The following is a 72,089-nucleotide window of genomic DNA, read 5'->3' on the forward strand; positions in this document are numbered from 1 at the left end:
ATTTGAGGTGACTACGTTTTCATAACCTATTTTCTTCTCTTCATTAATGTGTTAAATTATTTTTCTTATACGAGTCACCTCCCTAGTGTGGGAATAGCCCCTGTGTAATCGGCCTAGTGCCCCTTAGGTTTTAACAAGTTGCATGTAGGAGTGCAAGCAACGTCTCCATTCAGCTTTGGGCCATTAACTTAACCCGTTTGTTTTCCTTCCTGCGAAGGCCCCGTAGATTGGGTACGAGATACCCCTGTTCCATTATAAGTTGTGCCTTGATGGCAGTTAAGTGTAATAGTCTGTATTGCCTTTAATAGGCTTGAAAGATTTAGAGCGGGTCAGCTCTTTATGGTGTTGTGGTAAAAGCGCCTCAGAGAGGCTTGAGATGTGAAGGTGGGAGCAAGTGCTCCATGTTATGAGGGGTTTTCTGCCCTTTGGTAATTTGTGGTTGTGAGCTGAGAGCTCAGAAATTGTTAAACTTTGGAGCTCGTAGCCCAGAATTTGTAAAGACCCCTTAACTTGTGCTTTCGTTTGTAAAGTTACGTTGTACCTGATTTTTCTTTGTTATTTCATCTAGTGAAAATTGTTAAATCTTGTTGTCTATTGAAAATATAACCTTTATTTAAATTTTAAATTAATCTTTCGGACTTGTAGTTAGACCCATTCCAGCCCGCACCTTCTTTCACCTCTGCTGATCCACCAAAACACGGTAACAGGGATCATTGTAAGTAACTAGGTGTTAATATTAGGAAAGGTCTTAATTGCGATAATCACATAAATGGGATTGTAAATAAAGTATATATATCTCTGCACATGGTTATGGGGGTATTTGTGGGTTGTAGTAAGGATATAAAGGAGAGGGCATATAAATATCTGGTAAGACCCCAAGTATGGTTCCAGTGTATGGAATCCTCATCAGTATTACTTGATTCATGAAGTAGAAAAATCGGAAGAAAAGCATCTCGATATGTTCTGGGCGATATCCGATAAAAGCGTAGCGTTACAAAAATGTTGCAAAGTTAGGGCTGGGAAGACTTGGGAGAAAGGAGACGAGCCGCTCGACTAAGTGGTATGTTCCGAGCTGTCAGTGGAGAGATGGCGTAGAATGACATTAATAGACGAATACGTTTGATCGGTGTCTTTCAAAGTGTTAAATATCACAATATGAAGATAAATTTGGAATTCAAGAGGAAAAATTGGTGCAAATATTCAGTTGTAGGAAGGTCTGTTAGGGATTAAAGTAACTTACGAAGGGATATGTTCAATACATTTCCAATTTCTTTGCAATCATTTAAGATAAGACTAGGAAAACAACCGATAGGGAATCTGCCACCTGGGCGTCTGCCCTAAATGCAGATCAGTAGTGACTGATTGATCATCTCACTCGAAAAGTAAAATATCTCTTTCTGTGGTAGTTGAGAAAATAAATATACACCAAAGTGCATTTTGCGGTCTTCAAACTCTATTCAAAACCGAAATGGGCGAAATAAAACAAATCTTTAATTTAGCTTTAACATTTATTCCATTGAGAACTTTGTTTGTTTTGTTTGGAATGAATGAGATTAAATTGTGGAATAGGCTTTGGTAAGGCAATATGCATGTCGTCTTTGGCATCAGTTGATTTAGAATATGATTCCGCGTTACCAGATTCATATTTCTGGTATTTATAAACAGTAGTTAGCTAGTTATGAAATAGTGTACTTAAAACTCAGTTACAATAAAACAGGCATAAATGGTAATAGTTTTCGTGTAATTTCTTACATGTAATTTCTTATAAATTATCACTCTGCATAGCAAAAATTAAATTTCTCATATACCCATCTATTAATCACGTTAAAATTATGGTGAACCTAATTGCTAATTTTCATTTGGCTTATGTAAACCACCGCTAGAGTTTCCCGGAACCAAGGTTAAGATCGATCTTTGTAGTGGCCTTTCTTCTATCAAAATCTGGTTGGAATTTGGGAGCATGTTTCACTTATTACTAACTCACAGTGACAGTCCTCGAACATTGATTCATACATCACTTGACTCTTAGAGAAAATAAGAACCATTGTTATTCAGAATGTCTATGCAGTGAAACATGTGACTCAATAGGAAGGGCACGTAAAATATCAGAAATTAAGTCCCCTTTCACACTAGGCTCCGGTAGCTTAATATCTATGTGACTGAGAGTGCGGGTCTCTGGAGATTTAACACATCCTCCGTAAGAAAACTAGAGCATGTAGAGTCCATTGAGGCGACGTGAGCCTCAGCTGGTGACATCTGCTCATTTTCCAAACATGATGGATTTGTATGTTCGGAACAAACGAAATTTTATCTTTGATTACTCTTAAGGAGGGATGGTATGTTGAGAGGATATGGCATTTTATCACAGCAAAATAATATATTCCGAGGAATTTGACATGATGCTGCTGTTTACTACACGTCTTAGAGAGAGAAGAAGGAAGGAAGCAGAAAAGCTATTGTCAAAAGCATCTGTTGAATGTGAGTGTGGTATGGAACAAGCTACAGATTACCTGTACCAGTGATACCAGTGTTCACTTTCTCAAAGCCAGTTCATACTTGAAGATTTGATAGCTGCAAACCCTGTGGCAATTGATGTTACATGCCACTATTTGATTTTCACTGCCCTATAGTCTGGCCACCAATTTTAATGTACGCATTGCTATTTATTGCACTGAATATATTATATTCGCTGTAAATGGTTTGTAACTTCGCTCAAGATACCTTTCATTCGACTAATAGTAACTGAGACATTGAGAACCAATCAAGCTATTGTACTGAATTACTTTTCTAATATAGATATCTTCTCAGTGAGGTTCCTGTTAATTTAAAACCCAACTCCACTCAGCTTTCCTTCCAGTCCATAGCAGAAGTAAATTACCAGTATTTAAGACGAAACAGACGAACCTCGCTATGGACGACAATACTACAGTTGATCTTTCGATCTTACTCAGTTCTTTTTATATCTCCTAAAGTCTGTAATTGTCCAACAGTGAATGAAAATAGTAGATACAAATCTGGAACGTTTGGTCTTTGCTGTATACAAACATTTGTTTCTGGAGACATCAACGATACTCTCACCCAGAGATCTGACTGTGGGGCTATTTTATTTCCGGATAATTTAATTTGAAGTAATTCATTCCATGTACTCTTGACTTAAAGGTATCACCACATCTGCTCCAATGCATAACTGATTATAAAATATTACCATTTTTCTCACCCATTCATAAAACTTTGATTATTTGTTTAAATTAATTATTTGGAAAAATATATGACTTGGTACCATTTACTCAAACTTGTAAGATTGCATATCATTGTCCAAAGGAGATAGTCATTTTTGGCACAGAAAAGACAGTAAACCAGGGTCAAAACGGTACATAGTGGCATTTACCTCCGATGCAGAGATATGATTTTTGCGTACTGCATTTTATGTCATATGACATACAAATATGCACATTACTTAGCAGTTCCTTACCTCATAAATGTAATGTTATTTGCTTCCTGATGAAGCACTTGGATTTTCCATCGTTATTTTAAAATTTGCAATTTTCAGCCACATAGAATTAGAAAACTGAATTACTTGGTTAGAGAATACAAGAAGATATGGGCTAATCCTGATCTCCCCATACATGAAAGATTAGATTCAGACGTCCGAATCAAGATCTCCTCTTTTTCGAACAGCACAGGAACTTGTCAGGTCTAATTACAATCCAAAAACTTATTGACAACAAGAGTGGAACAGAGTAGCTCTGACTCAATGAAAGGCTTTGTTCAACTTTGTGAATCTTCCAGCTGGCTTTTATTTGCCCCGCAAGACATGGGTAACCGTCAACAGAGTCCGTACTAACCACGGAAGATGCTGATCAATGATGTTTAAGTGGGATATGAGATCTTTCCCAGCCTGTGACTCTGGTGCAGTTAAGCAGACTATCAACTATATTGTCACCGAATGTGTTGGCAGGGCATTTGTTGGATCAACACAGGACATCGTGATGGCTTCTACTGAGGTCATATGATGACTACAAAATTTAGATCTAAATCTTTGAGCCCCCTTCGGTTGCATGATTGTTCCAGCTTTTATAATAGGTATGTCTACGTACTGCGCTGTTGCATTCGAACTTGGATTTGGCGTTTTTCCGATTGAACGTTGTTCTTCTCTTTGCTTTGATATTTGAGATGCCCCAGCTGTCCGTTGTATACTAGCTTGTTGGATAGTTGTCACAGTCTCAGGTGAGTGGGGTTGAGGTGCCTTCCGCTTTGTCGCTATTGGATCTGGCAGGAATTTCTACAAGCAGCCTTCAATAGATTAGTGGAATGGGCCGGCAGAAATGACCTACAGCTGAAAGAAAAATGCCAGTGGTTATGACATTCAGACGAGGGGGAAAAATTGCATCACATGACACAATTTATTATAAGAACGAAAGATTAACGGCGCTCGCATCCTTTAAATACCTGGGAATGACGCTACAGACTACAGAACCACATTCACACTTCACATCAAGACAAGGTCGCAACTGCGATAATAGCAATGTACAACATCTTACACATAAGGAACCTCTCAGTGGATACAGCGATAAAGCTATTTAGAGTGAAGATCTCTCCTATTGTGAGCTACGGATTGCATCTAATATGGGACTATCTTTCTAAGACCAATCTTCTGGAATTGGAAAAGACCAAGGCAATTTATCTAAAAAAGAGTACTCAGCGTATCTAAATTTACCCCCTGGTGAGAGAAAGGTTCTTTACAGAAGATCTTCCAGTATGGATGCAATTATATTCTACACCTGTGTATCACAGTGCGTTAAAAGAACTACATGTCAAGAAGAAAGAAATATGGAGCACGATTTACACCACGGATGCTATGATGACTCAAGACTGGCAACGTCCAAATAACGACCTGTGGCATATTATGACGCGATTCGCTGTACATGGATTCCATCACGAAATATGCGACAAGACAAGACATCAAGACCCTTCTAATGACTGTACTTGCAAATTGTGCAAGAAACAATGCGATCGGTACCATCTTCGGGAGTGTACGGGAAGAAAAAAAACGTCGTTGACCTCATTTTGTAGTGAATAATCAATGTACGATATTGTATTCATTTGTTGGCCATTGGCTCCACTAAATTCTATTATTAATAGGTATGCTTTGTACTTATAATGTATATTAGTGCTTACTGTTTATGTATATTGTTTTGTGCACTGTACCATACGCTCATAATATTAATAACAAAAATAATTTGCGATTTTGAAATTATTGCGGATCTCACGTTAAACTATGGTACGGTTCGTACGTACCCCATGGTTGGCAGCTTTGAAGATGGTTTTCCGTGATTTCCCATTTTCACACCAGAAAAATGCTGGGGCTGTACCTTATCAAGTCCACGGACGCTTCCTTCCCACTCCTAGCGCTTTTCTATCCCGTCGTCGCCATACGCCCTACCTGTGTCGGTGCGACGTAAAGAAACTTAAAAATATCAAAAATACTATGATATCTGATCACAGGGTTATTGTTCACGTACAATATTAGACTATATTCTGGTAACTTAATATATTTAAGTTATTTACTTTATTTCATTCTTCACTTCGCACACAAAATGTTGCTAGTTCTAATTAATGTCCAGCACATGCTACTCAATCTCCCTGTTAATGTCTATATCCTTCTTTCGTTTCATCGTTATTTCATTCCTTGTTTTTAAACCTTCACCTCGCCATAAGACCTATCTGTGTCGGTGCGACGTAAAGCCCCTAGCAAAAAAAATAAATAAATAAACCTTCACCTTCATTTATCTTTGCATCAGCAAATTTTGTAGTACGGCCATACGTTATGGAGTATCGAAAGTATAGCACGTGAATCTCGTTTTTATGCCAATATATCAGGTCCATACCTTGTGGAACAGCCAAAGCGTGCTTGCTACATCCTCTGTATGTTGCAATGAATTTCATGGTCCAAAAGACATAAAGTTATGCTTCGATGCAGCTGTTGTTTAGAAATGAGCGCAAAGGCATTCCACTTCTATGTGATGGAATTATTTCTCTCGACATAAGCAGGACCCGCTGCGGACATACCAACTGCTAACTTCCGTAGCAGATATATTCATTCTCTCTGCTTTGATGTCATCTATTTAATATTGTGAATTGGATCGTTTCAATAGTACTTGTACTTTTATACAATATTCACACCTGGTGAAGAGCAATCTGAGAAATGAAAAGAAATATTCTGATTGGAATTTTCATCTGAATAATAAATAGATTAAAAGAGTTTACTAAATATAGATTTGGCAAATCCGTCCATCTGTTCTACTGAACCGATTTGTTTAATTTTTCTTTTATGATCTCCGTAATTATCTGCCGGTGAATTATGAGACTTTGAGAGGTATCTAAGTTTAGCAAACTTTGATTAATAATAAAATCAAATCATTAATAATGATCACTCCAATAATTCCAGGCGAAGGCTTAGCCTAACCCGCAATACATTCTGTATTTAGCAGGTTATTAAGCGACTAGCACTTTAATGAATATTCTGATCTACTTATGTTATTTCCATCCTTAGTAATGTCATAGCATACAGCCATGTGGGATTACTACCTGTCAAGCCAGAAAGTATTCACTTCCTCTGATCATGGAAGAATATTAGTGTTATATACTCTTTGATTCTCCGATTTTTCAGCTTCTTAGTATACTCAACAGATGGCAGAACTTTCCTAATAACTTACATGCTGCTGATGGAAAACATCGACATACGCGTAGACGGGAAAGTATCAAGTCGAATAGCTTCTGTATGGCCAGTAATAAAGCGCAGGGAAAACCCCTTAAAAAGTGGGGGTCTACTTACACGAAACAGTATTCAGTCTCCGTCAATTGTATATTGCCATCTCGGGAAATATCGTTTGAAAATGTTACGATCTGGATACGGCCGAATGATCGAAGCACAGTGAATACTGCATGGAAAGTAGTGTTAACTTATAAACTACATAACTAATGAATCAGTTGTTATGTACCGGTGTTAAATGTTCATAAAAGTAATGAAAAGTGCAGGCAAATCAATATGCCTACGACAGGCATATCAAGACAAGTTTCTGTTTCTAGGAATTATGAGGATGAACCGATGAACTAGAGGAGTGATCACACTTCTTCCTTCTACTCGCTATGATTCATGACATTGCGATTGCCCGTAGAATTGTTGGCGTTTAATATCGCATGCCCATGAAAACTGTGCAGATAAGATTTCCCCGCAACAAGAAACCTCTATATCTTCATTAAGCCTCTAGCTCGATATTTTTGGCAAGAAACCTCTTCAGTAGAACTTATTTGAATACCAGGGATTTTATGTAAAGGAATGAACGAGTTTTTAAGGCTTGTGAGTTATATAACAGCTGCGGGTTTGTGAGACGCAGACAAAGAGAAGGAGAAGATAATTTCCAGTGCGTTGCCTCCGTTATCTTCCACTCCATTTAAGAAAGCCCTAGCGGAACACTATTAAAATACGTGTTAGCCACCACCTGGCTTTTGTTGTTTCACTTGTTTGCCTGCCTCTTTCATCCTGACCTGTAATAAAAAGAAACAAGTGGAAACTTAATTCAAAGAAATTAAAAAGAAAAAAAAAGAAAAAAGCATTCGTTTGTGTCTCACTGGAATTCGTTGTTCCAAAAAAATATTATAATTCTTGTTCATAATCTACTGGGGCATTTGAGTACAACATTCTCAAACAGAATGTAATACTAATAATAATAATAGATATTAACAGAGTTTACTAAAAACAGCTTTGGCAAATCCCTCCGTCCGTTCTACTGGACCTATATGCTTCAATTTCATTTTATTCTCCCCGGAATGACCTGCCGATGAATTATGAGACACTGATAGGTCTCTAAGTTCAGCCAGCTTTGAGTAATAATAAAATTAAATCACTATGTGATCACTCCAATAATTTCAGGCGAAGGCTTACCCTAACCCGCAATACATTCTGTACTTAGCAGGTTGCTAAGCGACTAGCATTTTCATTAATATTCTGACCTAATTTTCATCCTTAGTAATGTCATTGCATGCAGCCATGACTGATTAGTACTCAATCCGGAGAGTATACACTTCTTCTAATCACGGAAAAATACTATTCCCAGCTAGACAGTCTTTGATTCTCTAAACGCGCTGTTGGTGGGGGGTAAAGGAATGGAGGAGCGGAAAGGAACTGGCCACCCTACCGCACGTAAACTCCGGCTCAGGAACACCTCTGCGGAGATTCGGACCTGCCTTCGGGCAGAATAACCCTTTCTTTCTTTCTTTCTTTCTTTCTTTCTTTCTTTCTTTCTTTCTTTCTTTCTCTCTTTCTTTCTTTCTTTTTTTCATTTTGGTTTTTACGTCCCACCAATACAGACTGATATTATGATGACAATTGGATAGGATAGGACAGGACAAGGACGGAAGCGACCATGGCCTCAACTTAGGAATACCGGGCGAGTTGGTCGTGCGCGTAGAGGCGCGCGGCTGTGAGCTTGCATCCGGGAGATAGTAGGTTCGAATCCCACTATCGGCAGCCCTGAAGATAGTTCTCCGTGGTTTCCCATTTTCACACCAGGCAAATGCTGGGGCTGTACCTTAATTAAGGCCACGGCCGCTTCCTTCCAACTCCAAGGCCTTTCCTATCCTATCGTCGCCATAAGACCTATCTGTGTCGGTGCGACGTAAAGCCCCTAGCAAAAAAAAAAACCTAGGAATAGTCCCAGCATTTGCTTGGTCTGTACATGAGGAACTACTGAAAATCATCTTCAGGGCGACCGACAGTGGAGCTAGAATCCGCCATCTCCCGAATACAAGCTAACAACTAAGTGACCAGAACTGTGTAGCCAAGTCGCTCTGGAAATCCAGTATAGAAGTCTCCAAAATCTTTGCCTTCTGCCATAGGGAGAATATTGGGTATATGCGGCAAACAACTGTGTAAGTGGCTTGTCCAGCGCTTTTTTTTCTCTATATCTCTCCTTTTCCTTTGTACTACAAAAATTACGTTTGCAGCAGGTTGCAGTGGATGATGAAGTTTCAGCAGGGATAGATACGTGTGATGGCACTTGCGATGTCTTTTCAGGACGTTTGAGAACCGTGTATATTAATGAGAACTACATGAATCGGTTGATTTTTGAATTATTATTATTATTATTATTATTATTATTATTATTATTATTATTATTATTATTATTATTATTATTATTATTATTATTATTATTATTATTATTATTATTATTATTATTATTATTAGGTACCTGCTTACAATGCGTTTGTATAAAACCGTTTTCCTGTAATTGAGAATTTGTCCACATGAATCCTATCGAGTTGTTTGTTCATTGTCCACAACACGGCGTGAAACACGAGATTCAAAATGGGAAGACCACGCATAACAGTTTCAATTAAGTACGCTTCTGTATGTTTTACCATCAGTAAGCCTAATCAAAGCATTTCGAATGACTAAAAGGATATCTGTAACCGGACAGCAAGTAACAGGGTAGGAATATCAGTACAGCATCTAAAGTGTTGTTACAAAATTATCGCTGCCGCCTGCACAGGAGACGCGATTAACCCTTTAACAGCCAACGTCCGATTGATCGGACATTCTGGAAAAAATATTTTCCAAGTTATTTATTAGTTTTCATAATCTATAAAACATGTTTTAGACTAGTATTGGATTAAATCTATATATTTATATACACTGACTGACAGAGCAAATGCAACACCAACAAGGAGTGGTTCGAAAGGGATGAAAGTTGGGGAAAAAACAGAGACGGCACGGACGAATAATTGATGTTTATTTCAAACCGATATGCAGGTTACACAATGCGCACGGCATCGACTCAGTAGGATGTAGGACCACCGCGAGCGGCGATGCACGCAGAAACACGTCGAGGTACAGAGTCAATAAGAGTGCGGATGGTGTCCTGAGGGATGGTTCTCCATTCTCTGTCAACCATTTGCCACAGTTGGTCGTCCGTACGAGGCTGGGGCAGAGTTTGCAAACGGCGTCCAATGAGATCCCACACGTGTTCGATTGGTGAGAGATCCGGAGAGTACGCTGGCCACGGAAGCATCTGTACACCTCGTAGAGCCTGTTGGGAGATGCGAGCAGTGTGTGGGCGGGCATTATCCTGCTGAAACAGAGCATTGGGCAGCCCCTGAAGGTACGGGAGTGCCACCGGCCGCAGCACATGCTGCACGTAGTGGTGGGCATTTAACGTGCCTTGAATACGCACTAGAGGTGACGTGGAATCATACGCAATAGCGCCGCAAACCATGATGCCGCGTTGTCTAGCGGTAGGGCGCTCCACAGTTACTGCCGGATTAGACCTTTCTCCACGCCGACGCCACACTCGACTGCGGTGACTATCACTGACAGAACAGAAGCGTGATTCATCGGAGAACACGACGTTCCGCAATTCCCTCATCCAAGTCGCTCTAGCCCGGCACCATGCCAGGCGTGCACGTCTATGCTGTGGAGTCAATGGTAGTCTTTTGAGCGGACGCCGGGAGTGCAGGCCTCCTTCAACCAATCGACGGGAAATTGTTCTGGTCGATATTGGAACAGCCAGGGTGTCTTGCACATGCTGAAGAATGGCGGTTGACGTGGCGTGCGGGGCTGCCACCGCTTGGCGGCGGATGCGCCGATCCTCGCGTGCTGACGTCACTCGGGCTGCACCTGGACCCCTCGCACGTGCCACATGTCCCTGCGTCAACCATCTTCGCCACAGGCGCTGCACCGTGGACACATCCCTATGGGTATCGGCTGCGATTTGACGAAGCGACCAACCTGCCCTTCTCAGCCCGATCACCATACCCCTCGTAAAGTATCTGTCTGCTGGAAATGCCTCCGTTGACGGCGGCCTGGCATTCTTAGCTATACACGTGTCCTGTGGCACACGACAACACGTTCTACAATGACTGTCGGCTGAGAAATCACGGTACAAAGTGGGCCATTCGCCAACGCCGTGTCCCATTTATCGTTCGTTACGTGCGCAGCACAGCGGCGCATTTCACATCATGAGCTTACCTCAGTGACGTCAGTCTACCCTGCAATTGGCATAACGTTCTGACCACTCCTTCTTGGTGTTGCATTTGCTCTGTCAGTCAGTGTATATAAAATTGGATGTTGGTATATTGGACGTTAATAGACTCAAAAACTACTGGACCGATTTCGCTGAAATTTTCACAATGTGTTCTTATTACATCTGAATGGGATTATGAAGTGGTTTGAACGAAATCGGTAAAGTAGTTGTATTATTATGAGTAATTTTATGTAATTTTATTAAATTGCAAAGCCCCACCAAGATTGGATCGACTTGATGGACAGATTGTCGCTAGGCGACAGCATCTTACGTTATACCATGATAGTCCGCTAAATGAAATGGCGTATGGTTTTTAGTGCCGGGAGTGCCCGAGAACATGTTCGGCTCGCCACGTGCATGTCTTGTGATTTGATACCCGTAGGCGACCTGCACGTCGTGATGAGGATAATATTTGCTGTATATAGGAGGATGAAATCACGCCGCATTGACTTACAAAGTACCTTTCTTGATAGGAGGTGCTTTCTTATGCCTATTATTTTGAAATAGCAATCGAACATGCCGTGATCAAGATGTACTTTCATGTCATAGTACCAACATTGATAGGTCTGCCCATTTTGACGAATGTAGCTGTGTATTACACGTGTAAAATATTTAAGAAACTTTTAAAAATATATATTATCTACAATGGAATGACAAGAGTTATCACCACCCCTCCTAACGAAGAGCAACTACGGGTTCCAAACGAGCAAAGGCGAGTCTATGTAATCTATAGGTCTATAGGTGGGTATGTAGGTATGTATTGCATCTCCTCCTATACCACTTGAGCGATTTCAACCAAACTTGGTACACTTATGACTTAGTATCAGGAAAAACAACTCGTGGGCGAAAGACACCACAAGCACCCTTAAAGGGGGGACCTTGGGGGACGAGTTGAAAAAATAATCGAAAATAGTGTTGAATTCATAGTTTTCGTGGTCGCTGAGATAAATAGTGACACTCAGGATTTTAAAGTCCAATTTCTGTCCCCTTCGGGGCGGGAGCGAAGAGGAGTGAGAAATAATAATAATAATAAGAAGAAGAATATAAAATAGATCCGAATTCATCATTTTCAGGGTGGCTGAGATGAATAGTGATACCCCGGAATTTTTTTCAGATATGTCGTTTAAATTGAAATTAGGGTTGAAGTATTGGTCAAGGTGAATAAAACGATTTTCAGTAGTGTTTAGAAGGGGGCGTTTGTTAATTATTTTAAGTATTGTATGTCTTTTTCAATATTGGTGAAATTATGTTTAGAGTCTCGTATGTGTTGTCCTATAACAGAGAATCTGTTGTATTTAATGGCGTTGATATGTACGGAGTATCTGGTATTAAAGTTGCGTCCAGTTTGACTCATGTACGAGGAGCTGCAGTTGTTATATTTGAATCTGTATACTCCAGATTTAGAAAAAGCACTAGATTTATTTTGTGATTCAGAGTTGTGTAATATATCAAAAGGCCCCCTGGTCGTCAACCCACGCTTCCAAGTTAAGAGCCTTGGGGCTTTCATGTTCTGTATTAGCTTCACAGAAATTGTGAAAGTATGTGATGGAGACTTAAAAAAAGGTTAACTGTTATATTAATGTGAGATGTAGCTCGTGGGGGAAGATTTTATATAGCAATGTAAGGTAGTATTTAGAATTTATGGGACATGCATGTGTTCTCTTGGGTGGATGAAAACCTCGATATGGCCTGTATATCACGAAGGAAGTTCTCTGAATAACTGGAAATTATATTACGGTTCAGTTTTTGGAAGCTTGACATGTGGGATTCGTTTCTAAGGGAACGCATAATCTCATTATTGTCACAAAAACGTTAGTGGCAGCTTCTCATACATGCGACACATAGTAATCACTGATCATTGAGCGTGATGCACCATCTCCAGGACTGAGGTAGAAACATTACTACAGTATATGATATCCTTAAAGGAAAAATTGTCCAGAACGGAATGCGAGGGCAGAAGTTTCACAGCCCAATTCAACAATCTTCCGGAAGGAAACAGTATAATGTACGAGAGAAACTGAGTTCTATTTTCTTGCGACCTTATTCCTTAGTGTGATATACCTATAATTTTAAGATCTGGTAGGAAATAATGGAATTGGGAGAAGCCTTCATTCTGCTCCATAATCGCAACACATTCGGTGCGCAGTCAACAATAAGACACGACAGAAAAATACTATTGTTGAACAGGTCGCTTACTGTGCAGTCCGCATTCAGTTCATATAAAAAGGATAAGAAAAGTTGTCGCTATTCCCCGTACACCCAGCACGCGTCCGTAAGGATTCCGGGGGCGATCAAGCGTGCTGACTCTCTGGATGGTTGCCACGGGTGATGGCGGGGAGGGGCCATCACTACGGGGAAGCCTGCTGCGATCGCAGTTGGTACTACCCCACTGTACTTGTTAATATCGTCGGGGTGACAGTCGAACTCGACACGAGGTACTGCTCCTCAGAACAGGGGTTTTCTTTGTTTGGGGATTCAGTCCCAAGTGTCGGAAACGACTGAAACTTCGGAGATATTAACAAATACGCGGGATGAGGTGCGCGTCCGAAAGGATTCCGGGGGCGACAAAGCGCATCGACTTACTGGATGGTCGCCACGGGTGATGGCGGGGAGGAGCCATCACCTCTACGAAAGCTTCCTGCATTAGGTCAAGGAGGCATGGTGGAGAAGTTCTACCCACTATCTGAGAAGAAAGAAGAAACGTGCGGTGAATCGACATAATGACGCATGTTCAGTTGATGTGAAGAGTTTCAGTTGTAAAATGTTGGTATAAATGGATGGTAATAAAATCTATGTATGGATAATTTGGTATATCCCTATGATATTCACTAAATAAAATTCATCATCACTGTTCTTAACTGCAGTATTTTTTAATATTCAAGCAAATAAAGAAGGCTAAATGTATTTACACTGATGGGTTATTGAAAAGCTCACAACCATAGTATTAACGAGAGATTTAAGATAATACACACCTCCCATAATTTCGGAAATCGTAGAGCTGGGAGATGGTATTGATTATTTTAGTCTTAATTTTCGATACATGCAATTTACAAAAATGATTATAGTATAATTGGAAAACATGCACTAAAAGCACAAATAAAAAATAACCTGTCCGGAAATATGATGAATAAAAATTTAATACAAGTATTTGTGAGTAATTTAGAAGTTGAACAGAAAAACGAATGGCCTAAAAAGTGTGTTAGAAATATTATTGTAAGAAATGGAACTTCTCGGACATTCTGTCGATGAAACATGGCACCCGCCCCAAAGAGGTCAGCACAGTAGTTATCCTCAGTCCCTCCATATATCCGACTCCTGAAATGAATATTAATATTGACTCTAAAAAAACGTGCAGAGTAATAGAACTATTACGATAAAATTATTATATGCTATATCTCTAAATGAAATGTCGTATGGCTTTTAGTGTCGGAATATCTCACGACGGGTTCGGCTTGCCAGGTGCAGGTCTTTCTATTTGACTCCCGTAGGCGACCTGCGCGTCGTGATGAGGATGAAATAATGATGAAGACAACACATACACCCAGCCCCCGTGCCATTGGAATTAAGCAATTAAGGTTAAAATCCCCGACCCGGCCGGGAATCGAACCCGGGACCCTCTGAACCGAAGGCCAGTACGCTGACCGTTCAACCAACGAGTTTGACGCTATATCTATAATCTACGTCCCTAACTGCTCTACTCTTCAACGGAGTTATATTTTCTAGTGTATACATATAAATTAATGTTTGTTTGTATGTCACAAATGGACTCAAAACCTACTAGACCGAAATATCACAATGTTCTCTTATTACTCTCGGGAGGGTTTAGGAATTCATTTGAACGAAATTCGATGGGTAGTATTTTTGTAATGAGTAATTTTATGTAATTAATTTAATCGCAAACCCGCACTAAGATCGGATCGACTTGATGGACAGACTGTCGCTAGGCGACAGCTGTTTACGCTAAATGAAATGAAATGGCGTATGGCTTTTAGTGCCGGGAGTGTCCGAAGACACATTTCGCTCGCCAGGTGTAGGTCTTATGATTTAGCTCCCGTAGGCGACCTGCGTGTCGTAGTAAGGATGAAATGATGATGACGACAATACATACACTGAGCTCCAGTGCCAGCGAAATTAACCAATGATGGTTAAAATTCCCGACCCTGCCGGATATCGAACCCGGGGCCCCTGTGATCAAATGGCTAATCATTTAAGCCATGGAGCCGAACAGTTTACGCTATATCATGATAGTCCGGTGAGAAATGCTGTACATAGGAGGGTGGGAACACGTCACCAAGCTTTACAAAGTACATTTCTTGCCAGGAGGATCATAACCGTGCCTGTTATTTGGAAATAGCAACCCAATATGCGGCGATGGAGATGTACTGTACTTTCACGTCATCAGACCAACCTTGATAGGTCTTCCTCGTTTGAAGAGTATATTAAGTGTGAAAAAGTGAGGTGTAGCCTATCTCAAAACTGAAGGTCACATGCGTGAAAATTGGTAATTGGAATCTCCGTTAAAAAACGAAAGATGTATTCTTTTGTTTTAGAAAAATTCACTTAAGGGGGTGCATGAAAAGAAGTGAAAAAGAAGTTGAATTCTTTTTATGAGGATACGTATATCTCAAAAAATGAAGATGTTATAGACGTAAACATTGGTACTGGAATCTCCTTTGAAAATAAAGACACACGCAAATTCTTTTTTTTCGGAAGATCCACTTAAGGAATGGGGGAGGGGTGTGAAGAAAATGAAGACTAGGTTGGATTCTTTTTATGGGGAAACATAAAACTGATGTTACAGATATGGAAATTGTTATTTGGAATTTCCTAAAAGAATGTATTATTTTTCGACTTGAGAGTGGGCTGTTTCTCACGTGGACAGTTCCATGTACAAAATCCAATGCCACACGCGGTTTTCAAAATGTTACTGGGGTAAATGAACCTCACTTTTCCGGTAAGTTAGTGTGCCTTAGGAAGTTTCAGAAAATCTCTTAGTGCAGTAGCGAGGAATGATTACTTTTATCAAAGTACGAAATCCAAAGCCGCGGGTAACAGCTAGTAAGACTATATAAAACGAGTTCAGTTGAGGAACTTGCTGCCGAGTAGCTTGGTGACCAAGCGGCAATTCAGTTCCCGCGGGCGGGCAACGAACCCGTTACTCTTTTACCGAAAAATAAAGAACGCAACTGTTCCGTATGCAAAAAGATTAGTACTAGCCAACGAGGGAAATAAAGAAAAGATCAGATACATTTGTAAACTATGTAAGAAAGGTGTACGCCCTTTGTGCCTCCCTAAGCACATTTGCTAGAACATGTCATAAACATGTGTAAATATTAGTAAATAGTTTCTTGTATCTTATTTTTAAGGCAAAAAGTGAATTTTTGAGTGTTAAGTATGTATGAAATAGACATTAGTAATCATGTTTTACTTAAAACGGACCAGAATTTGCAGCATTTGCGTATAATGCAAGATTAGAAAATTTCACGTTAATGTAATAATAAAAATATTGTAACTGTAATATTGTACATGAAGCTCTATTTTTTATATGTGGCATAGGAAACCACCTCTCTAGAATAATGCAGTTTTTGATAGTAAAAATATTTTTCTAGCGTTTTTTGATCATGAAATACTTTTTTTTCAAAGAACGGAATTTTTTGAATTATCACTTCATAAAATAGAAAATTATAAAATAAAGGTGCATTAATTTACATCAAATGCCCGAAGCATTACCTTCAAAACAAAAAAATGCCCATCCAATTTACATAAATTGAACAGAAGTTATTACGAATAATTATCTGCAAGTTAAAAAGTGCTCATTATGCCTTGGCGGTATGGGACATGGACACCGCGTATGATGCTGGCGGTCAAAGGGTTAAAGCGAGTAGCTCTGCTTCTTCATATCCGTTAGCCAATCAGGAACTCCCTACCCTTTCCCTGGTGTCGCTTAGCAGTTACTTTTGTACTAGAGTCCCGGGTTTCTGGAACAACTTACTCTCATGGAATAGGACACATTACAGTATCATGTTACGATATGTAACTCTCATCTCTAAGCATCACTGGTCCTCTAATAATAACATTAAGTAAGATAAAACGGATTCCACACTTCAAATTCCTTGGTGAAATTGTAGAAACAGGGTTATAAAGGGCAAAACATAAAGCTCACCTACTGAGACTCAAGAGAGCGCAGTGGAGAGCATGCGACATTTACAACAAAAAATGCAAGTCCACAAACACAAAAATCAAGCAATACAATACACAATACTGTGATCAAACCTGAAGTTCTATACTCGAGCGAAACGAGGGTTCTCGATTAAAAAATGGGATCTAGAGAACATTCTAAAGGAAGAACGAATGATCGTGAGCAAAATCCTTGGTCCAGGAAAAACTGAACATGGAGACTGAAATTCCGTAAATCTACAGAGAAACTGTCCAACTTGGCAGCAGGTATTAGAAAACGAACATTGAAATTTTATGAGCACGTTCAAAGACTCCCAAGAACAACGCTTACACAGAAGATCATGACGTACAGCAGAAAATTGAAGAGTCCCTTGTGGGCCCAGGAAGTTAAAAACTACCTAGATAAAGCCCAGATAGATATTTCAGAAATAATAGATAGAAATCTGTTCCGTAAAAATGTAAACAGAGAATAAAGTTCCAAGGAACCAAATGAACTGAAGAAAGGAAGAGAGCCCACGTACAAAAAATGAAAGCTACATAGAAGATCATAAAGGCGAATCATGGAAGCACTGCGTGATCCAACAGGGTCCATACGCAAATAATAATAATAATAATAATAATAATAATAATAATAATAATAATAATAATAATAATAATAATAATAATAATAGTAATAACACACATGCATACATCTTCATTATAGAGCGCTATGCCTTTCAGCGTTCAGTCTGCAAGCCGCTGTGAATTTACTAAACGTCGCCACAATCCTCTATTTGCAACTAGTGCTGTGGCCTCATTTCGTTCTAAACCTCTAATTTTTAAATCGTTAGAAACTGAGTCTAACCATCGTCGTATTGGTCTCCCTCTACTTCTCCTACCCCCCACGACAGAGCCCAGTATCCTCCTAGGTAAGCTATCTTCCTCCATTCGCCTTATTTGACCCCAGCACCGAAGCCGGTTTATGAGTACAACTTCATCCATCGAGTTCATTCCTAACTTAACCTTTATCTCCTCATTCCGAGTACCCTTCTGCCATTGTTCTCACCTGTTTGTACCAGCAATCATTCTCGCTACTTTCATGTCTGTTATTTCTAACTTATGAATATGATATCCTGAGTCCATCCAGATTTAACTCTCGTACATCGAAGCTGGTAAAACAGGCCGATGTAAAGATAGTTTCGTCCGGGAGCTGACTTCCTTCTTACAGAATACTGTTGATCGTAACTGCGAGCTCACTGCATTAACTTTACGACACCTCGATTCAATCTCACTTACTATATTACCATCCTGGGAGAACACACGTCCTAAATACTTGAAAATTTCTACCTGTTCCAGTTTCGAATCACCAATCTGACTTTCAATTCTGTTGAATTTCTTACCTACTGACTTCAATTTATTCTTCGAAAGGCTAATTTTCATACCATACTCATTGCACCTATTTTCAAGTTCCGAGATAGTAAACTGCAGGCTTTCGGCACAATCTGCCATAAAGACCAAGTCGTCAGCATAGTCCAGACTGCTTCCTACATTTCCACCTAACTGAATACCTCCCTGCCACTTTATACTTTTCAGCACATTATCCATGTAAACAACAAAGGTGAACGGTTACAGCCTTTTCTAACCTCTGTAAGTACCCTGAACCAAGAACTCACTCTAGCATCAATTCTCACTGCAGCCCAGTTGTCAACACAAATGCCTTTGATTGACTTTAATAATCTACGTTAATCCAACAGTCCCTCAGGATGGTGAACATCTTTTCCCTCGGTACCCTGTCATATGCTTTCTCTAGATCTGTGAAACTTAAATGCAATTGTCTATTTCTCTCGTAGCATCATCTTTAGTTACCTGGCGCATACTGAAAGTCTGATCCGGCAGCCCCTCCTCTGGTCTAAAACCGCACTGCTAAAATCACTGATCGTATCCCCCTTCCAAGATGCCAGTGCATACTTTGCCTGGACAACAAACTTACTACTACCTAATTTCACTGGATCGGTCGAAACTGGCTAAGAAAATCTCCAGGAGCTGAATCCGGACTTCTTAGACTTATAAACAGAGTGAAAGAGGCACGTCCTAAAATAATAACAAAGCGCTGATCTGGGGTTAATTTAAATGAAGCACATTTATTAACACAAACTCCAAATAAATCAGTCCCAGACTGGCATAAAAGAAGAAATAAATATGGATATGGGAAGTCAGCTACTCTCTTATATGACGTTCAACAACGGTCCATTCAAAGGGAGTGTTACTCAATCTCATAATTCTTTTGTATACTTCTAGAAATCACGTAGAGGAATCTGTTTTGTGATATAATGTTTCTCTCACCACACAGTGAGCACAGTACTTAAAATTAGATTCCAAAGTATTTATTTCTCGAAATAGGAAAAATAATGATCCCGAGGTAGAAGGTAACAACCTTTTTACATCATCAGAATCTCTACTCGGTTTCTTATTTTACAATCCCCACGGAGATTAAATCACCAATAAAATCAAAGATGCCAGCGAAATCAAGACCGGCTCAAAAGAACATAACAGAGTAAAGAAAATAGTTACTATAGCTAGAAGAAATAAACAAACACGCGGCAGAAAGGTATAAGAATGGGGTAAACATTCAAAACAAACGGATAAATCGGCTAGGAAGGCCAGAAATGAAAGTAAGACAAAATGGGAACAATGATAATAATAAACAATAAGTAGGTACTGAAAAGTAGCATGGGCCCGGTAATCACACCACACTCACGCACACACATAGAGACCAGCAAACGAAGTATAAAGTATAAGTGTACAATGGCACGACACACTACGATAAGAATAGTTCCGCATAAAATGCTTCGGTCAACGGCTCATTAGTTCGATATGAAAGCACAGATCAGAAACCTGGATTGCCGCAAGAAAGATATGGCACATCCAGTCCAAACACACAACGTAAACAACATACTTGCTGCATAACACCTATTCATATCGTGCAGAAAGACGACCACGAATCACACAGTATCAGCGACAAAACACAATGTAGAGTACGAAATCGAGGCAAGACTTCGAAGATAAAGAAAAATTTAAGGTCCCCAACCAAACACAGCAAGCAAACCCACCACGTACGTGAAAAATCGGGACGATGCCACCTTTCGCTCCTAGCCGAAATGAGCACACATAAGCAGACATGTAAAGGAAGGGAGGTAACGGAAAACCACAAGATATACAATAACACACAAAACCACAGACCTCCTTATAAACAGGCTAATATAACTATGGAAAACCGAGAATGATAGGAATAAACATTACCTCGAGAAGAAGTAGTCATAGTTCCTACTCCAAACTCTGAGAGTCGTACAGGATAACGTTTCAAAACCTTTATAATACCTTCTGTAAGATATTTTTCTTTCTCACCATCACAACATGCAGGTACGATAGAAAGAAATACTTTGGCGATCCTCATAGCATGATCTGCCATCTGTCTAAATAGGGATAAATTACACATCGGGCACGGTATACATGATGCCAAGCAGCTACGACAGACTGATATAAGACATCGCATAAAATGTGGTATCTGAAGAATATGTAAACAAACACTCCATGCTAATGTTACTACTCTATGAAGCCATTTCATCCCCAGTAATAATAATAATAATAATAATAATAATAATAATAATAATAATAATAACAATAATAATAATAATAATAATAATAATAATAATAATAATAATGAGATACCACGATAGTTGTTGCAATCTTTCCTGTTCTCTTGCTTATAGATAGGTGCAATTACTGCTTTCGTTCAGTCTGAAGGTACCTTACAAACACTCCATGCTAATGTTACTACTCTATGAAGTCATTTCATCCCCAATAATAATAATAATAATAATAATAATAATAATAATAATAATAATAATAATATGTGGCCTTCGGCGGGGCCTGATGCAGATCGTTCTAGCTGACGTGCATGGGCGATCTGCTCGTCTGTATTTGTGGCGATGATGATCGTGAGGTAGGGAGAGGTTAATGCCCGGTGTCAGAACATCGCCTACTCCCATGGATTAACACCTATAAGTCTCCCCAACACTTAATGACCCCATCCGACGGACGTATCACCATCAACAGTGTTATATACATATATTCATACATCCGACGGTTGGAAAGAAATGCAGTGGCAACGTACGCATGTTCGGAAGCAACATGAACTAGTTATTTGATCGTTAGAAGGTTGGTCATACTGATAAATGTCCGACTCTTTGGCTGAAAGGCCAGCGTACTGGCCTTCGGTTCAGAGGGGCCCGGGTTCGATTCATTGGTTGATTGGGAAAAGGAGGTACGGCGTAGAGCTAATCACGCTACACCTTTTTTATGCTATTTGTTCGTGGCGTCGACCTCTGTAGATCTTTTGCCACTACTTGCTTCATATTATAGGAACCTGCGTGTAAGTGCAATTGCGGAAGTGTAGAGTGTTGAATGTGGGGAAAGGAACGTTAAGGACGACACAAATACCCAGTCACCAGGCAAGGGATATTAATCATTTACAATTAAAATCCCCTGACGCGGCCGGGAATCGAACCCGGGGCCGCCGCGTGACAGGCGGACGCGTTTCCCCCTACATCGCGGGGCCGGACCACTCTACAACTACCAAACACCGAGATTACGAGCACAGCAACCATTTACCTTCCACCCCTTTATTTTTTAATTTTTGTTTGCTATTTTCTTTTATGGAGGGGCTGCCTGGCCGAGGCGGTAAAGGCGTGCTCGGTTCGCCCGGAAGGACGTGGGTTCGAATCCCCGTCAGGAAGTCGTAACCTTTAAGAAAAGAGATTTCCACTTCCGGAGGTGCATATGGCCCTGAGGTTCACTCAGCCTACACCAAAAATGAGTACCAGGTTAATTCCTGGGGGCAAAGGCGGCCAGGCGTAAAGCTAACCACTCTACCCCATCACGGGCCGAGGTTAACAATGGTGGAAGCCTTTACCTTCCACTCCTCCAATAGCCTTCATGGCCTGTACGGAGGTGACTTTGCTTTGATTTGCTTTTTTCTTTTCTTTTATGTCGCACCGACAGAGATAGGTCATATAGTGACGATGGGATAGGAAAGTCCTGGGAGCAGAAGGAAGCGGCCGTGGCCTTAATTAAGGTACAGCCCCCAGCATTTGTCTGGTATAAAAATGAGAAACCACGGTAAACTACCTTCAGGGCTGCCGATAGTGGTGTTCGAACGCACTAGCTCCCGGAATCAAGCTCACAGCTGCGCGCCCCTAACCGCACGGCCAGCTCGCCCGGTCACCGCCCCTTTAAGGGCCTTCATGGCCTGTACAGAGATTTTCCTTTTATTTGCTTTTCTTTTAACAGGAAATGTTAAACCAAATATATGTTACATGCCTACCTTACGGTCGAATCGACTTTCCTCTACCGTTCAAAAACCAGATCTCCTCTTCTGGGTTTGGCATCAGGAAGCTGACACTCTACTCCTGATCTGCAGAGCGACGTAGTAGCTGGTATGATATACATTATTAGTAATTCAATGGAGTGTGGGAGTAGTATATAATATTACGAGTGGCTTAATACTACTAAACGTTTATGATGTTTGATGCTTGTTGTTTAAACGGGCCTGATATCTAGGTATGCTTTTGCTGGCGAGACCTATTGTTTACAGTGCACTGTTTTCTGGTATATGCTGGAGGAATTTTGTTACTTTCATTGATCTGTCTCGGTCTTATCCTTGGTTTTGACTGAGATATGAGCAATGTTAGTAATGCGATTCCTTACGAAGCCGATTCCTGCTATGAATGGTGAGAAAATGTTTTCATAGTGTCGGTTGGTGCGTGCATTTCATTGGGCTTGGCAGAATGATATGTAATAGCAAATTCTGGCTCAGTGAGGAAAGCAACGGGAATGTACTTCACTCCTCATTTCTCTAGTACGCTTCAGTGATGCATAGGTCGTCTATGATAGCTAAGGGTGGATATGCTGAGGATCCAACCAGCCTTCGGGCTGAGGAATGAACATACAACTGCATACGTCATCTAGGTCATCGGCCCGGAAACTTTTATGAGACAGCATGTCGATACATTAAACATAACAGGATTATTTGATGTGGACGCTTTTGTTGACGCATCGTGTCTATCGCTAGAGCTAGTAGATAAATATACCAATAATAATAATAATAATTATAATAATAATAATGAAAGGAATGTGGGCAGTAAGGAAGGCTAAGTGCTTTGCTTAGTCTTAATGGGCGTATTCGCTTATGTATATAATCGCTACGGAATTCTAGTGTACACGTTGTGAGCAAGATTGTATTAAATTGTATAGCTCTTAACGTTACCCTAGAAACGCGACGGGGAAGTCGCCAAACATCTTTTCTCATATGAAGACTCACGGCACATTTTCTCACTTTTAACGAACAGTACTACGCTGCCGATCTAACAGTCCAAAGTTCCAGAGCTGGAATGACCAAGCCGCAGACAGCCGCGATTCGTGAACACTCTTCGTCTTTTTTCGGTGGGTAGAGGGTCGAATAGCGGAGACTCCCAGGGCCAAATATATGCCCTTTTACTAATCTGTTTCCTAGGAGTACCCGATGAATCGGAAAATATCAGTTCACTACACTGGCGGCGGAAAAATCTGACTTGGAGGCAAAATTTTCCTCCAAGCCAGAGGATAATTTGGAATAAAATGAATGTAGAATTTAATAAAAGTGAAGGAGAAGAAGAAGAAGCTTTTCTTAAGAAACGGCTCTTTTCAGGGTTGAATTTTGAGTTATTTAGTGAATTGTGGTGCTATAATCTGGAATAGGCCTAAATTGTTGTTCTAGACCAGGCCATACTACGAATACTGCTACAACTACTACTAAGTAAGCCTCTGCCTTAAGTATGCACACTGCTCATTCAAAACAGCGCGTCAGAGTAGGGATCGAATAACTGGAATACTATGAAGAACCAGTGTGTTACGTACCCGCTGTATCAGAAAATGTATGAACCAGAGGAATGGCATGCTAAAGAAGACAGTTTTCTAACTCCCCGGCTATTACCCGCTAATATACAGTCAGGCCAGTCAGGTACGCAGAAGTAATCCCATCTATCGGAGGTGACAGGCAGCATAAGACACAAATAACATCACAACAAACAATGGTCAATGTAATGTTGTTGTTGATCAATGTTATGCGCCTTCGATATTGTAGCCCTTCGCATTTACTTTTCTTCCGACTCTGAAATACCACTCATAATCGGTACGGTAAAATTGAATGAAACATAAATGATCGGAAATTGTATTCTCTGTAACTTTTGTTATGTAGTACTTTTCGATAGGACCAAAAACATAGGTATTTAAAAAATAAACTTTAGGCACCTTCCTCTAAACTACAATTTTATCCAGGGCGAATAATATTTTTATATCTTAGACTGTAGTTTCTTATTCCCCGACTCTATATACCGATTTTCATTAAATTCTGTTAACCCATTTTCTCGTGGCTCGGCGTCGATATGGACTTGGCAACAAAAACACAAATTCATGAATATCTCTGTTATCATAGCCAGTACGGTAAAAATGTATAAGACATAAATGGTCGGAAATTTAATTCTATATAACTTTAGTTATGTAGTATTTATCGATAAGACTATTAATAATATAAATATTTGAGAATTACATTTTAGGCCTTCCCCTAAACTACCATTTCGTTCAGCGTGAATAAATTAATGTATAGCCTTGATTGTAGTGGCTAATTTTACGACTTTGTACACCAGTCTTTAATGAGATAAGACCACTAATGCCGTAAATATTTTGGAATTAAATTTGAGACCTTCCCCTAAACAACCATTTCACTCAATATGAATACAAATATTTATAGCCTAAATATAAATATTCAGTCAGGCCATTATACTCGGTACCCAGCAGTAATACCATGTATCGGAGTTGAGAGGCACCATAAGACACAATGCATTCCAATTTTTATTAAGATAGGACCACTAATAACATAAATATTTGAAAATGAAATTTTGGGCTTCCCCTAAACTACCATTTCTATTAGCGTGAATAAAATTATTTATGACTTAGATTGTAGCGACTTATTCCCCGACTTTACATTTTCATTAAATTCTCTTCAGCCGTTTTATAGTGATGCGTGTACAGACAGACAGACAGACAGACAGACAGACAGACAGACAGACAGACAGACAGACAGACAGACAGACAGACAGACAGACAGACAGACAGACAGACAGAAATTACGGAAAAGTAAAAAGTGCATTTCCTTGTTACTGTGGACATGCCTGATACAGAAATACCTTTCTTTTCAAATTATTAGCAATGTTCAGACAAAACTCTTATTTTATATATATAGATAACAATAGTATTAATAATATTGTCTTAGCTACGGTGTCAAGGCATAGCGATTTGACTCCAGTCAGACAGCCTCCACGTCAATTTTAAGTCTCCGTTTTCCACTACCAGATGGCGGAATATTTCTGGGCTATCTATACCTGAGTTATAATAAGTCACCCGAGAACATTTATATCCCGAAATCGTGCGAAATCGAGTATCAAATGAACTTTGGTCTCCCTTTGAAATTCCTGCTCAACAGATAGCTTTCAACCTTCAATTTTAAGATCCGGGGATGACACTCAATCACTAATTGACAGAGGTAGTTAATATCCTAACAACCCAACAGCAATGACTTAACTTTGCTAATGACCGTGTTCCAAAGTGAGTAGCATTCTGAGTGTCAGGCATTGGTAAGGTAGCTTTGAGAGAGTAACGCCCACAATATTTAGATTCATCCAAGCAATTTCAGAATGTGGACTCATTTCCAGACTTGTAAACTGTTCCTGTTTAAGGCGGAGATAGAGAACACGATAGAGAAGTGTTTCCTTTAAAATCTACAACACAAATTTGCATGGCAAATACGGCGGCTTGTTCTTTTACGCTTTTATCTTCGTAGAGAAGCGTTCCCGTTTCAAACTCTTCTTTTGTGATAAAATCACAATGCCATTTCTGCTCTACGCTAATGTGAATTTAATTGAACAAATATTTAATCTGCCATCCCTTTTATGAATGTCTGTAGCGTGATAACAAATTTGATCTGATCTTTTAATGGGATCGCTGGATCAGACTTTCTGTGTAGAAAGTTAGAACTTCTTAGTATCTACAGTATATTGCAATTTCACAACCAGATGCAGCATGTTCAAAATGCACAGATTGTCATCAGTTTTGGAACAGTCTGTTCCACAACGTAATGTGCAGCTCTCATCGCCTAAGTTCAAAGCTTCAGGATCGAATCTCGGCGCAGACTATTGACTCTTTTTTTGCTAGTTGCTTTACGTCGCACCGACACAGATAGGTCTCATGGCGACGATGGGATAGGAAAGGCCTAGGAGTTGGAAGGAATTGGCCGTGGCCTTAATTAAGGTACAGCTCAACATTTGCCTGGTGTGAAAAAGGGAAACCACGGAAAACCATTTTCAGGGCTGCTGATAGTGGGATTCGAACCTACTATCTCCCGGATGCAAGCTCACAGCGGCACGCCTCTACGTGCACGGCCAACTCGCCCGGTGATTGACTCTTAGGCATGCCACTGACCTTTGGATGTTGATATAACAGCACGTTATGCAACCGTTCTCAGAACAATATTTAGGCACTCTGAAGTTTATTTAAAGAGATAAGAGTTAAAGGCACATTACAAATATAAATAATAATAATTAATATTATCATTGTATTATTCACACGATTTCACTATATTACAATTGGTATCGAGTAACTTTTCGTTTACAGATACAAGGATACAGATACAGATATGTCTTTATATGTACAAAACAAGTATTTAAAAACAATTACTGATCATTCCTGTGGTGGAGTCTCACAGTGGATTTTCCATAAACTTCCAGACGATCTGACATGTGTCTAATATGACTGCTGTTGGAAGTTCTATGTAGATGAGTAAGTATGGATTGACAATTTTTAGGCCTTTATGCAATAGCTTAAGAATAATACCATTGCACTCTCTGGTTATTGGCTTTCCATATGACTTTAATTTCCAGCGGCAAATCAGTATACTTGGATATTTTCTCCGTGGGTGTTCCCCCCATGTTGTGGGAAATCTATGATGTAGCAGGTTTGCTTAGTCTTACCAAGTAGCGCGATCTCTAGTCTGTTTCATTGTACCGTCTTGTGAGTGATGATACTTTTAACCCAATGAATTCTACAGTATTCATTTTCAAGGACTGACGGTGGTATGTACTTGAGTAAGCTGTTGAGTAGTTAGTGGGTTGGTACTGATGAGTTATTATTATTATTATTATTATTATTATTATTATTATTATTATTATTATTACAACTTCCCCCATGCGGAGGCTGCCACAAGGACAAAGTATGTCGACTACACAGTATTTTGTCTTCTAAGTTACTGTTGACTTTGCTAGTGTGCCAGGTAGAAGATTCCCCAAAAGGCTCAGGAATAGATTTGCAATACGGTTCGTCAGATGTTATATAGATGATTGCGGAGTATGGTCACTGAACCTCGTATTGCGGCGATAGCGATGTCGTGGAGTCGTGTCCGGCTGAGACCGAGAGAATCCCATAGCTGTACAAGAAATTTAGGGATTGTGCCTCGAGCTCCGATCATGAGTCCATGGACGGAAATATTGTCTAGGTGATATTTATCTTTATAGTAGTTTACAGTTGGCTGGTAAATTGACTTCTTTTCGGCGTCCACCTCTTCGGCCTGGCCAACGTGCGACTCGAAGCGTATTGTGGGATCTAAGATTAGTCCTTGCTTGCTAGCTGGTTGAAAGGCTATCATGTCAATACGTCTGTTACTCCCGTCGGTAGCTAGGCCAGAGACCTCTTCGTGCACCGTGAAACCGTGATCCCTCAGCGAGGTCGCAATCATGTGTCGTATTGTATGATGGCGGGAATTTCTCAATACCTCCCCGTGAGGGCAGGCTCCCAGGAAATGGGCAAGGGTTTCGTGCTCTCTGTGGCAACGCCGACAGAGGGTGTTGTCCTGGGACCTTCCTGGCACGGAGCGAACGGCGCACACGTTCGCTGTCATCTTGATGGCCTCTCTCCATTCCGCACAGGATAAGCCTCGGTGATCTCTTATCCATTTGTTCGCTGGCGTGTATTCCTGGAAGAGTCCGACGCCCTTTCCTTTGTGCGGCAACTTCGTCCATGACTGAACTTCTCTGTCTCGTAGTGTCTGTCGGACCTTCCTTACGTTGGGAAGATGGCTATTTTTGGACATAACTCGATCATTCATTTCTATGCCTAGATCTTGCAAACAAATTGTACGCTCTTGTTCCAAGTTTCTAGTTGCATTAATGTAGCCGTTATTTGCAAGCGATAATTTATTTCTGTTGGATTAATAGTCATGCCCGTGTCTGTAGTCTACGTTTGCCAGTGATCAGCGTACAAAAGTGATGTGCTATATTGTCTCGGTGGATGTGAAAAATCCAATTGGTCATGCAGTATGAACTTTCTGTAGTTCCTAATTGCATAGCTTCGTCTTGAATGGCAAACATAGAAGTAAGATCGCAGTGATGCCTGTACTCTGAGTTGATTGTAAACTTACTTTTACCACCTATGGTTCAATAACGTGTCTGGGGTTTTCTCTCTGCTGCCGTTGTGTAACTCTTTAGACGTCTTACAAGCATGGTGAGCTTTTATTTCATCGTGTCAAGGTGTTCTGTGATGGTCATGTTTTGTGGATCTTGATCTGAATGATTGTTGGTATTCCTTATGGAGCCTGGGACTTAGATTGACTTTGGCAAACTCAGCTAATCTCTTGAGACTTTGTCGGAGATCGCTTATTCGTTTTTTAGGCGGTTCTGTCAAGGTGGATCTCTGGATTCTGGTTACTAGAGCTGTACAATAAACTGCGGTATGCGTCTGGTCGAATTTTTAATGAGTAGATAGATGACTTGCCAGTATTTTTTATTTAATGTTTCTATAATCTTAGTGAACTTCGTTGTTTGATTTTTTCGGGGTAGCGGTGGTATTTGTGTGGGGCCTGTATCCTCATATTCTGTCAGAAGCGTCTGAAATTCTGCTTCTATTCTTTTTCTGTTGCTTCCTCTAAGGTCTAACTGTCAGCAGTCGGAGATTGTCTATGTTAAGTTTTAGGTTTTTTTGTTAAATTAGTTGGCTGTGGAATGATTTACTTTATTTGAAGCATTTCAACTGTTGCTAAAGGATGCTTAAGAATTCATAGTTTCATAAGAATTTCTTGTCTAATTTTGTTTAGAATGATGACGTGAATGAAGATTTTTCACAGTTGGCCTTGTTTCGTCAACTATTTGTTGCGTGGACACTTGAATGTTCAGATAAATTTTCGTGAATGCTCCGTGGAGTGTATGTCGATACTCTGTCATGTGTTTCCAACCTGTTAAGGATAAGGCTAGTTGCTTTACGTCGCACCGACACAGATAGGTCTTATGGCGACGATGGGACAGGGAAGGGCTAGGAGTGGGAATGAAGCGGCCGTGGCCTTAATTAAGGTACAGCCCCAGCATTTGCCTGGTGTGAAAATGGGAAATCACGGAAAACCATTTTCAGGGCTGCCGACAGTGGGACTCGAACCTACTGTCTCCCGAATACTAGATACTGGCCGCACTTAAGCGACTGCAGCTATCGAACTCGGTATTCCAACCTGTTAGTTCTCTAGTAAGTGCTCTTTATACATTCGTTGAGGGATTTGTCCCATTTCATTCTGGTTCGTTTTCGGCAAAGACATCTGCAGAGGGTGCAACTAGTAGCTGTTCTGTATTGCGTATGCTCGTGGCTTAAGCAACTGTATTTCCTTCGAAATTCATCTCGGAAGATGGGCGTCTACTCATCTAACCACCACTCCCTTGTACTAGATATTATGTGACTCCCAACAGTGGCTTCACGAGTTCCCCAGCGCTCTCCAGGCAGTGGCAGTTTTCAGATACTTTTCTACCATTGTCACCATTTCTGGTTTGTACGCTATACCCTCTACCAGGTGGGGGTAGAGACTACGTTTGTAACAATTTCTAGTATGAAGTACAGACGCCATTTACCATTATTCTTCCCCTTACAATATCAAAGTCTTTGATTAACACAGAAACGTAATGTTTGGTATTCCACCCAGATAGCCTATATTCGAATTCTGGAGGATATTAGGGTAGAGTTTTCTCCTAAATCAGATGTCGTCAGGAAGGATATGAGAATTTAATGCCCCGAACAAAAACCAAAAGATTCAAGGTTGCTTCCCAAATCCTGGAAATAACTGATTTAATCTGAAGAAAGTATTTTATTAATATTGCTTTTTAGATTAACCCAGTGACTTAATCAATTCTTTTATACACAGACACCCGAGGTTATAATTTTGGCGGACTCTATATAGTAATTTACAACTGTAAACATTGAGGCATTAATTATTCCAGCATTAATTCATAAGTCAGAAGAGATCCTGGAATAATTATTTCATTTAAAATATTAATAAAAATAGGATGCCAGAAGGGAAAGTATACACATTACAGTGAATAATTATTACTGTCAACATCATTATCATTTGTTTAGTTACTTGGGTCGTTGATCCCTGTCACGGTTTTCGTTGTAGAGGATCTCACATTCAATTCCCAGCTGGGCAAGTGATATTAACAACGTCAGGTAAATTCCGTTGACACAAGAACGGGGTCTTTGTCTTATCTCTACACTTCTCTTCATTTACAAACAACGCAACACTATACCAACCATCACAGGAAATCGTGATAGTTTGAAAATATCTCTCCATCCACGATTGGCACAAGAAGTACATAAAAAACCAAATCAAACCAAACCCCATGGCACTACAACTCTTGAAGGGCCTTGGCCTACCAAGCGACCGCTGCTCAGCCCGAAGGTCTGCAGGTTACGAGGTGTCGTGTGGTCAACACAACGAATCCTCTCGGCCGTTATTCTTGGCTTTCTAGACCGGGGCCGCTACCTCATCGTCAAATAGCTCCTCAATTCTAATCACGTAGGCTGAGTGGACCTCGAACCAGCTCTCAGGTCCAAGTAAAAATCCCTGACCTGGCCGAGAATCGAATCCGGGGCCTCCGGGTAAGAGACAGGCACGCTACCCCTACACCACGGGGCCGGCACAAGAAGTACATACGCCCACAAAACTAGGCCAGAGTGCACTCTCAATACCACCAAACTGCGGATTAAGTGGTAGGTAGAAGTAACTATGAGGTTTTATCAATATCCGACAAGACTGAGCCTTGGAAATGTTTCTTTGAATAAAGTTGGTTGTGAAAAGAGCTTTTTACATATTGTATCCGTTTTGCGTGGATTGAAGCGGGCTCTCTTTTGAATTGCAATCTGGTTACCTCGGCTGAAACTGTAGCACAAAATGTTTACCTCCTTCTTCGCTCCTCATCGTCAGCTTACTCATTCTTCAGATATCTATGTTTTATCTGTCGGGTGTAGATTTCTACTAAATCAAGATACGGGTTCACAGAGTTGGTCTGAGAAGTCCTTGTAGAGATGTTATTTGTGTATGAATTAAAAGAAAAATGATATTCCTGATTAAATAATATCCTGGATAATATAATATTGCCATACTGAAATAATAACATCAGTAATTAAATATTTTTGAGGTAACCCTCAACTTAATAAATATTAAAATATAACAAAATACGGGCCTTACCTTATTCATACAATTGGCAAAATCATTATTCTCATTGATATTACCTATGGTTAACGAGATGACGATTCTTGGTCCGTAACATTTATGGTGAGCATTTAAACTTCACCATTGCATGTTTCTGTACATCTAAATTCCAAATATAACTTTACAGCTTGAACTAACGTCTGTCACCCAGTCTTAAACGAATAGAATGAAATTCACATTAACTCATGTGATTCTGAAATTTCTCAGCTAGTATTTTTGTTTTCCAGTTATAATTTTTGCAGTTAAGGCGTCCTTTATTTTCATTTACAGAAATAAAATCTGAAATTCCCTCGTTAGAAAATAAATCGCATTATTTATCAATGCGTGAAATAAAACATCATTATAATTTGAAGGAAATTGTCGCTTCATATACCAATAAAGATGCCTCATGATAATTACGATGGTTGACCACTATTCCGTTAAAGCATTTAGCCGGCTAAGTAACTCAGATAGTCGGGCACTGGCCTTCTGACTCCAAGTTGGCAGGTTCGATCCTGGCTCAGTTCGGTGATATTTGAAGGTGCTCAAATACGTCAGGCACTTGTCGGTAGATTTATCGTCACCTACAAAAACTCCTGTGGGCCAACATTCCAGCACCTCGGGGTCTCCGAAAACCCTAAAAGTGGTTACTAGGACGTAAAATAAATAAAATTATTATTAAAAATTAAGGGAACACCTTTAAACTTGTCTCGTAACATGGAACGAAATCAAATCGGCAGTCGCACACATATACATGATAACAGCAATGAAATGCAAAAATAAATACATTAATAAATTATGGAACATGCACAAAATTTCCTATAACTACAATTTCTAAAACTATTCATATCCGATACGTGCATATTACGTAGCTGATACAATACGAATAATTATAATATTTAGTTGGTCTTAATTTTTCACGGATATATTATGAATATGCGGAGGGAAGAATACTCCTAAATTGAGTTATTCATTTGAAGACGTTCAAACGTAATAATTACGCGTATATCTCAACACCGTTAAGTCATCAATCGATCCGGTATTTGATGATACTCCATACGAATACTATTCTACTATGCTACTATTCATTCACGGTATTCTGTATGGCCACTCACTTCTTATCATCTGTAATTCTTTTAACACGCACTTGTGCAACTATATTCTTATATCTCTTATTCCTCTATACCTCTATTAACCGTATTTGTTAAAAATCTCTGGCCTATCCTGCCCATTATTTCATTAATATTAATAAACCTGCATAGACTCTCAATCAGTTATAGCACAACATATATCCATCTGGAATAATTGCCGAATTAAGTCTTGCCATATTTAAATACCAAGGAGACAGGTCATATTTTTATGAACATTTTCTCTGAAAATATAAACACGACCTACCGTCGGATCAGTTGCCCACTCATGCAATGAAGATCATCTCAGTGTTAATCTGTTATCAATGCTAGAAAATCCTTAATAAACACATAGGCCTATGTCTAGAACATATTACTGTTCTTTCCATAATCATACAATTGAGTGTTCTCCTAAACATCTAATCATACAATTAAAATTTGTCAAAACATCGGATTCCATTAATTACTTTCACTCACGTATTTAACACATGTAGTATTCACTACAACCATCCTAATTCATAGATCATTTTAGAAGTTCATCACTCACAAATAGTGAAGAAATTAGGGAATGTCTACGATGATGCTGTCATAAATACATTTTAACCTCTTCCGTAGCATTTATATAATCCTATTATCTGCAAATTATTTAATTGGTGCTTAATTCAGTACAACTACCCACAAGTTAAAACTAAAGGCAATAAGAAACTTCCTTCAGCTTATCCCAGTTATTTCTGGAGTCGCCGAAAATAGATTTCATAGAAAGAAAAGAAATTGAGGGATATAACTTTTCTTTTCATGGCTTCTTCCACATTTGGTAGTGGACTGATAGCGGACACCCATTGGAACTTCCATCTCCTCTATCCTTTACAGCTACTTTCATAATCTTTAAGACTGTTCATTCTTCGTTGATTATCAGCTGCTCAGAAAGTCTCATTATTAACATGTCGTACGCTTGGTCTTAGCAGTGGCCCCTGGAGGCGAGTAGGGGCTGATTCATACGGTTGGTTGTTCTTTCCGTGGTTTGTCATTCTCTTGCACTAAGGCGAATGCTGGTATATTTCCTAGTATAGGCCACTGCCGCCAAATCCCCCTGAACATCATTGTGCATGGCTATCACGATTATGACATTGTTTCTTCCCTGGCAAAAGTTTTTGTTCATCGTTCTTTAAAAACGAAAATTATGACTCCACCGATCAGATAATAATAATAATTTCGTGTGGCTATTTATAGTCGAGTGCAGCCCTTGTAAGGCAGACCCTCCGATGAGGGTGGGCGGCATCTGCCATGTGTAGGTAACTGCATATGATTTTAGTGGAGGATAGTGTTGTGTGTTGTGTGTGAGTTGCAGGGATGTTGGGGACAGTAAAAACAACCAGACCCCGGGCCAATGAAGGTTAAAATCCCCGACCCGGCCGGAAATCGAACCCGGGACCCCCTGAACCGAAGGCCAGTACGCTGACCATTCAGACAACGAGTCGGACACCGATCAGATAGTAACAAACCAACGGCATTCTCGGTAATCATTATAAATAAAGGATGACTGTATGTTTGCGAGGAAAGCATTTCTTCTTTTACCAATATTGGCTTAATGATATCAGCTTCAAAAATGTGTCACATCCACAGCGCATCAACTTCGGATGAGGTTGTGAACACTGTGAAGGCGATCTCGGTTAGTGAACGGAAGAAGACTCTAGATTTGCTTCCCTCACTACTCGCCAACGAAGAGTTCGCTTCCATCTACAGATTACGACCCACTCCACCCACACAGAGGAATTACGATCTCAGCCGTTCATGTTAATCACGTGGGATATCGATTTTATCCCGGTCCTGTAACAATCTGCGGTCCTCCGTAACGAGGTGAAGGTTTAGCACTGGCCAAGTTTTAACAAAGGTTTCCAGTAGATTGAATGTTGTAGTGGAGGTTTATTATGATTATTGTTTCATGAGATAACAGATCGTGAAGGGGGATAAACCAGTTCTGACTAAGAACCATTTAGTTGCTAGTAATTTAAGTTTAATCAATGCGGATGTCCATTACTAAGTACAGTAGTAAGAATCAACTGTGAACATCGACTCAATTGCTCACTGTTATAGTAACTAGTTTACGGAAATAGTCTATGCTCATGCTGGGGCGGTGCGTGGTACTGTTGCAGTGTTGCACAATTCCCAATAATTTTACACTTCATTTATCGTCTTTTCTTCTATTGTTTTAGTTTAGTAAACCTAACATATATCCGAAAACATGTTGAAATCAACCATCTTTGGTTTTTCGCTGTTCTAATGCTTCGTAACGGACCAATAAACGCTGCTGGCTTCGAATCAAACTCAGGGGGTTTGCCTTCCTACGGCAACTCCCTAGCGGACAGCGCGGCGCAATGTACCTCAGCAGGGACGAGCCTAATCCTGTATAGCATCAGGTAGCATGCTCGCCGGTATCCGTCTCAGGGAGTTGCACGAGACTAGCAAGTCCCCTGCCGCGAAACAGTTCCAAATGTCCCCGTTAGATTACTTCATTCCTACTTTCTCTCCTTTTGCAAAGGCAATTTAATTTCCATTATTAAATTTAGTATTTTTGCTTTACGTTGCACCGACGCAGATAGGTCTTACAGAGACGATGGGATAGAAAAGGGCTAGGAGTTGGAAGGAAGCGACCGTGGCTTTAATTAAGGCACAGCCACAGCATTTGCCTTGTGTGAAAATGGGAAACCGTGGAAAACCATCTTCAAGGCTTCCGACAGTGGTGTTCGAACCTACTATCCCACGAATAGCTCCCTCTGTGGATGCGTGGTAGAGTGTCGGCCTCCGGAAAAAAGTCCATTCGACACTCCATGTCGTACGATGTAAAAGATCTCTGGTGATACATTTGGTATTTCATCATCATCATCATCTGTTTACTCTCCAGGTTCGGCTTTTCCCTCGGACTCAGCGAGGGATCACACCTCTACCGCCTCAAGGGCAGTGTCCTGGAGCTTCAGACTCTTGGTCGGGGGATACAACTGGGGAGTATGACCAGTACCTCGCCCAGGCGGCCTCACCTGCTATGCTGAACAGGGGTCTTGTGGAGGGATGGGAAGATTGGGAGGGATAGACAATGAAGAGGGAAGGAAGAGGCCGTGGCCTTAAGTTAGGTACCATCCCGGCATTCGCCTGGAGGAGAAGTGTGAAACCACGGAAAACCACTTCGAGGATGGCTGAGGTGGGAATCGAACCCACCTCTAACTCAGTTGACCTCCCGAGGCTGAGTGGACCCCGTTCCAGCCCTCGTACCACTTTTCAAATTTTTGTGGCAGAGCCGGGAATCGAACCCGGACCTCAGGGGGTGGCAGCTAATCACGCTAACCACTACACCACAGAGGCGGACACATTTGGTATTTACCCGACAAAATTAATTAAATCTTAGCCATAGACGCCCAAGAGAGATCCGGTTTACTCTGTGTGCCATCTAGCGGACCTAAAGTAAAACGGAACGTCGAAATTGACGAGCAGACAGCCAGATGGCGTCAAATCGAAATGTCTGCAAACGGTAGCTGAGGCCATACGATTATTATTATTATTATTATTATTATTATTATTATTATTATTATTATTATTATTATTATTATTATTATTATAATCCCACGAATTCAAGCTCAAAGCTACGTGACGCTAAACGCGCAACCAACTTGCTCGGAAATTTCTTTTCCACGCCATACCAGATCACCCACAATATTACCAACATCTTGTTTCAATGGAAAACAGGAGGGCAAATTTTCAATTCAAGTTAGGCAAAAGTAATTGCGCCAGGCTAAGTGGCTCAGAAGGTTGAGGCGCTGGCCTTCTGACCTCAACGTGGTAGGTTCGATCCTGGCTCAGTCCGGTGGTATTGAAGGTGGTACGTCAGCCTCGTGTCAGTAGATTTACTGACATGTAAAAGAACTTCTGTGGGACTAAATTGCGGCACCTCGGCGTCTCCGAAACCGTAAAAATGTCGTTGCTGGGACGTAAAGCCATAAACATTATTATGGAAAATAATTGTTGTTACAGTGTAAAAATAGCCTCTGACTTACTGGGTTGAAATTGTCAGATATATTTCAGTATTAGTAGGAATATAGTTCATTACTTAACTATAATAGAGTCTTTTGTTATTTCTGTAAGGTATGAAAATGTGGCACTGTAAATTTCGGTGCCACACCCAGCTTCAGAAATCATCAGTCGCCACTGTGCTCAGGTCATTATCATTCGATGTCAATTGAATTGTTATCTGAAAGTTTTATTTTCATGTTTTGGATGTTATGATTTTATTAGTGATTTCAGTTCATATTTAAATAGTTTTATTGAATTTTCTTCAGATTTGCTTGTAATATCGAATACAACGAGGACAGAACGCTATGTGCACGCTACATTTGCAATGTGAGGTATTTCGATCATGTATCACCATCGATTACACACTTTTCACGGCCACGTCTAAGTGTACGATGAACTTATCAGTTCCTAAGAAATGAAAATCCACAGCCTGTTTCCAGTCATTCGACGGGGTCAAGAAGGAAATGAGCGGCGAGGATCATTCCCTAAGCATCCTTCATAAAATACTAAATTCTTCAATACCCATTTGCCTGAGACATTCATTTAACTACCTCTCCTCACACTGAAACGGAAATATCCGAGCACGTAACACCACCCTTCTCGCACTGCCGAACCGCAGAGCTACCATATTCACCAACTGCTTCACAATTTGTGTATCTTGTGAATGGAAGAAAATTCTTGAGAATATCTGGGCTATACACAGTGGAAATGCTTTCAAAGCAGCTGTTTGGGGTTTCTTGTGTAACTGAATGACTAACTACTAACCGTACGAATTGAAGTATTTTTCATTTTTATCCACCTTATGCATCTTACTAACATTTGTTTTATTCATATATATACACTGGCGGAAAAAATATCCAGACACCAGAAGGGATTGTGCTAGATTAATGAACGTTGGCAGGGGTGCTTATATATCTGAAAGTTGACGTTGATTCAAATTTCTCGCAAATCACATTAGCGTGGCGCTAGTAGCTACCCCACGATCTTGCACATCAGGTTTGCTTTAAATACGGACTGTACTGAGCGAGAGATTTAGTTACCTGTGAGATTGGACGTAGTGACTGTGAGTGGCCTTTAGGACGACGACGACGAAAAGGCCAGTATCAACAGCATAGTGTGGTTGAACGAGGCCGTGTAATAGAGCTACGTGAAGGTGGAAATTCCTTCCGCGCTATAGCAGAATGACTTGGCAGGATTGTCTCCGCTGTGCGTGCCCGCTGGCAGCAGTGGTACGAGAAGGTACGCTCGCAAGAAGACCGGGCTCTGGACGTCCCGTGGCTCCTCCGAGAGGGAGGACCGCCGTATTCGGCGTATGGCCGCAGTGTAGCGGGCTGCATCTGCCGGCAGTTGGTACCACATGACGCAACGATCTGTTCGAAATCGGTTGCTTGAAGGACAACTCCAAGCCGGACCCCCTGCTGCGTGCATTGCACATTCCACTTACCCCAAACCACCGCCGGCAGCGACTTCAGTGGTGTCAAGCGAGAGCTCATAGGAGGATGGAGTGGAGGTCCGTTGTGTTTTCCGGTGAAAGCCGGTACTGCCTTGGAACCACCGTGTGTTGGTTAGAAGGAGGCCAGATGAGCGCCTGCATTCCACCTGCCTGCGGCATCGACACACTGGACGTACACCGGGAGTTCTGGTCTGGGGAGCGATTTCCTATGGCACTATGAACACTCTCGTTGTTATCCCACGCACCCTGACTACAGATGTGTACGTCCGTCTGGTGATTCGACCTGTTGTGCTGCCAATCATGAACAGCATTCCCGGAGGAGATTTACAACAGGATAACGCAGGCCTCCATGCCATTATTGCAACCCAACGTGCTCTAAAGAGTGTCGACATGGTGAATGCGTACGCTTGTGCACCGATTTATATTTGACTATACCATTTTATCAATTAATGGAGATCAAGGGAAGTTAAGTGAACTTTTTCGAACCCATTTAAGACTTGGATTAGATGTACGCTTACTGGCAAGGCGACCTCCTTTAATAACATTAAAGGTAACGTGGGGTGTCCTCTGACCGCATTAATGTACAGGTTTCTGAATTACTGGAATCAGGGTTTAGCCACATATTGAGAAATAAAACGAAAATAGATGTTTTAATGAAGAATGACACTACAGTATTGTTTAAGTTTCTTCATTATCACATTAAAAATAATTGTAAATCACAAATACAACATTATTTCAATTTTGTCGTGTCTGCATTAGAATTGTATTTACTCATAAATCTCATTCAGGTTCAGTGTTCGTGATGATCAATGCAAGATTCACGAAAATTCTTCATGGGCTGCAAGCACGTGCCATATCATAAGCTCTTACCGCAAAATGACTTAGTTTTTATACCATAACAGAGAGCGACATGACGAATAATTCCATCACGTTAAAATTCCATCCATATACTGCACAAGACCATCGGAGGGAGTTATTCAATATTAATTTCAGATATTTGCAAAATATACTTCTGTGTCTATGTTATTGTCAGGCAGTTAACACTTTCCTTATTCTGTACTGGATGAATCATCAATTAAATCATCAGCATCACGGAAGCTCCTTGTAGGGGAACTCTGATGCTGTACTCGTCCACTTTCTCAGCCGAAGTCCAAATATATCATGACCTACAACAATATCAATTACACGTAACAATAGATGTAAACCACTTTAGAACAGTTATGGACTCACTGAACACAAAGCCACTGCAATGCAGGTTAAAATGTTTCATACGCGGTAATGTGGGGTCCACGAGCACCCCATTAACTTCAACTGTCAGTTTTCTTCTTCCAAGGGAGATAATGTTAGAGGCAGAAGCAGCGGCTCTTACGAGAAACATGTGAATGAAGGTAGGTGAAGCATCAGCAGCACAATCCAACACAAAATTAAGCAAGCATAAACGGCCGCACCACACGTTAACACTCCCGTGTTAATGCCTCCAAGTAAGGATTATGGTATTACCATCTGAAGTAGCTAAATTAACGTTTCGGAAAAGTACTCGCGCTCTTAGTGCATTTCACACCAACGCAACTTCCTAAGCACAGTTTCTCTGTGCTTTCAACACTACGTATCTATGTAATTCTTGGTTTCTTTCTAAAGGATCAGAATGTTCAGTGGTAAATTACGAGTTCACTTTTAGCGTGTAAATACGTGTATCATTCATCTGGCCGTATATATTGAGAATGAAATTATTTTGCTTAGGGGTCTGAATATAAATAATGGAACGTGAAAGAATTTACACCGACAATCGCCATGAACTTAGAGTGAGTTGAAGAAATTAATTTCCACTTCTTGATGCTTTCAAGCCGGCCCCGTGGTGTAGTGGTAGCGTGCCTGCCTCTTACCCGTAAGTAACGTTCTTTTGTGTTACTTGTAGTAATATTCCTCAATGCATTATCCGTCAACACTGAATGGTCAGAGTACTGGCCTTCGGATCAGAGGGTCCCGGGTTCGATTCCCGGCCGGGTCGGGGATTTTGCCTTCATTGGTTAATTCCAGTGGCTCGGGGGCTGGGTGTTTGTGCCGTCCCAAACATCCCTGCAACTCACACACCAAGGTCAGGGATTTTTTCCTGGACCTGAGGGCTGGTTCGAGGTCCACTCAGCCTACGTGATTAGAATTGAGGAGCTATCTGACGGTGAGATGGCGGCCCCGGTCTAGGAAGCCAAGAATAACGGCCGAGAGGAATCTTCGTGCTGACCTCACGACACCTCGTAATCTGCAGGCCTTCGGGTTGAGCAGCGGTCGCTTGGTAGGCCAAGGCCCTTCAAGGGCTGTAGTGCCATGGGGTTTGGTTTATTGATGCTTTCAAAATTAGAGATTAATGTAGTTCGAGAGATTAAAACTAAAATTTTACTTCTATTTCATTACTTTTTGTGTAGTGAATTTCTTCTAAAGAAAATGTTATTTGCAAGATTTGAGAAGTTTAAATGAAATCTGAGAATTGCTTATGTTAGTTGTCGGAGATTCCCTTTTTCCTTTATCGACGTAAGTATTCCCACTACGCTTCCTTCATCTTACTGGCAGGAGAACTAATGTAGGTCTCCAGGCTCCTGGAGCTACACTTCGAGTTTGAATTATCTATGACTTCGCCTACTAACAAGTTTGTGAACTCATGTACCTTACATGGCTATCTCGAGGTCGTAAAGAATCCTACTTCCACTTACTGAAACTGGAGCGCCAGTTGAAAGGTATTCCCTCCAAAGCTCAGGACTCACATAAATAAGTAACGTTCTTTTGTGTTACTTGTAGTAATATTCCTCAATGCATTATCCGTCAACACTGAATGGTGGGAGTACTGGCCTTCGGTTCAGAGGGTTCCGGTTTCGATTCCCGGCCGGGTCTGGAATTTTGCCTTCATTGGTTAATTCCAGTGGCCCGGGGGCTGGGTGTTTGTGCCGTCCCAAACATCCCTGAAACTCACACATCACACTTATCCTCTACCACAATAACACGCAGTTACCTACACATGGCAATTGCCGCCCACCTTCATCGGAGGGTCTGCCTTACAAGGGATGCACTCGGCTAGAAATAGCCACACTAAATCAAAATTAATCCGCCAACAGTAATATTATGAGATAAATTTCGATATCATAAACGGTATTTATTTAGCAACAGAATTGGCAATCTAGTGAAGCATAGAACAGCTGTCAAAGAAGCCAGTAACTCCTACTTGACTGTGGATCAAAAGGAAGAAATGTCAATATTGTTTTCTAAGGACTAACGAATAGGCAAAAAGTGAAAACACAGATACCTTTTACTTAAACCGTATGTTGTTCTGCTTATTTCACTTTTGTTAAAATATGCCAATTGTAACAGGTGAGCACAAGGATCAAAGATATAGAATATAGTTTTGAACTTTACATGGCCTGATAAAATCTATATTCTACTTAAATACAAAATATAATTCTATTACACACGTTGCATACAAAATATGTAGGAAATATATTGAATTGTACTTGTTGTTAACTGGATCTCTACTGGTCCTTTATTATTCATTGTTCTTATTAGTGACGGTGATGATTACAGTTCCAAAGCGATTTCTAATGATACAGTCCTCCTTCGTCAGTATATTCACACAAAAATGGGAAAGTAGGTCGATCCTACGACAATGAAGATATTGCTAAGAGAGAGTGAAGGGCCATGGAGGCGTGTAAACTGAAAGCTCCTTGCGCGCAAACCTAATACCGCCGGTGTAAGACGTGCTTAATCCTTCATAATAAACATATAATCTCAGTTACTGGTGGAGGAATTTCCATTTAACGCCATCTATTATGCCCACACCTCAATTTTAACGTTATTTTTATTCCACCAGATAGCAGACTGTTCAAGACGACGAAATCGGAAATCTCTTGTATGAAATATTGCCGAGATTTTTCAATTTTGATGAGTAAACATCCAGTGCGTTACCAGACATCATTTTCATATCTGAATCGTACGAAACAGAACAATAAATATACTATTTCCGTCCTTAAAAGAATCGACTAGCTCCTCCGACTTCGAACCAGCTAGCTTGGCATCCAGAGACCGACACACTAGTATAGATCCCATGAACAATGGATATTATGGTGATTTTGGTGCGTTTTTTATGCACTGGTTACTTTTCAGGGAGGAAATCAGCGTGTGAAGTGTAGAATGATGCTGTGGAACGGATATATCGCGTTAGAGATTAAACTTTTGATAAAATAAAGCAAGTCCAAAAATGGATTGAAAAGCGAATGTGGAAGTGGAAACGATGAAGTTCAACCTACCATTAAGCAAAATAAAATATCCCTCAGGAAATAGAGGAGTACATATTTCAATACAGATCGTGAGAACAATGCCGTTCGCTGAAATCAGCAGAGAAGAGAAAGGTTGCTGCAGGAACTACTACGACTTCTACGACCAGACCGATACACCAGAAGGAGATGTCTACAGTCACACGGAAACATACAGTTTTCACGACGAAGATGGGAGAGGAAAGGGCTAGGAGTAGGGAGGAAACGTCCGTGGCCTTGATTAAGGTACAGTCCCAGCATTTGCCTGGTGTGAATATGGGAAAACATGTAAAAACCATCTTCAGAAGCCCGAGAGTGGGCTTTGAATCCAATGAGATGCCTATATCCTATCACCTCGTCAAGTCCCGTAATCGTTCCACGCAATGTTTTGGGCATATTATGAAATTGAAAGAGTGAAACAATAAATGTTGAAAGAACCACCAACCATTCTCCAACAGTGGGCCGAGTAATTTTCTGTCACCTGCAGCGAAGCGTTTTCATTCAATTCTGATGCCTCACTCTGGATCAGGAAAGCGATTTACTACCAAAGATGTGATTTTATTTAGCCCTCAAAAATTCACAATAGAAAGAGAAGGCAGCTGGTTCTGACGATATACCAGCCGATATCTGAAATATCCCTGGGTAGCTTGACGCGGAATTCCTTTAGGCCTAAAAAGCTTAACATTTGCGGTTGATGAAATGAATTTATGGATTCCTTCTGGGAACTTATTTATTTATTTATTTTTCCAGCCGATGTTGACACATTTACTGTCCGTTAATTCTTATTCATTCATATATTAATTCATATAATTCTGTCTGATTAACTGAATTAATTTTAAAATAATCATGTCGTATGCTTTCTAGAATTATCTACTGACTTCTTTGATCAGTTCGAAAACAATGATCTAATTTAGATATTCCCGATTACCTAAGAGCTGTTGACTCCCTCTAATTTTTGGAGGTCTTCGTTGACCCTATATTTCCTTTTTGCCATTTTAAAAAGGTAATGGACAATTTACACAGAAATTTGTTTATAACAATTTAGAATTAAAAAGCACGAGCTCGTAAATTCTTCACTTATTTATCATGAGAGAAATCAGGCCATTTAGGTTGCAAACACTCCCTTCAACCCATTGTTCTAAATTTCCTACTTTTAACTTCAAATCATGATCAGAAATGAGGATATATTTTGTTTGTTCTCCATATAATATCAATAATGTTTCCTCACAATGTTATGTGGAACAAAATGTAACTAAATATCTCAAAGCTTTTTCACATATCTCAGAACAGAACGTTACCCAGAACTGATCAAGTGCATTCTGTTTGAAAAATGTCCTTGATGAACCGTAAAAAATCAATTCTACAAGTTCGTCTGGCTCGTACTCAGATAAATTATTGGAAAATGTCCTTGATGAACCGTAAAAAATCAATTCTACAAGTTCGTCTGGCTCGTACTCAGATAAATTATTGGAAAAGGAATGCATTACAAAATTGAGAGCTTTTGTGTAAACGATATCACGGACATAGGGAAAGACTGGTGTAAAATATGGTTGGAAGTGAAAGGCAAGTGACATATTATTTAACTAGGTTGCTGAATGATATTAGTTGGCTAATTGTGCCTTCTGATTGAAATAGATTCGGTGGAGTAGAACGGCGCTCTTTGATCTCACCAACATATCTCATTTAATTCAAATGCTAATTACTGCCATTCTCTTACACTCCCTCCCAGAGAATTAGTTTTGTTAACCAGGTCTTTTGTCACTAAATAGATGTTACAATTATATTCGCTCTGTAGGAGTCCTTTTATCTCTTATGGCAGAAATGAAGACTCTGAAGCAAAGCAGAGATCAATGACTTCGTTAGAAACTCGATAATCTCTGTGAACATACAATAATGCCCTATTATTGCTCAGAGTGATGTGGATGTCGGAACTAACATTCAAAGAGGAAAATTGTATGCGCTCCGTATTTGTATTATTTATCTGAATAACTGAAAATGTCAGTAATCTTCTCCGTATACACAGTTCTCCACCAAAGTATTTCTCCTCAAATATCTTCTGAGTAATTGAAGATAGGGGTAGGCGGAGAGAAACTCTAAGGGTCTCATGGAAGGTCGTGAAATAGGTTATCTGTGCTTGATTGAGCAGTGAGTCAACGATATCAAGTTGCTTTCTTCAAGGGGAGTCATGACTAAAATGTTACGAATTTTGACCAAAAATTGAATTATAAATTTTAATCCTAAAAGTCCCCGATTCTTCCTCTTTCAAATCACCTTACCAGTTTGTCCTTAGCACCATTTTTAAAATCTAAATGCCAGTTTTAAAAGGCAGCGGCACGGCGTATTCACTGTAGAGGAAACCCATGTCCCTTCCTCTCACGCTGTCAGACGATAGCTTCAAAATACTTTCGGACTACCATTTCACGAATGCTGAGGGAATATATATTTACCTTTGCATTAGTCCTATATTGTGCGTAAGAGGTGAAAAACGTCTGAAGGAGTAACTTACAGTCCAGGGTAGTTTTAAGGCAAGTATATTTCTAAAAGCTTTTAATTGCGATTTTTTTACCTAAAAAGATTTTCAGCTCTTTGCCATGCATAAAAGGCTCCTTGCGAAAATGTTAGAACCAGATTAACCTGGAATTTCCAGAGAATGTTTGAATATGTACAGGAAATAAAAGTAGCAATGAATTTTACTATCAGTTGAATTTTACCTTCATATTTTTGCCCATACAATAGCATGAAACTAGATTTTTGCCTATTGAGTGAATAATGCAAATTGGAAACGATATCTTCAATAGTTTACACCTGACTGCGAAACCCGGATTTGTCCTTAAACATATGAGTATTTTTAATAAATATTCCAAATTAAAGTACAAAAAATGAAAATTGTGTCCCACAGAACATTTTTTATTCAACATACAGAAATAAGAAAAATATTTGTCAATAACTTTGTGACCAATAAACTTATCAACTCCAAATTTTGTGTTTGAACTATATCATATTAGCATGTGGTTAATTTTTAAATTTGGTTTCGATAACTGGTAAATTGTAGAGGTTCAAAATTTCTCCCCTTAATTGGAACTGTGGACTACCCATTTTTGTCACGCACATAGTTGATCGCAGACAGCCATTTTGAGCGATGCAATTATTTCTACATTCAGACAAGTATCACTGGCGAAAAGTAGTGTTGGAGCAATTTAATTACACTGACTGACAGAGCAAATGCAACACCAAGAAGGAGTGGTTCGAAAGCGATGAAAGTTGGGGAAAAAACAGAAACGGCACGGACGAATAAGTGATGTTTATTTCAAACCGATATGCAGGTTACACAATGCGCACGGCATCGACTCAGTAGGATGTAGGACCACCGCGAGCGGCGATGCACGCAGAAACACGTCGAGGTACAGAGTCAATAAGAGTGCGGATGGCGTCCTGAGGGATGGTTCTCCATTCTCTGTCAACCATTTGTCACAGTTGGTCGTCCGTACGAGGCTGTGGCAGAGTTTGCAAACGGCGTCCAATGAGATCCCACACGTGTTCGATTGGTGAGAGATCCGGAGAGTACGCTGGCCACGGAAGCATCTGTACACCTCGTAGAGCCTGTTGGGAGATGCGAGCAGTGTGTGGGCGGGCATTATCCTGCTGAAACAGAGCATTGGGCAGCCCCTGAAGGTACGGGAGTGCCACCGGCCGCAGCACATGCTGCACGTAGCGGTGGGTATTTAACGTGCCTTGAATACGCACTAGAGGTGACCTGGAATCATACGCAATAGCGCCCCAAACCATGATGCCGCGTTGTCTAGCGGTAGGGCGCTCCACAGTTACTGCCGGATTTGACCTTTCTCCACGCCGACGCCACACTCGTCTGCGGTGACTATCACTGACAGAACAGAAGCGTGACTCATCGGAGAACACGACGTTCCGCCATTCCCTTATCCAAGTCGCTCTAGCCCGGCACCATGCCAGGCGTGCATGTCTATGCTGTGGAGTCAATGGTAGTCTTCTGAGCGGACAGCGGACGCCGGGAGTGCAGGCCTCCTTCAACCAATCGACGGGAAATTGTTCTGGTCGATATTGGAACAGCCAGGGTGTCTTGCACATGCTGAAGAATGGCGGTTGACGTGGCGTGCGGGGCTGCCACCGCTTGGCGGCGGATGCGCCGATCCTCGCGTGCTGACGTCACTCGGGCTGCGCCTGGACCCCTCGCACGTGCCACATGTCCCTGCGCCAACCATCTTCGCCACAGGCGCTGCACCGTGGACACATCCCTATGGGTATCGGCTGCGATTTGACGAAGCGACCAACCTGCCCTTCTCAGCCCGATCACCATACCCCTCGTAAAGTCGTCTGTCTGCTGGAAATGCCTCCGTAAACGGCGGCCTGGCATTCTTATCTATACACGTGTCCTGTGGCACACGACAACACGTTCTACAATGACTGTCGGCTGAGAAATCACGGTACGAAGTGGGCCATTCGCCAACGCCGTGTCCCATTTATCGTTCGCTACGTGCGCAGCACAGCGGCGCATTTCACATCATGAGCATACCTCAGTGACGTCAGTCTACCCTGCAATTGGCATAAAGTTCTGACCACTCCTTCTTGGTGTTGCATTTGCTCTGTCAGTCATTGTATAATAACCCACAGGCACTTCCGGGAAGCTGTTCTGCCATTGCTTGACGCGTCTGGCGTCACCGCGAATGCATTGCTACTGGCAGATACAATGCCCTGAGTGTTATAAAGCACAGTCCGTCAGGTAATTTTTGATCTAGTCTTTTCAAGTATTCTACCCCTAATAAATCCATTGACGTCCCTCATCGTTGAACGATGCATGAACTTCTCTTCAGATAACGTCCTCCCATTTGTTTTCCTCCAGCAGTCTGATAGAGGCCTGTATATACAGAAAGACAATGCGCCGGCGTATCACTTCCGGTTCGTTCAACACTCTAAGGACATAAGGATTCTTGCTTGGATGTAAAGGTCACCCGACCTCACTCCTATATAGTTTATCCAGAATGTTGTTGAGAGGGATTTGCGAGGCCTGGGCTCTGCTCCGAACAATGTCCGTGGATTGTGGGAGGCCGTGCAGAAATTATTGACCAGTATGGTCCTCCAATGCTTCTAGCGTCTTGTGGAGAACATGTTTCAATACATCGCTACCGTCGTCACGGCGAAAGTGAGATGGTGCATGCTACTAGCCAGGTATATACAATTCAATTGCATATCATTGTATAGTAATAGTGCTATAATTGTTTAAATGTAGATTACACTCTCCGCTGTAGTGTGCACAAATTCATGTATATTTCATAGAAACTAGATTGATCTCCGGGAACCAAACGTTCAAGAAGTGCGTCGAATACTTGTCGAGTCCTTCAATATTTCCGAGAACCGGTCTTCTTGGTGGACACGTACATTCTTGTCCTATACACATGTTTACGCAACTTGACTGTAATGAGTGTGGTCTTCATTTTATATATTTTAAGAATCTTTCCCATATTATTCTCGCCCGACCACTTGAGCTGACATGCCAGTTTATAAAATGTATTCACGATCAAAGTTGAAACAACATCTCAATTTAATGGCTACGTCCAATTTTTGTGAAAATTTGGTGCTTTTACCAGGAAATAAATCACGAAGTGTGTTTGTGATAACACAAGTCAACACGCTGTCTACGCAGCAATGTGGAATCGGTGATGTTTTCAGTGGCCTTACAGTCAAAAATTTCCCCTTGTACCATTCACGTCTTTCGTCTTCTAAAGCAAACCCTGAGGATAGAGCGATTCTCCACTGATCAAGTGGTTCGTAATTCTGTGGATAAGTGGTTCAGCCAGCAGCCAACGTCCTGCACAATGGAGGGTATTGTTAGGCGTTGGTGTAAGGTGCCTGAATGGGGTGATTAAGTATGTGTACACTGTCTCAAACTATAATATTTATATTGTCCATGTAATACAGGGTATATTATCTAATGCATGTAGTGTAAGTTTCTAGACGGCCATCAGTGTTCCAATTAAGCAAACCTTATACTATGACTCTCTCCTTGAATAGATCGTCCGATACACTGAGAGAAACCTGAAGCTATTTTCCAAGGGTAAGTTTCAATTTGGTGCAGCATCTCATTGGTGAACATTAGCGGCTGAATATATACTGCAATTGTGCAGGAGTGAAGATAACCTGGAAGCCGTTTACCATTCTGGCGTCGCCGAAAACCTTCCATGTGTTCGTGTGACGTCAAACCACTTGCAAAAACGTAAGAAGAAAGAAAAAAGATAACCTGATTTCATGGAGCGTTGCATAGAGACAGTAATAATGGCTGTGATTAAAGAGATAAAATAACGATATTACCTGCTTCGTATCACACTGAGAGAATTTAGCCGTAGTTACTATATTCTGCACGCAGTTGACGGCACCACAGAACAGTCTAGTGGCATTTCAAAAACACTTTGTCGATCGCCAAATCTCTGAATTTTCATTTGACATCACAGTCACTCATTTGAGACCATTGTACCTTTACGGTTATCAGCTCCTTGTACTTATGCAGGTTGTTATTTTATGTCTGGTCCATCAGTTCAAAGACTTGTTTGACTCTCTCTCCACCTTGCCTTATACTGCGCCAACCATTCATTTCTTCTACGCTAATGCTGTATTCTGTATCAACTCCGATCTGTTTCTCATATTCGTTATCATTCCTTGGTTTACCTACATTGTTCATATGGTCCACACGTCTCTCGAAACCTAACTGAACAAATTTTGTATTATCTTTACAGTGTCAAACTAAATCATTCTTCCCCCACCAAATCAATTCCTCATCTCCTCATTCTTGATCCAATTCACCCATTTATATCTCAGCATTCTTCTGTAACACTACATTTTAATAGACCCTACTATCCTTCTTTCTGGGATAGTTATTGTTCATGCCGTTAAATGCTAAGCTCGACACGGATGTTTTTAATAGCACAATTCTACGCGAGCAAATGTCATGAAGGTAAATCTTCCTAACTCTTGATAGCATGTATATTATTTCCCCCTCACTTCTGCGTTCGTTAATTATTCTACTACAGAAGTAAAAATATTCATCTACTTTCATTAAGGCCTCATTTTCCAATCTAATATTTTCTGCATCACTTAACTTTATTCGACTGAATTCCATTACTTTTATTTTAATAATATTATTACTGTTCTTTACGTCACAATAACTAAATTTTAACGGTTTTGGGGGCGCCGAGGTACCGGAATTTTGTCCCGCAGGAGTTCTTTTGTCTACCGACACGCAGCTGCCGTAATTGACCACCTTCAAATACCACCGGACTGAGGATGGATCGAACCTACCAAGCGTTAGTGTTTCGCGTAGGGAATAATTAACTGAGAAGAATGGTGTCAGTAGCCTACTTAAAGAGATAGGTGTATGAAGTGGTGACCGTAGCTAAGAGAAAATTATACTTATTGTGAGTATACTATCGCTTAAGGAACCACAGAACATGATGTTTCTCCTCTTGCAAATTAGTTGAGCTATTTCATTACAAAAGGTCAAACCTACGACTTCCAGACCACTTTTAGGGATCCATATATTATTTCCTTCTGGTGTAGAATTAGAATGTTATGATTATCAGGTACGGGTTCTTAAACGACGGTAGATTATGTCCAAAGGAATTTGTCATTCGTAACTCGTTACAATGATTAACGTTTCTTTTGACCGGGATAATATCCTTCCGGTATTGTCACTGTGCTAACAAAAATAATTCAATAAATTAATAACTATTGTACGAGAGTTAGTGATGTACAATCTGTAATCAGTAAATTGCGTGTCTAAAATCTGGATTCGATTCCAGACCTCTCCGCGGGTTTTATATGGAGAGAGGGCACATGACGCTGTTGATGGTAATACGTCCTCAAAACTTTCATTTTCTGAAAAGTCTAGTGTCATGAACCTTTGAAAAAAGATACACCCTTCAGGAAGGCCATTTCTTCATATAAAAACTTCTGATTACTATAAGATAAGTAGATATGAATATAAAAAGCAGTATTAATAAAATTTAGCAGTTTTAATTTGATATTTTACATAATTGTTTTACAAATTGTACCAATCAGTTCCACTAAATTAATGAAAGGTGTTAGAGAATTGTCTTCTCTTCTTCCCGTCATGTTCACAGCTCGAAATATCGTACGATACTAAACGCTAAAGAGACTAGCAACCGGCACTTCGAGAGATATATCACTTGCGATATGTTGTACAATTGCGCAGCTGTGAACCTTTTTTATCACCTCCCATTAGATTTCAAGTATCTGTCTGTGCGTATCGCGTATCGTATATCGCTTACGATATAACACTTACCTTATATCGCCTTAGTGTGAACGCGACCTTACGGCGACGATGGAATAGGAAAGGGCTAGGAGTCGGAAGGAATTGGCCGTCGATTTACTTAAGGTACAGCCCCAGCATCTTCTTGGTGTGAAAGAGGAACACCACTTAAAACCTTTTTCAGTGCTGCCGACAGGGAGGTTCTAATCCACTATCTCCTGAATGCAAACTCACGGCTGCGAACCCATAACCACACGGCTAAACTCGCTCGGTATTTTTTCCTTGATTGTATGATAATAAAGCGGATGTTTAATTTATATAATTATTTATACGATTATTGCCCATAAGTCTGAGGGTGAGAGATTTCTCTTTAGGACGTAGAATATACCCTAACCCTGCTGTAAATTATTCTAGCAGTATTAACGGAAATTCCACTGCCGTGAGGAATCACAACATCACGTAGGACAGCGCTTAATTGAATGTCTCGTAGAGTACGTTACTTGTCTGCCCGCGGCTAGGAAAGACAGTGAAAACTAGCTGTGCTCTACAGCATTAGCTAGACTTGGAAACATGCAAAAATATGGACATGGAAATAAAGCCTCTCCGTGCATTCACTCTTAATCCTAATGTTGAGAGTGTTGGTGATACACACACTGCGGTAAATTTTGTTCATCTTTCGTTCGGTTTGGACGGAATAAATAAAAACTGTTAAACTTTCATGAATCTTGTCAATTTTAGAGACATCCATAATTTTTCTGCTTTTATCTTTGCTCAAACCGTCAAGTGCTGTGGAATGACATTTTAACCTGGAGGTTATCGCCTCTCAGAAGGAAAAAAGCGAAAAATGAATCAAATAATTCTCTCTTGGGTGCTGATATCACGTTTGTTTGGTAGTTTCTTGCCTTTTCCTCACTATGACGGGCTGCGTAGCATGGACAGTAGAGCGCTGAGCTTCTGAGCCCAACATGGCAGGTTCGATCCTGGCTCAGTCCCGTGGTATTTCGTAGTGATCAAATACGTGAACCTCGGGCCGTGAATTTACTAGAACCTAAAAGAACTCCCGCGGAACAACATTTCGTCACCTCGGTGTCTCCGGAAACCGTAAACATATTTAGTGAGAAGTAAAGACTATTATTTTTATCATCATATTTATCATTATTATTATCATTATTTTTATTTTCACTGTGTGGATTCCATGCCTATCCAAAGTACTTTATTCTATAGAGCATCCAGCGTTAAGAAAAGACTACAGGCCTTATGGGCTTTTACTTCTGTTGGTGTTACCCACTTTAGTTCTACATGTATATAAACATTATAATGCATTCCTATCAAAATGTATACTTTTTCTTATGAAACAAGGATTGGTTGTGCCATACAATACTAAATAAGACGTAAAATCATTGTGATATCTTTGAGTTTATCCTTTTAAATATCGTATATGCGGTTCAGTACACGGAACAGCCGGCCATGCTTGTCGCATTGCGCGCCACATTTCAGCGTGTAGTGCGGAGGTGTGTACAGTAGACAACACGTGTAATAACTCAGCTTAACCACTGCGAATCATCATTGGTGAGGTCAGTGCGGCATGTTTCCCTTTTTGTGTGTGTCACTCATTACAATGATTGGGAGATATTCGGCAGAGTGAAGTGATCGTCTTCCTGGGGCGCATAGTGTTTTGTTATAAATACAGTATAATTTATTGTGTTTCATTTTTCGTGTATTGCATTGCTTTTGGTTGTGTGTATCGTGTATAGTTTTTGTCTGTTTAGTATTTTTTATATAATCAGTCAGCGAGTAATACATTTAAATTATAGCTGAACATGTGAAAAGGATAAATAGTGAAGTTGTCAGGAGAAAGGAACGGCAAATGGTGCTTAATTCATTTTCATATTTGAAAACAAAGCATCCAGGACGAAGTGTAAACTGGGTAGTAGATAAAGCCGCAAAGTTTTTAGGAATTTCGAAGACTTCTGTCTTTAAAATAAGGAAGGAAGCCAGCGAAGGGCACTCCAGAGTCCCAGCAAGAAGCGGGAAAGGAAACAGTTAATTCGCAGTAATTCCAGACTCATTAAATACCATGATTTTGTCAAAAGTGGAATACGGCGCACAGTTCATGAATTCTTTTTTAGAGATGAACCGCCAACTCTGAACACAATCCTCACTTCCGAAAAACAGCAACTCCGAACTACCTGATTTTAAGAAATCATACGAATAGGTCATTCAGCATTCCGTATTTTATGTTGCGGAAGAATATTTAAGTTATCGTATTTTGTGATAAACATGAAGCCCTTGCATCTGTTGTCACTTACGAGTAAATTTATCTGAAATGAGCTGAAGGATACATCACCGAGACAGAGATATCTCGCCGTCAGCTTCCTGTGTTGTAACCACACAGTATATGCCTTAATAATGAAATGTTTCTGGGGGCTAATAGACTCAGCACTGCGCTCCCTTAAAGCAACAACGATCATGAAACTTTCTCAGATATAAGAAACAAGACAATCATTTCGGTTTCTGGATATGCATATTATTATTGTTATTATTATTATTATTATTATTATTATTATTATTATTATTATTATTATTATTATTATTATTATTATTATTATTATTATTATTATTATTATTATTATTATTATTTAGTTCGCATCCCTGCATGTTCAAACTCTTCCTCTATTTCGAATGATACAGTCAGTGGGCTATTATCCTTAGAAACGTTATGGCAAAACGAAATTTCATTAATGACTGGAGATAATCTGGCATTTATATTATTATTAGTCTTGCAACAGCTGTACCAAGCGTTGTATAATTTTATGTCATGACTGTATTTCGCAAGCAGTGTCCGAGCCGCGCTGAGTGAGCGAGTATGGCAACAGTGGAAGGCAGCAGGCCCATAAGGCCTGTAGTCTTTTCTTAACTCTGGATGCTCTATAGGAGCACACATGTTGTTTAGAAACCTAAGTTTTACTGCTTTTACTACCCGAAGTTGCTAGTACTAGAGTTTCTTACCAATCGTGGTGTTATATGCTCGCTTTATTTGATTTTCTCATGGGTTCATGGATTCTCCACCCTCCTACTACCTTGTGTCAGAAAACATCCAAGTTTCTAATAACAGAAAACAACATATGCGAACTTGAATTAAAAATGTCTAATTTCCCTTTGGGAAAGTCAAAATCATAAATATGTCTTATTTTTACACCAATACAGTCGTAAAGACCGTGTGTCTGTACATTGACTACCTTGATAAAATTTCCGTACAGTTATCCGTTTCAGGTGTTTCTGTATATTTTTTAGCTTTGGTGCTTGTTTGTTTGTTTGTTTGTCTGTTTGTTTTGTCTGAGGTCTTATAAATTGTAAACTACCGGATGTATTTCTACCAAGTTTGATATTTATATTCCACCTGTCCTTGGGTAGCTTTTAGGGCCAATATTATTTCTGAGTACCTAAATTTACTGGGGGTTTATCCGAAACCGAATCCATGATTTTGCACTCCAGCAAAGTATGCACAACCAGAATTAATGGATGTCTACCATCCTGACTGGAAATCAATTTCTAAAACATTTTTCACATGTGCATCATTGTGATAGGAGGATTAATAGAGAGATATCATTAACGGACGTTTTTTAAGCACAAGTCCCAAATTTTAATTCAGAAGCAGGTGCGTGTAAAGCGTATTTCTTATAACTTGAAAACTACTAATGATATTTCAACGAAACGTTATATTTAGCACCCAGCTGTCTAAAAGTAAATTTTAAGGTCCATACTATTTAAAATTCCTGGAATGAACTGGGATTTTGTAGGGAATCGAAACAGTGATTTTACTCTCCCACAATATAGTCTATACAAGACCAACCTGACTGGAAATCGACCAACCTTGATGGAAATCCATCTCTAAAACTTTTCCTCTGTGCATATTTTCTACAGGAGGATTAATAAGAGACATCATGAACGGTCGGTTGTACAGTCTAAGTTCAGCTGACATAGCCCAAAAGGTGTTGTACATGGAGCAGAGTCCGTAGCTATCTGTATACATAAAATCATAAACCCCTGTGTGTCTGTACATTGACGATTTTTGCTAAATTTTCAGACAGCTGTCCGTTTGAAGAGGAATAATGATCATCTGCAAATTCTTTAGCTTCCTGAATGTCCTAAATCCCCCCCCCCCCACCCGTTTCGCCAAAATCAAGTTTGCGCCACAATCTGCCAGACGGGCTAGAAAAATGAAATTTGGCAAAATTATACGTTTTAACCTATAACGGACGGGAAACTTCCAAGATATTTAATTTTCACTTTTTATGGCCGAAGAATATCGAAATATGGAGGCAATTTTGTCGTATCTTTATCCCTTATACGTTCGATTTTTCTCTATTTCTCGATTGTAGGTAAGTTTTAGAAATTTTACACAATAAATTCATACTTTGAATCACTTATAGGAAAGATAGAATCATGAAACTCTACACGGACATTGGGCCCACCCAGTAGTCATATGTGAGCCAAATGGTATGTTTGTAGCTGCCACACAATTATCCGAAAAGTAATGCACTGTGAGACAATCTCACCCCAATTTCACTGTATTCAACGTTGTAGACTCAATCTGACCCATAAATATATATGAGACGCAAGAGAATATCGTAGGAGCAGCCATTTAGACCATTAAATACTGCGTTTTACAATCCATTTGTCGATATGACGTACCGTTTAGCAGCAGTTAATCTGTAAATGAAGGCCTGCAATATTGTAATCATGCATGTACTTTCGTACGTCGATCTATTATACATTCACTGATGTCAATTTGTAGCGATCGAGGAAGTGTATGTCTGTTATTGTAAACAGTACTTCCCACATCGACTTGGAATGGCAGTAAGAATGGGGTCCTTGTCCAAAACCTGTGTAACTGGCATTAGTAAGGAGGGCGTAACATTTTAATGAATAATTCCCTTCACGATTTGATTTGCAGAAGGCAAGGAAGCATGCAATTTTGTTCTAAACTTACGTACCCGATTTTGTTGGGCTGTAGGCAAATTTGCCCGCATTTTATATACAAATGCATCTATCTAAAATGTGACTGGCATTAGGCATAGTGGCCTACTAATTCAGTGGAAACTCACGGACTCGGTGTGACTGGCAGTAAGCTGGGTGGCAGTAGGAAAAGGGACCTGAATTTTGGCTGGCAGTAGGGAAGTTTCCTGCCATCATGATAAAAGCTCGTCAACTGTAATCTGTCTTAAAGTAGGAAACGAGGCCTACAATCGTAACGAAAACTCCCCAGATCGATTATGACAGCGCAGTAGGCAAGTGAGCCTGCCTTTATCATCACAACTTCTCAACTAAAACTTTACATTGGACACAACGTATGGGGACCTGCCCATGCTGTTTCTCGGATAACGCTAAAAGAAAAGCAATTCTTTTTAAATCTTACCCTCTGCATGTACAGTAATTAACTTCGATATCCGTATACAATGCAGAATACCATAGCGAAGCACGGGTTCATTTGTTAGTTCAATAAATACAGCTCAAATTGACAAAGATTCATTTATTTACCACTAATGGATCGTTTCCGAGAAATGTTTGCATGGAATGTGATGTCAACAAGTGCCGTATTCAGTGGATCAAAAGGGGGAAGCAGACTGAAGGCCTATAGAATTTACCACGAATGAAATATTATCTTCACTAGAGTAAGATGCGATGAAGTCATCCATCAATACTTTACATCACAGCCTGCATGGTTGCGAGGTAACATCGCATCGCACATTTTGTAACGTTAATTCCGTGGCGCAAATTTTCAGGTGACCCCCACCCATAAGTCATACTGTATTTATATCCAAAGAACCTTCTAAATGTCTCCCAGTCATTAACATCCATCAATATACCGAACGAGTTGGCCGTAAGGTTAGGGGCGCGCAGCTATGAGCTTGCATTCGGGAGGTAGTGGGTTCGAACTCCACTGTCGGCAACCTTGAAGATGGTTTTCAATAGTTTCCCATTTTCACAGCGGGCAATTGCTCTGGCGGTGCCTTAATTTAAGGCCACGGCCGCTTCCTTCTACTAATAGCTCTTTCCTATCCCATCGTCTCCATAAGACCTATCTGTGTCGCTGCTACGTAAAGCCAATTGTAAAAAGAAACATCCATCGATACTCCACATCAAAGACTGCTAGGTAACAACCAGTCAAACATTTTGTGGCATAATTTCAGATAACATCCAGTAATAAGACATATTTAAGTCAAAACAGATCTCAAGAAAAATTTTGCATATTCTAGTTCAGTACACATTTTACTTTACAATGCGTCTCTACAGTGTACTCCCGATCATTCGTTTGCGGATTATCCGGTTTTGCGAATTATTCGCGCGAACTTCAAAATAAAAGTAGGTGATCTAGGCTAGGTTAGGCTTTCAGCAATTTGGATTGTTTTCGAAATGAGCTGTTCCTTTTCTTATTCTGATTATAAAGGATTGGATAATTACCTAGCCTTACCTCCCCGTAAAGTGTTTGCAATGGCTGAGGAAATACAGGTCCTAAATACAGTCGCTCTCATAAGTGTTTTGCTAACGACATTCATCTCAATAATTTTATTCACAGCATTGTTTTGCCTCTTGTACAATACATAACATAAAATATGAACAACAAGAATATACATCAAAACAATATAACCTTTTGGGGTGAGATACTGTTCGAAAAAAGTAATTAAAAATTTCAAAGCTCGTAAATATTTTGACGAAGACTTTTGGAGAAATCAATTAAGCAAGTGTTAATTTTCTGACCATGGCAACTAATACCTTGTTCCATAGCCCTTTGCTTGTGGTACAGCGGCACATCACGCTGGCATGGAAGCGATAAGGGATCTTATTTTGTCTTTGGGGATTTTTACCCATTCGGATTTCAAACTGTTCAGAAACTCCGCTTTATTATTATGTGAGCCTCTCCTTACAAGTGTGTCTAGCAGCTCCCACATATTTTCTATTGGATATTAAATCCAGATATTGACTTGGTCATGGTTAAATTGTTATCTTCTTCTTTTTAATATCATCTGTTATACATTTACATCGATATTTGGGATAATTATCATGTTGGAAATGACGTTATCATTATATATTTTCTAGCATGTTTGTCCAAAATATTCTAGTAGTCAGGAACCTGCATTATACCATCGATGAGCACTAATGTATCTTAATCCTTAGCGGAGAAGCATCTCCAGACCATGACATTTCCGCCTCCGCCTCTATGTTTTTCAGTAGGAACCTGGTAGCGTGGATGGTATCTTCTATTTCTATGGCGACGATCGTATTGAGTACCATCAGATGACATCATGTTATATTTGCTTTTGTCGCTCCATAATACCCTAGACCACTCCTGCTACGTCAAATTACGGCGTTTTTTTGGCAAAGGCGAGTCTCTTATTTCTGTTGCATGGACTAATAAAAGGTTCTTTGCAGGCGCGGTGAGTTAACAAATCCTGATCCTTTAACCTACGTTCCCTAGTAAATACATGGAAATCTTCTCCATGGTTCAGCCGCAGATCAGCAGTGATAAGTCGATCTCTCTTCCTAGGGTCTGCTACTGATTGACTTCTAATTAGCCCTGGGTTGTTTTTTAAGATCGATCTTGTTTTGATTTATTGTGTACATGATCACGTAATGTGCGAAGTTCTTTCCAGACAAATATCAGTTGTTTTGGTATATTAAACGTACAAGTAACCTCTGCCTGAGATCTTCCCTCCTGCAAAGTACATACTGTTACTGCGCGAGAAAAATCTCGTATCCAACTATGCTCTTCATATCATTATGCTTTTTAAGCCTGGTCACGCCTTCCAGCCACATATGGATATGCAGTCAATCAGAACAATTTTCCTTGTGTTCATTTTCCTATGCAAATGTGTAAAGGAAAATGAACTCTAACCCATTACCTACCAAAATTAATTCAAACTGAATTTCACCCCATAACTGACTTTATTTAAATGTTTGGGGCAAGAATATGCGAGAAAATGGAATTCTATCATATTTCGATGCAGGATCCTAAAATTAAGGGGCGTCCCAATTTTGGGACATTGGCAACTTACTATTGCAGAAGTTTACACTATTTTATTTATGAAAAATAACAGTTACTGTGCATTTATATGCACTCATTTATGGCTTCATAATTTTTATTACTCTACATCTATTCACTAACGAATTTTATAACAATAGGATGTACAAAATGTTGAGATAGGACTTTCACAGCATCGCAGAAAATTGGTCACAAAGCGGAATTCTGCCACAAGAAATAAACCTTCAACGGCAATGAAATGTGCAACATGAGTTAGGCACTCATATTTATGACAGCTAACGTTCATCGGGTGTGGAATGGAACAAAGCATTTATCGTGCAGTGGCACATCACAACGTACACAAACCCTTGCCGTCTTCTTCTTGCAATGTCCGCATTTTCTCTGAGTTGCAATCGGTGTAATGAAATGATTTCCTGAATAGAACCTGACTTCAGCGCTTCTTCTACCTCGTAGGAGTTTGCTGCTTTGAGGGCCTCTGCATCTGGGCGTTGAACCTGATGTTTTAGAAAGATACGCTAGCGCTATCTTCCTTCGTACATCTAGCAGAGATACATTATCTTCTTCATTGACAGTTTGATATGTTCTCCAAGTATTTACTACTGTAACATCCAACATCTGGGTAAAACGTGACCACCACCACTTTTTGGAGTGAATTCTTGTTTGTAAACACCCAAACGCATCAAAGAAAAATGTTTCAAATACATCAGCAACAGACTTTCCATGTAAATTGTCAATGAAATGACCAAGTTCTATTGGTGAGCAGCTTTCTGTAGAGTATTCTGGTTGACATATTTCCCACCTGGATGTAGCTACACTTGAGTATGTTCTGTTTGATCTGTGGGCTTACAGTTGGATGTCATCTCTGCTGAACGGCATGTTTTCTTCCTTTTAGGCTGCTTTTTGCTGCAGAAGGCGATGGTAGATAATGTAACAAAATTTCCGTTTCTTTTGAATTCGCATCGGTACGAAATACTTCTAACGTCCCTACTACTTCACGTATTTCAGTGTCCAAAAGTTCATTCTTTAGCACATCCTCCTCATCAGTTTCCTCGACAGGATCAGGCAGTAAAATTATTACTCCGATATCATCCACTTCCTGAAAATCATTTTGCAGCCCTTCGAGATACTGTAGCTTCTCATCTTTGGAACTGTCAGGCGTATAGCATATGACATTGTATTTGCCTAGAACACAAGAAGTATTGCGAAGTGTTGTACTATAAAAGTAAAAATATATTTATTGAATAAATATTCTGTAACTATGCTAATATAATGTACTAAAATTAGAGAAATGCAGCATTGTAGGTGATGATGCATTCAACAATGAGCCAATGTAACTCCTACTGCTTAATACCAATGTCCCAAAAATAGGACGGCGTGAATAAACGCATGTGATTCTTACCTATATAATAATAACGGGCAGCTGATGCACAATTTGCACTCTGGAAACTTAGAACTACAGCGTTGATACCGGAATGAGCTTCAGAAATTCACTCTAAGGAAATATGCTCAGCTTCAAGGATCAGTTGCAAAACCTAACAAGAATACATGTAGATAGAATACTCGTAGTGGAAGAATATGAAACTAAACATAATGCTCTTTTGTTTTCTAGTGTAACAGCACACCGTTTAACCAATATGACAAAAAGAAATACCCCTAACTTTGTAAGCAGTGTTTAAAATATTACGAAATACTTGCGTCCCATAAATAGGACATTGGCTGATAATGGGTTAAATGCGTTATGTTGTAGGAGTGCAAAAATACGTCATGCAAACATAAATTCCTACCGTACGGGTTCGTTTTATTTTACACCATGGCATAGGAAAATGAACACAACCAAAACGTTTCTGATGGACAGCATATCCATATGTGACTAGGAAATGTGACCAGTCGTAAAGAGAATAAAGGATAGGAAGAGCATTGTGGGATATGGGGTTTTTCTCGCTCAGAGACAATGTTTCTACGTCCTTAAAATATGTGGAGTTGTCTTTAGGCTTAGGAGGTGGCACTGGACCAGTTAATGATTTCCAATTACCCTAAAATACACAGAAATTCACAATTGAGAATGAAATATCTAAACATATCTTGTCAAAAGACTCTCGAACATTCACTGCTATGTAAATGTCTGGTAGAAAACACTTACTGCACCTAGATTTGTTGACTCTGTTGCGTTGTAATAAACGCTGCAACTGTCGTTCTCCCTTACATACTACAGTATAGTTGGATATTTGAACTGCCATCCTTTCGAGGTCGAACACACTACTGTATGACAAAATACTTTTGAGACCTATTGTAGTACGAAAGATGAGAAAGCTCCAGGGTCAGACTAATTTCCAAAATAATTGCCTTAACTTCTGAATGGGCAAGGGAATAAAACGAATGCTGACCCTGTACAAAGTAAATTACGAATCTAGAGAACTCGCTCAATATTGGTTGCAGTCAACGTTTATAAGTTTGCCAACGGGACCGCATGTAATACGGGTGCAAGGACTACCTCATGATCAGCCTAAGGAGCAATCTTCTCGAAATATTCCCATGGATGATTCATATACGTCTACGCAGAAAAATTAAAGACATTGGCGATACAAAGTTCCGGTTCCGTAAAGGCCTTGGAACTCGTGAAGAGCTGCTTTACGTATATGTTCTGGTTCAGAAACGCGGAAAGGTCTGTTTCCAGGTATTCGTGTGCTTTACTAACTTCGACAAAGTTTGGTATGAGGAAATGAAAGAGATAGTTAGGTAAAGATGACCAAGCCGCATAAACACAAATCTGTATTTGATATATAAAGCCTGTGATCGTGTGGGACGCCGACTCACAAATCAAGTCATAATCAAGTGAGGAGTGAGGCAAGGCTGTATTCTTCCCCGTTCCTGCTCAATCTGTATTCGGAGACGTGCTTCATGGAAGCTCTGCATTATGTACTGTAGATCAGCTGGCGTCAACACAGAGGGATACACCTTCGGAGCCAGTTTTGCATCCCGATGTTGAGGAAACGAGAGAAGTTGAATAATCATGGAGGATAATTGCATGACGTAATACCTACTGAAGGCCAGTGGGGAAGCACAGTATTCTCACACCACACGACGTTCATGAAATGCCGGTACCTCAAAACTTTAGTTGATCGTGAAAATTGACCTTCTGTATTATTTTTTGCCCTGTTGTAGTCTAAAATCTGTGTTCTGTTCGCTTTGCACTATCCATGCTCCAAATTATTATTATTGTTATTGTTGTTTTCGTTCATACGGTAACATTTCCGAGCAATTACTACAAGTACCGCCACGGTATGCAACCCACTTGTCCGCTGCTCTCTTCCCACGCAGCAGCCAGCCGTCTCGAGCGGAGCGAGTAGTGTCTGTCTGCTCCCTAGAGTCTGCTGTAGATGGTAGCATCAAATGAACGGAGTGACCGTTAACGATACTGGATATCGTCGTTGCCGGGACAAAACCTCCTATGTGATAATACTTCTCGAGATATACTGACCCGCAGCACATACATTATAAAGAGTGAGAATGCCTTGACGATATTCACACAATATATTGCACCTTAGATAGCAGAACCTTACCGGCCAAAGTTCTAAGCTAAAATATTTCACATAGGAGGTTTTGTTCCTACAGCGACGATATGTTGATGACATTGTCTTTATAGCCGACAGTATAGGGAGCCCGCAACGGAGCGTTTAGAGCATGGTGGAGGCATGTGAAAACCGTGGACAAAGAACACATAACACCGTACATGATTGTGAACAAGGGATTGGTCGTAGATTACAATATGTAGGTAAACAATGTGCCGATACGGGGGGAGGGGGTCAAGAATATCATGCATGTATAACTTATACAGTATATAAATTTATTCAGAGAGAATAAACACTTACCACATAAGGAGGTTGCCCATGAGGACAATGTACACTATATACATTTATCACTATATAAATTATTCCTCAGTATGGATAATGAACCTTTAAAAGACTTCGAAACTTCATCAACCAGCAATGGAACCATTCTCATGAAATACGCAGTGAGAAGTCTAGGGCAGTATTTACAAGACTCTGCTGTGTGCTCTGCAGCAGAGAACTGCCACTGCAGCTATGAGTAAAAATCACTCTTTACTATGTGTTCAGTATTGTGGTGTAATGACTCTGGTCCTGGATCATAACAAAACCCACCACGAAAAGACTAGAACCTTTTGAAATGTGGATTTGCAGTCGAATGCTTCGTATCAGGTAGGATTACACATGTGGCACGAAATTAGAAGGCAGTGACCAAGATGAATATAAAAAAATAACTCTGTAGGGCTGTTAAGATCATGAAGCTCTCCTACTTTGGCACCCGGAAATCTATATCCTCCTACAAAACGTCATAAAAGGAGGAAATGAGGAGAGAGAAAGTACTGGGAAATCTGTGACTGTGGTTCTGACAAACAACCATCTCGCTATTTCGCACTACCACCAACGTCCGATGACGGACATGGCACTAGAAGAAGAAAAGGAAGAAGAAGAAGAAGAAGAAGAAGAAGAAGAAGGGGTAAATAAATATCATCAACATCATCATCGTCAGCAGCAGCAAAAGAAGCACCACCATCCCCTCCACTGGTCTGCAAAGTGATTCTCACAGGTATTATTTTAACGCCAGGCGGCCAGTATTAAAAATATACATTATAAGCAAACCTTTTTTTATGGTAATTCAAAACGTGCTCTTAGGACCGCGAAGATAACGTTTATGAATTCATATGTCTTTTGTAGAAATGCCTAGGAAATAGCTTTGTGGGACATAAAATGTACTTCTGAAAGCAACAGCGGTGTACTGGATTACGTAAAATAGTTTCCCAATAAGATACCATGCTTCCTCCTGCGGTTAGGGGCTGTAGAATAACACCCACGATATCACTTGCGTGTCGTAAGACGCGAATAAAAGGTGGCCCAGGGACTTGGGGACCACGGGGCCCTTAGCTGAAACCAGGCATTGTTTCCACTTACTTGTGCCAGGCTCCCCACTTTCATCTACCCTATCCGAACTCCCTCGGTAAACCCTTATTGATTTCCGTCCCCGACCGTATTATGTAGCTATCGAGGCTTAGGGAGTTTGTAATTTGTGGCCTTTGTCTTTCTGTAACCGATACATTCATTTTTCGAAGTGTCGGTCGTCTTCCATTTTTCCCTCTCATTAGCATTAATAGAGGATGGTTCCCTAATTGTAGTTCCACTTAAACCAGTAATCATCATCATCATCTCCACCACCATTACTACCACTTGATACCCTGCTCTTTGGACACTGAGCGTGGAAATTCACTCGGATTAAGAAATATATTTATTGAACGAATCAACGACTTCCCGCAATTACGGGTTGCCGCAATCGACAAAGGAAAGCATATCAAGATAAATGTTTATAATATGGAAGTACATTGGTAATAAGTTTTAGCTTTTTTAAGTATGGCGAGCCGAGCAAAGGAGATCTCAGGATATGTGCAGATCCACGTGTGGTGGTTTTAACTACCCTTTCAGTGCTGTTCATAGGCAGCTGGAACTTCTTCCAGAATTCCATGAACAAAGCAGGTATTTTGCCACGAGCACCAACCATTAGGCCGATAATCTCAGCTGGTATTTATTTTTGTAGAACGGTATTGTGGGAGAATGCCTTTGCTGGCGGGACCTAGTGTTTACAGTGCACTAAGTCTTCTGATATAGGCGAGAGCAATTTTGTTACTTTCATTGATCTGTCTCTGTCTTATCCTTGGCTTTGACAAAATGAAAGTGACTGAGGTATGAGCGGTGCTAGTAATGCCATTCCTTACGCAGCCAGTCCCTGCTATGAATGGTGTGAAAATATTGCTCATAGGGTTGGTTGGTGCATGCATTTCAGTGGGCTTGGCAGACTGATATGTTATAGCAACATCTGGCTCGGTGAGGAAAGCAACGGGAAACTACCTCGCTCCTCATTTCCCTAATGCGCCTCTTCAGTGATGCCTAGGCCATCTATGACAGCTCATAGCGGAACTGTTGAAGATCCAACCAGCCTTCGGGCTGATGACTAAACATACATACATTGTGGGAGAGTAAATGTTCAGCTTTTCAAGGTGGATTTCGGTAGGCAGGTGCCGACATGGTGCCCGAATCGGATGGTCGGAACGATAATGAAGCCATTCTTGTCGTTATTTTTAAAGGCAACTATGTCAGTTCGCTTTGTACTGCCTGCCACAGAGAAAGCGCATACTTCTTCATGGACACGAAATTTTTCACTGCGGAGATCTTCTACAATCAATCTTATCTTGTGGTGAACTGAGTTTCTCAGTACATCGCCGTAGAGGCAAAAGCCCAGAACGTGTGTTAGTGTTTCTTTCTCTCTGACGCCACAGCGACAGATGTTTCCGTCCTGAGTTCTGCCCGGAATACTGTAGTTCGTACTGCAGAAACATTTGATGTTATCTTGATTGCCTCCCTCCATTCCCTAAAATAAAGTCCTTGGTGGTTCCTAATTGAATTTTTGGCTGGAGAGTACTCTTTATAGAGTCTACTCCGATCCCCTTTTCAGACAAAATAATGTCACCAAATTGTCATTTCACGACTTCTTAGCTCTCGGCGGATTACATCCATGAATTTTCATCCGAAGAGACCTCAGCTTTAATTACCTTTCTGTTAATTGAATTCAACTGAATTAGATGCAATGCTATATTTTACTCCTTGATTCTGAGCATTACCAGTTACTATACAGCTCCACGTAATACATACAATCCATTTACTCTGCGCATGGGGCTATTACTCGCACCTGTGGGTTAGTACTGAGAAATGTCATTCGGTTTATCGCATTGCCTTATGTTTTTCTGCACCTAAAAAATACACGCTATAAATTTTCAAAAATACCGCCTTATTGAGTATGAAATTATCACCAACAGCGCTTTATAAAATATGTCCATATATTCATGTGAGGAGCAGGTCCTTGAAGTAGGAATATATTGCATATTAGTATGAATTATAGATCCGATTTCTGTGTAGTTGTAGTGTAGATTACAACATGTATCATGTATCATCCAGGGAAAGCTGTATATTCAGAGGTGTTACCTCACTGATGTACGATTCCTTCACTTATAGTGTACTAGAGAATGGAACTATTTCTTTTGATTTTCGGTAAAAAAAAAAAAAAATGTTGCGCATAACGTCGCCGTTGAATTCAAGATTCACACGACTTTAAGTGAAATCTTAATGTTATATGATGAGACTTCCATCGATTTGTGTTCATGCATGAAAATAGTATTCATGGTAGAATTCCGTGACAGATCGCTTTCTAACACCCTTTACCTTACACGGTGACTTGCCACGATTACTCCAAGAGTTAAGGAAGAAATTCGCCAATTCTCTTCCCTTACTCTCAATTATGAGACTTATCACTTACTAGCAATTACTATTATTATCGTGTAGCTGTGAGCTTGCCTTCGGGAAATGATGGATTCAAACACACTGTCAGCAGCCCTGCAGATATTTTTACGTGGTTTTCCATTTTCTCACCACAAAAATGCTGGGTAGGGTATTTCGGAGAGTTCTGCAGCCACCACCACCACCCTACCCTGGACGAGGCCTGATCCAGTGAGTGACATCACAGCACGTTGAGGGCTACTAACTAAGAGCGCGCCCTTAACCTTACATGATGTTACACTGGCTACGTGATCAGGCTTAACCTTACAGACCTCCGATTCAACTGCAGGCTTAAGGGCGTTCACTAAATGGAGAAAATACTATGTTTCAAAATAATGTTAGAAATATAGAAAAACAGTCACCCCCATACCAAGTTAAAAGGGAACTGCAAGAGGGTGAACACTCTTTATGCCTTAAGTTACATCTTTTCCAGCAGGGATTCGAATAGAGTCCTCAGACCTGCTTGAAAATTTTCAGTCATTTAAACGGTGATGTTAAACTTTAGAAATTTGCAATAAGAAGGAATTTTGAAACCTTCCACTTAAATCAGCTTTCTGGAGCTATCATATATTTAAAATATGTATCCCATTACCTTGAGCTGGCACCGCTTTCGCCTCCACTAACGTATGCACTCTAGTCTGGAGCGAAGAAAGCAACATGGCCCAAAAGCTCCCAACTTTTATAGCGGAGGGGAAAGTTCCAGAACTCTCGAGCTCGATGGCCTGTACACACCCTCAATTTGATTGGTTACAAAAATAAAAACCAAAATTTCTGATCGGTTAAGAATTTTAGGAAGAAGGAAGTGACAGAAGTGCTAGCAAGCTTACAACACACACACAAAAAATCTACAAACAGTTCAGTTTTACAAACCTATAAGATAGAATTTTCCTTTGAAAACAATTTGTCCGTCCTGCCACTAGAGGGGGCTCCTATGGGGCTCCTATGTTGACAACAGAGTCATCTGAAGATTAAAGTTCAAAACTTGTTCCAGTACACAGTTCAGGGTTTACATCATAGATGGCCTTCTAATAGGCGCTTAGTTCAAATGCACTGAGAAGGTGTACCTCCGGTACAATACAATAATGATAATTGTGCCGTCAGTATGCCGTCTGCCTAACGATAGACACCACCTTAAACGCCTGCGGGCGGTGAACTCTTATGGAAATATGCTGAATCTCTTGAAGAGTACTTTACTGTCAAGTTTTCTAAATCAGGTGTCACTGCTTTTGATTGGAGTGCCACCTAGGAACTTGTACTGTGGACGACTTAGTAGAGTATGGCAACTCTTTAGGGGTTGGCACAAGAAAACTTTCATCTTCTGTTTCTAAGTTGCCACTACTATCAGTTCAAATTAAACCAACCAACCAATCATCGCCCAGCTCGCCCCCATAAATAACGGTAATCTCGGACCTTATGGGTTTATGTAGATATTGCTGAGTGCAGCGACAAGTGAAATTATTATCATAAAAGGCTATGGACGAGCTGGGGCTGCATGTAAGGTAGGTGGCAAGAAATTTCCTCTAACATGTGAACTTACTTGCGTCTGGTGATGGAAAGATACCAGTGTTCTCCTCTAGCGTGTAACTGGTGGGGTGTGTCACGTATACCGTGGTGTTAAATGTAGGTATTCTTAAGTTCATTTAGATTTGTAGTGTGTAGATTTCTAGGCTGTCTGTAGAGAAGAGTGTAACCAGCCCAGTGGGTGTCATGTAATTCTTAAGGATGATTTTCCTTGCTCACATTGGTTTTTTCGTGAGCATTTTCTAATTTTTTCTTCATACATTTAGGCAATGAATTAATTTCCTGCCTTATTCATCAAGGTAGTATTGCTTATCCTCTGTGTCCTTCTGCCTTCTGCCTCATTGGGTTTTATGGCAAGTCATGTCACGGGATTGCTTGAGTGAATTCATCATTCCGTTATATTTTGTTCTAGGCCTTTAACCTTTTAATTTTCTCTGTCTTTATCGTCTAGTATGATCTTCGGCTCCTATTCTTCCGAATCCTTCTGATCCGTACGTTGTGTGTTGATACCCCTCTGAATTAAGAGCAGTGAGTGTCAAGTGGTGTAAAAGTCGATACGCTTCTTGAATGTAATGGTACCTGGATGTGAACTATTGGCCCATGAGGCCATTTTAAAATAAGTTTGACGGCCCGATATCCTTCTCAATCAAAACATTTATTATTGGAAGCCGTAGCTTCTTATCCACTGGCTAAAAAAAGGTAACTTTAAGACTGGCAAGCCTTGTAAATTACGAGCACCTTATCCCCTCTTAATAATTAAGTTCTAAAGCTTCTTTGGTAATATCCATTCTATATATTTATTCTTAGTGTCATTACTTGTTAATTCATGTTCCTGTCGTTGCTTGCTTTGCGAAGAATATTGAAAGAAGAAGAAAAGGAAATCTAATGTTGGGAATACATTAAATTTAAAGGTTTTGTGTGGTCTTTTGTTCAGTAACCTAGACCGTACTGCTTCTTTCCTTCTACTGCCCCTGGATTCCATACTACTACTAATAATAAAAATTAATAATAATAATAACAATAATAAGAAGAAGAATGGTTGAATGGTATGAATTAGTTCTTTATGAGGCTTGCTGCTGATATTCATATGTGTTACGAAGTGTGATCTTATTAATTCTTGTATGTTTGAATTATTTTTAGCTATTGGAAGGTACCATCAGTTCTTCAAGCCTGTTGTACGATTAAAGGGGAGTCACCTAGGAATTTAAATAGGTTATTTGAGTATAATGTCGTCTATCTAAGAAAGTACTGGAGATGCACTCAGTTTAACAGTAATATTAGGATGTTTTAGGAAACAGTGCTTGCCCATATTAATATGAATGTAAGGATTCGATAATTTTTATTGAACACATGCTGATGGTTTGTTCGAATTTTAGACGATTAGTCCTGTTGTAGGTTTCTGCGATTTTGAACATCATGGTTAGCTTAGACCTATACGAGAGACTTCATTTATTGTAGTCACGGCCTAGTTGGACGACGTGATCAACATTTACGGCTTAGATTTAACTTGATCTTAGACATAATTCCCGAGTTGTTTACGTTTTGTATGTTCGCTTTATTAATTACATTGATGATTTACTACTTTTTGACAGGTAGAGACATATTTCAGATCTAACATCGTATGCACTCAGATTTATACGAACTTCAGGACTGGTTTTTCTCTTAATAAATTATCAATAATTATGGCAAAGACCAATTATCGTGGACCGTGCGTTAACATAAAACTGCCTTATCCCATACTATTGAATCGTTCATCTCTATATAATATTAATGGCGATAAATTTATACATGTTCTCTTCACACAGTCATTTAAGTTAGGACTTTCATGAGAGTTCATTTTTATATCTCCACTTAATTTGTTCATAGAGGATGATTACCTAGTTGTACTTCCTCAAAACAAAATTCACCACTACCAATAATTAAAAATCTGCTTCCTTTAACTGGTATGTTCTAAGCAATTAGATTATTCCTTTCACCCGCTTTATGTAAGCAATTTTATTAGTCTATATATCAGAGTAAGCTGACATGACTGTTTCTCATTTGTGGTCAATGTAAATAACATTTAATCAAGTAATAACAGGTCTTAAAAAGCAGGGTGATTAAATTTTATGGATTCAATTTCCTCACTACCCCAAAATTTATTTACACTCAATTTGCAATACTTGCTTTATTGTTCACTACCAAATACTTTGTTTTATTACAAGGATATAAAATGTTTAATAACTCTATAAAATTGATACTAACTTTGTGCGCAATAGTGCTTCATACTCACATGCTACTAGTTCCTGATGTAATATTCAAGTGCTCTCTATTCATTCAACAAAGTATGGTAGAATTGTTTTATCTCAGATTATCAGTAATTACAGTGCTCTTCCACTACTGTTGAAGAATTCTGTTTCTGTGAAAATATTCAAACGTAATGTGAATCGTTATTTATTAGCTCAATATTTAAATAACACTGTACGATTATGTCGAAAATGTATTTATATTTACCATTAATTACACTCTTATCCTTGCATTCATTACGAATTATTTCTTGTGGAAAGTATTTTTGCATACAGGTTTAAAATATCTACAAGCTAACCAAATCTGAAACCTTTGTAAAATACTTCTCATTCTTTTGATTACTATTCTGTTTTCCCAGTCTTGATCTCTGTTTTTAATTCGAAATATGCTATACAAGGGTATGTTGCACAAAATGTTATAATATTCGAAATTTTCTAAAATATATACCTTCTGAACTTATCATCAAAATTCTACACCAATGACCCGCTATTTAGTGATTTAGATTCTCTATCCAATGATACACACGTACCGTTTCGGAATTGGCATTCAGAAGTTGATAGGAAGCAAATCACTATACTTCTGAAATGTTTTTAATCCTCTCCTGAAGGGGGAGAGGGCCTCCTAGACGGTGACGCCCTCTCTCAAGCCAGAAGATTTGTAACGGGGAAGGAGATGTGCGGTGAAGGTAAGAGGTTTGGCGGTCGTGGCCTATACTGGGAACTGTCCTGGCATTCACCTTTGTGCAGGTGAATGGAAAACCACAGGGAACCATTCCCAGGACAGCCGACGGTGGTGATCAGACGCTCCCCGTCTCCCGAATACAGACGCGTGGAGCCACGGGAGTGCCATTGTCACCCCTACACAACTCGGTTGGCCGGTCTTAGTGTAGAGCTGTTGGACCACAGACCAGCTGTGGCTACTTGTGGTCCGAGACCCACTCTGCATCCGACTACGAAGCAAATCAAAAAATTCTCACTTTTTCAACTCTCTCATAACTTTGTCTCCAAGGTGCGTAGAGTATGATGATCAGACGTCCGATTTTAACGAGATTGTCTCTTACTTCAGTACCTGTCGCGTTGCTTCGACAAAATACTAACGGAACGTACACTTATCCTGTTTCTTTCCGTCTGCGTTGACTGGAGAACAAGTAACTTTTAATTCGAAACTGGAATGCTGCTGCACACTGTTGGCAATTTAAACATTACTATTTAGCTTATTATTTTGTTGATCAGGCTATTATTTCCCTAAGAGCTGGTGTATTCAGAAGGCTATGTTAAAGGAAGTAGTCATAATATTGTGACAAACTTAGCCGTTTTATAGCTAAATCAAAACATTTAGTGTTTTCGTTTTCTTTAGAAATAAAGCATTCAGCGTACATTCAGTAGAAAAAAGAAACCACTCTTCTCATGATGCGACCGATGTATTGCTTATCGTTTTTACAGTGGTCAGTACTTCCTTATCCTTTCTCATTCCTCGTAGGATTTCTGCATTTGTGACATGATCTGTCCATGACACTCTTAGCATCCTTCGATATAGCCACATCTCAAAGAACTCTAATATTTTACTGAGCGACTTCGTTTAAGTCCATATTCCAACACCGTAATAGAGAACAGAAAATACATAGCAGGGAAGAAGTCTCATTTTTGTAACTAGTGTTAAGTCACGAATTTTAAACAGTATTCCCATTTTGTTGAACACAGTCCTAGCTTTTCCAGTGCGGGACT

Source organism: Anabrus simplex, chromosome 6 (genome assembly GCF_040414725.1).
Source record: "Anabrus simplex isolate iqAnaSimp1 chromosome 6, ASM4041472v1, whole genome shotgun sequence".
NCBI lineage: Eukaryota > Metazoa > Arthropoda > Insecta > Orthoptera > Tettigoniidae > Anabrus > Anabrus simplex.